The 72,089-nt window shown below is 48.2% G+C and overlaps 1 protein-coding gene across 1 annotated transcript; it reads right to left on the bottom strand.

Annotated features, from left to right (window-relative positions):
• Nucleotides 1–11,887: 11,887 nt before the first annotated feature.
• Nucleotides 11,888–45,317, bottom strand: LOC144506787 (estrogen receptor beta-like). Its single transcript, XM_078233147.1, has 4 exons — nucleotides 45,107–45,317; nucleotides 28,762–29,244; nucleotides 13,907–14,073; nucleotides 11,888–12,000 (listed from the first exon to the last, which is right to left on the bottom strand). Exons 2-4 carry the CDS (start codon nucleotides 29,169–29,171, stop codon nucleotides 11,888–11,890), a joined length of 690 nt encoding a protein of 229 aa, XP_078089273.1. The 5' UTR covers nucleotides 29,172–29,244; nucleotides 45,107–45,317.
• Nucleotides 45,318–72,089: the final 26,772 nt, after the last annotated feature.

The raw sequence follows: 72,089 nt of genomic DNA, 5'->3' as shown, positions 1-72,089 counted from the left end.
CATAAACCCGGTGTCTGTAACACAAGGTGGACAAACTGTGTAGTTAGAACTAGAACAGTCTCGGGAATTTGGGTAAAATCTACGGGAGGGAATTTAGTGAAAACCGGACCCCTACCCCGATCCCTTACTTATACTCAAGTGACGAATCCTAAAAGGAAATAATTATGGCCAGTCAGGCCGAAGTTCTCCGTTTATATTTGAACCATAAGTGGCCCAAATGGGTGCAGTGGGGTGATGCCCCGAAACCAGACCTGGGATCCGAGGGAGGGAATTGTTGGAGTTGTGCCCATCAGGAAATGGGGAAAAGGGCTCCCAAGCTCAGGAAGGCGATTGCAATCGCCAGTTGTCTAGAACAACTCCTTGGTAGAGAAGTGGAGATTATCCGGGTTAAACGGGACACAGAGGCCCAGGTAACCCAACTAAAGCAGCAGTTAATGAGAGCTACCGTGCGCATACAACAACTGGAAGCGGAGGTAAACACACGAGAGGAAAGGAACCAGATTAATCTGATACACATGAGCCAATTCCAGGCTCAATGTGATAAAGCCTGCCAAAAGGCACGGCGTGCTGTCCGTGAGAGAGAGGCTGCGCTGCAACAGGTAGAGGGAGTTAAACGTAAATGCAGCGACCTACAGGCTGCAGTAAAAGTTTTGCACAAAGCAGGAAAAGCAAATACAGCCCGCGCAACAGACCACTCCAAATGCCTGCGTGAGATTGCAGATTTAAAATCACAACTAGCCATAAAAAGGGGTGTAATGTGTGTATACGCGACCGAAACAGGGGATAGTGACCCAGGGGTAGAGTGGGGGGATTTAGAAGAGGATGACTGCCATTATGCAACAGCTAGCGTCACTGCCGACTGGGGAACCCCACCTCCCTTCCCAGTAGTGGAACCAACGGCACCACCTAATCCGGCCCCCACCTGGGGAAACTCAGTCTCAGCTCCTAGTCCTATTATCATCCCAATAACCCAGTCACTAATCCGGTTCCCGTACCGATGAATCCGGTCACCACCCATCGACAGGACGGACAGAACCACAATGTGACTTATGTAACTCCATACACCATGACACAGCTCACTGACATAGCTAAAGTGATTGGAGTATTTGAACCCTCCGGGGATCCACATGCTCTCTTTGACCAGGTCATCCAATATCGTGTTTTAAACGGCCTAGACGAGGCAGAAGAGGTTAAACTTATTCTGTTATGTTTAAGTCCTGCCATCCGATCCACCCGACCCGAACCCCAGAACGTGGCCGGGGAACCCTACCAGAAATGAAGGCGGCCGTTCTGGCCGCCATAGGCTACAACAGGGATGACCCGGTACAAGGCTTAAACAACTGCCAACAAAAGAGAGGGGAGCACCCGGCAGCCTATGCTGGCCGACTATGGAACCAATTTGTTGCGGTTTTCGGCCAATTAAATCGAGTCCAATTAAACGAACACCACCGGTCCACATGGATCCGGACCCTGATAGCACACGCCATTGAGGGGAGTCGGAAAGCCTGTGAGAATTTTGATCCCGATGATAATACATACACAGAAGCCTGGGCCATCCGCAAAATGACTCGTGTGTGGGAACGGGAAGTCAGACAAACAGACACCCCCAAGCCCACAAAACACGGACTGATGAACCCGATCCACACAGACCTGGCCCCGGTTTGGCGTAACGAAGGGGGAGGTGGAAACAGGGGACAGGGGAACTCACCCCCATATACCCCTGACAATCATCGATACAGAAAACCGCAGCCCCGCCCAGAACCCCGATATATTCCCAACCCCAGGTACAGGGAACAAGACAAAACCACTTCCCGATATCTACCCCCACAAGCGCAGTGGTACAACTGTGGCCAGATCGGCCATTTTGCCAGGGAATGTAGAGCCCCGCCCAGCCAGACCCCACGACCGCCCCAACCATTTCACCGAGGAGAACCCTGACGTATGTCATTCGAAGGACCTGCCAGACAATGCATCACAACCCCGGTGGATGCCTCCGACACCCCTTTCAGCCTCTACCCCCAATTAGACTCCGGACTGGAAGTATGACTGTGTCAGACCTCCCCAACTTGGGTTTGCAACACTGAATGGGATAGTGTCGGGAGACCCCTTGTAAAAGGCAAAGTAGGGACACAGGGGGATCCCGTACCACTCTTAACACATCCCGTGACCTCAGCTGCACTTGGCCTACCAGGAAAACAATCATGTTAAGTGGCTTTACGGGACATTCACAGGAAGGCTTGGAAACAGACCCATTAGAATTTTGACTGGGTAATATAATATGTCAGCACCCAGCTATCTTGGTTAAACTCCACCCAGAGGCAGAGCACATTCTCGGGTCCAATCTGATGAGGGAATGCAACCTGTCGTTTGACCCCGTTAATTGTTGCATTTGGCTAATGCCAACCACCTGTCAATCCCCAGTCGAGGTGGCCGCCGGCAGATACGTAGACCGAATCTCTACTTTTGGAGAATTGGGGATCAGGTCCACAGAAATGACGGAGGACCCTGGTATATTAGCAGGGTATATTAGCCAGGGTATAATATACAGGGTATATTACCAAACACACACAGGCATTCGCCAGTCACAAGCATGACTGCGGCCGAATAATAGGGGAGGTAATCATCGAAGGTCCTGACCCTAAACCCCTGATGCGCGATATAACTCACGAGGCTAGAGGTACTCGGGGAAATAAAGGCTTTTATTGACTACAACAATAGAGCTACCATATATAATACACGATCCCAGACTAAAGGGTCCCAGACAGAGCAGTGACCTTTATACCTCTCCCAGGAGGCGGAGCCCGACTGGGATGTACCATAAGAACTATATTACAGGTAGAACAGCCCAACCCTAACCCCAACAGTAACATGTAGAACAGCCCAACCCTAACCCCAACAGTAACATATATACAGACTCATAGTACTGGCCAGACCCTGGCTCAGCACTACCTGGTGGGAACCAACAATGGTTCACCACAACCCCAAAGACAGTACAGCTTCCCTAAGCAAGCCGAAGGGGAAATGGCCAAGGTGATTAGCAGTTTATTAAAACAAGGAGTCCTGCGCCCTGTTGCTTCCACTAACAACTCCCCCATATGGCCGGTAAGGAAACCGGACGGTTCCTGGAGGCTCACAATTGTTTATCGAGCCCTAAATCAGACCACCCCCGTCACAGCCCCCACAGTGGCGACTAGCCCAGTAGCCATGATGAAACAAGCCCCACACGCAAAACTTTTCACAGTGTTGGACATCAGTAACGGCTTCTGGTCAATTCCCTTAGATCACCACTGTCAATACAAATTTGCCTTCACGTTCTAGGGACAACAATACACCTGGACGTGTTTACCACAAGGGTTTCATAACTCCCCCTCCATATTTCACCGGCGCTTAGCAAAAGGCTTGGAGGGATTCTCCAAACCAGAATGTTTGGTACAATACGTAGATGATCTCCTCTTACAGACTGAAACAAGAGGGGAACATCTAAAGTTATTGGATGAACTGCTGAACCTCCTCTCACTGCATTAGGGTTAAAGGTAAATCCCAAGAAAGCCCAGATCATGAGACGACAGGTCTCTTACTTGGGTACAGTAGTGACTGAGGGAAAGCATGAGATAGAAAGAAGCGAATTGAATCTGTAACACGCCTCCCCTTACCAAAGGACGTGAGCTCCCTGCGCTCCTTTCTGGGCTCAGTGGGGCTTAGTGGGGCTCAGTGGGGCTTAGTGGGGCTCAGTGGGGTACTGCCGCAACCACATAGACGGCTTCGCCACTAAAGCCGCTCCCCTGTCCGAACTTTTACGAAAAAACACCCCATGGGTCTGGACTGCGCGACACACACAAGCAGTCTCAGACCTCAAACAATCCCTTGCACAAGTCCCTGCCTTACAGGTACCCAACCCTGAACTCCCCTTTTCCCTTGAAGTAGCGGCCACTGACAGCACACTAGCTGCCGCGCTCCTCCAAGAACGGCACGGACGACTCGGCCCAATTGCTTACGCTTCCCGCACACTAACTCCGGTTGGACGAAGTTTTTCGGTGTGCGAAACCCACTTATTATCAGTGTTCTGGGCAGTGCACCGCTTTAACTACATAGTCGGCTTGAACCCCCTCACTATACTTACAGAACACACCCCCATACAACTACTGCTGAACGGCCAAATTAAAGATGGGACGGCTGTGGAGGGGTCTTTCTCTGCATGGAGGTCAGTGACCAGTGGAGTGCCCCAGGGATCTGTTCTGGGACCCTTGCTGTTTGTCATTTTCATAAATGACCTGGATGAGGAAGTGGAGGGATGGGTTGGTAAGTTTGCTGACGACACCAAGGTAGGTGGTGTTGTGGATAGTTTGGAGGGATGTCAGAAGTTGCAGCGAGACATAGATAGAATGCAGGACTGGGCGGAGAAGTGGCAGATGGACTTCAACCCGGATAAGTGTGTGGTGATCCATTTTGGCAGATCCAATGGGATGGAGCAGCAGTATAAAATGAAGGGTACCATTCTTAGCAGTGTAGAGGATCAGAGGGACCTTGGGGTCCGGGTCCATAGGACTCTTAAATCGGCCTCGCAGGTGGAGGATGCGGTCAAGAAGGTGTATGGCGTACTAGCCTTCATTAATCGAGGGATTGAGTTTAGGAGTCGGGAGATAATGCTGCAGCTTTATAGGACCCTGGTTAGACCCCACTTGGAGTACTGCGCGCAGTTCTGGTCACCTCATTACAGGAAAGATGTTGAAGCCATTGAAAGGGTGCAGAGGAGATTTACAAGGATGTTGCCTGGATTGGGGGGCATGCCTTATGAGGATAGGTTGAGGGAGCTTGGTCTCTTCTCCCTGGAGAGACGAAGGATGAGAGGTGACCTGATAGAGGTTTACAAGATGTTGAGGGGTCTGGATAGGGTGGACTCTCAGAGGCTATTTCCAAGGGCTGAAATGGTTGCTACGAGAGGACACAGGTTTAAGGTGCTGGGGGGTAGGTACAGGGGGGATGTCAGGGGTAAGTTTTTCACTCAGAGGGTGGTGGGTGAGTGGAATCGGCTGACGTCGGTGGTGGTGGAGGCAAACTCGTTGGGGTCTTTTAAGAGACTTCTGGATGAGTACATGGGATTTAATGGGATTGAGGGCTATAGATAGGCCTAGAGGTGGGGATGTGATCGGCGCAACTTGTGGGCCGAAGGGCCTGTTTGTGCTGTGGCTTTCTATGTTCTATGTTCTATGTTAGTCAAAACCGTATTGCACGGTGGACACTCATGTTACAGGGTCGAGACATTGCGGTCAAACACACCCGGGTCCCTACATTCCTCGCAGACAACCTAACCTACGGCGGGGAGCCCCATGAATGCCAGGTTCCGGCAATAAAAGACCCCAAGAGGCCATTTTTGCCAAAACAAAAAGGGGGGAGGAGCCAGGGGAATCAGCCAAACCCAGGCTCAGGACAGTTTAAACATTTTTGTAGATGGGTCATCCATGGTGGAAGAGGGAAACAGGAGGACAGGATGTGGGATATATGTGGAAGACCAAGAAGGCGAGCCCCTGAGGGAGAGAGCCTTAAAACTTCCAGAACACATGAGTGCACAAGCTGCAGAACTGGCAGTGATAGCGTACGTAGTCAGCCATCCTGACCTGTTCCCCACACCCGCGGACATACACTCCGATAGTATGTATGTCTGCAACAGTTTAACAGACTTCATGCCCCGATGGGAAGCAAGGGGATTCATATCTGCAGATGGGAAACCTCTACCATCACCCCCACTGTTAAGATTTATTTTCCAGGCTGCCCAAGACCGGGAGTCTGGCATAATTAAAGTAAAGGCCCATCGCCGCACCTCCCCACTTGGGAACAGAAGGGCGGATGAATTAGCCAAACAGGGTGCTAGAGAGGGGAAATTTTGGCAACCAATAGTTACAGAGCCAATTGAAGCTGTGACTGTTGCCAGACCAAGGTTGAAGACCTAAAACAAGCCCAGAGCAGTGACCAGGACCTGAAACAAATTCAGGAAGGGGCAAACCCCGCCTCCTTTGAAAAATGGCGGGACGCAATATCGGTCCAGGATGGGCTTGTCCTTAAGGACGGCCTATATGTCGTCCCAACCAGGGACCGTAACCAAATCATTTTCCAAAACCACCATGTCCAGGGCCATCAAGGGGCAGGAACCACAAGTGAGCGAATCAAAGGATTGTGTTGGTGGCCAAACCTAGAACAGGATGTGCGGCGTTACGTTGATAATTGTATCATCTGTGCACAGAACAATCCTGATAAATATGCCCACAAAGGGGAACTGAGGCATTCTCGCCCTGTGGAAGGTCCCTGGACAAATCTCCAGACTGACTATATTGGTCCCCTACCGCCCGGAGTGGGAGGTTACAAATACATCCTGGTCATCGTAGACACTTTTAGTAAATGGGTGGAAGCTTTTCCAACCCGCACTAACACAGCCAAGGTCACGGCTGACATCCCAGTGCAGCAGATATTCACTAGGTGGGGCCTTCCCCCAGCATCGACTCGGACCAGGGCACTCACTTCACTGCCCGGGTAATGCAACGTGTAATGGAATTGTTCGGGATAAAGCAACAATTCCACATTGCTTACCACCCCCAATCTCGCGGTGTAGTAGAGAGGATGAACCGTACCCTCAAAGATATGATCCGTAAGATTGTTCAGCAGAACAATCACTCCTGGAACAAAGTCCTTCCCTTTATATTAATGATCGTGCGCAATTCCGTATCTCGTTCCACCGGATTCACCCCCCATGTCCTCATGACCGGGCGACCTATGCGAGGAATTGAACCTTTACTCGGGCTGGATCTGTCCGGGCCCGAAGTCACGGCCCTCACCCACGGAAATGCCGTGAGAAAACGCACAACAGGCTGCAGCCGTTAGATAGGCAAACGGAAGCAGCAAAGCAAGGCCTATTTTGGTGGGAAGGTAAAACCCATCGAATATGAGGATGGGCAACAGATAATGCTCAGAGTCTTCCAGCCAGGAACGTTCTTGTCCCCCAATATGCCGGCCCCTATCCAGTGGTAGATAAGGCCAGCCCCTTGGTATACAAGGTCATGGTAGAGCACAGGAAAGCCGGGTGGTATCATGTGAACCAAATGGAGGCATTCGGCTCCCAGCAAAATTTTCACCAATACCATGTCACCCTGGAAGGAGTCTTTGAGTCACAAGGAAGCCCCAACCCTCACCCCACAACACCGGACCTAAACCACGGTCCACAACCTGTACCCCAGGTTATCAACCCCCACCCAGTATCCCCAGGACCAGCACACGCAGCCTTGGTTCCCGCCCCAATTTACAGGGGTTCAGGAATAAAACCCCGGCCCAGGGGACCCCGACGGAAAGGATGGGGAACCCGCAAACCTTACCCCTGGTACCGGGACTCCCAGAACTGTTTGACCCGGTGCTCACTACCAGAGGTGGTAATGCAGTGGGTACCTGGCAGCCAAAGTCCGCCCACATAGGTTCCCTCCACTAAGAAAGAATCAGGACATCACAGTCCAGATTGTAAATAGCTTTATCCGTCCACACCACGCATCACCCAATTGAAAAGGGTTTCCTATCTGCCCACATTATACTGCGTCATAATCTTCCGACACACCAGAGTTTGGTTGTGGGATGAAGAATCAGTCATACGACATTCTAGTAAAGAAAAGGAAAAGAGAATCAGGTATTAATAAGAATTAACAGGTGCTACCTTGATCTCCCCCGGAATGAACTACATACTTCTCTGCTATCTGGGACTCCTCGTCTCAGACCGAACCACAGACACCACATCAACCAAAGACCAGAAGATCAGCCTACGATACCCCGGATATATGTGGTTCACCCCACCAGATGCAGGCAAATGTGAGGATGGCATCCTCTGGGTACACCCCAATAAGAGTATCACCTATGGGTGTAACAACCAAAGAATGGTGTACAGGAAAGATAACGCCCCAGTTGTGAAGCTCAGCAGCCATTGCCATCACCGGCCGACACGAAGCCTGGGGAGTGGCCAGGCAGACCCTGGGCGAGAATACATAGTGACCTTGCAAGACCATTTGTGGGCCACATGTTTCTCATCCCGTTGACGCACATTCAGAATGGCTGGGTGTCCAGTTGATGAATTCCACAAAGCCACAACACCAGTGACAAACAGAGGCAGATTCTTGCTTCCCTGGCATCCCAGAGGTTTTAGTGTCAGACAATGAGATGTCATTTACAGTAAAGGAGATTCGAAACCCGGACCTGCCTTTCTGGTTGTGCGCACCCCAACAACAACAACTTGCATTCATATAGCACCATTACACACCCCCCCAACCACATTTTCTTTCCCCCCCCCAACTCCTCACCCCCCCCACTGCCAGGGGGTGGGGTGTTCCACCCCCAGCCTCGTAAGGAGATATTGGGGTTGTTGGAGAGGCCAGAATTCGGGGAGTGTGGAGATCTGGTGGATCTCACTTGCTCACTTTACTCTTTCTACCGTTTGAATCATTTCCCTCAGTGAGGCAAATTTTATATTTTTATTTCTCGGGGAGTACAAACCAAGTCAGCAATGCCAACCTGCATTTGTATAGCACCTGGGATGTAAACTTGGTGAATCAGTAATGGGGTTGGGTGATGGCCTCAGTCGGAGGGATCGGATTAAGGAGAATCTTAAAGGCGGGGGAGAGGTTTAGGAAGGAATTCCAGAGTTTAGGCTCTTGGCAAATGAAGAAACGGCCATCAATGTTGGAGCGATTGAATCCACAGACAGGAAGCCAGGAGTTAACAGCAGCAGACTAAACACAATTAAGATATTTTGAAAAGAGAGTCCTTCTGCACTCCAGTAACACCAAGATTACCCGCAGCATTTAGACTGTTAAGCAAAAGGTTTTAGTTGCTATGGAGACTGAGGATTTAATCTTCCAGTTTACTCAGTGCACGAATTACTCTTCGTTCAATTTTTGCACCTATTTCTGTTTCAACTTCTCTTTAGTGACAGGAGACAGAAAAGAGCAGAGACAGTCGGCAGAGTGCAGAGGGGGCAGAGCGGGGCACGGGGCGGAGCGCGGGGGGGAATGCGGGGGGGGGAGAGCGGAGTGCGGGGGGGGCGGAGTGTGTGGGGGGTGGAGCGCGTGGGGGGGAGCACGGGGGGGGAGCGCGGGGGGGGAGCGCGGGGGGGGAGCACGTGGGGGGGAGCACGGAGTGCGGGGGGGTGGAGCGCGTGGGTGGCGGAGCGTGTGGGGGGGGAGCGCATGGGGGAGAGCGGAGAGCGGGGGGGGCAGAGCGGGGCACGGGGGGAGTGCGGGGGGGATGGAGCGCGTGGGGGAGAGCGGAGTGCGGGGGGGGCAGAGCGGGGCACGGGGCGGAGCACGGGGGGGAGCGCGGGGGGGAGCACGTGGGGGGGGCTGAGCGCGTGGGGGGGAGAGCGGAGTGCGGGGGGGGGCGGAGCGCGTGGGGGGGAGAGCGGAGTGCGGGGGGGGCGGAGCGCGCGGGGGGCGGAGCGCGTGGGGGGAGCACAGGGGGAGAGCGGAGTGCGGGGGGGGGCAGAGCGGGGCACAGGGAGGAGTGCGGGGGGGAGTGGAGCACGTGGGGGAGAGCGGAGTGCGGGGGGGGCGGAGCGCGTGGGGGAGAGCGGAGTGCGGTGGGGGCGGAGTGCGGGGGGGCGGAGTGCAGGGGGGGCGGAGTGCAGGGGGGTGGAGCGCGGGGGGGGGCGGAGCGCGTGGGGGGAGCGCGGAGTGCGGGGGGGGCGGAGTGCGGGGGGGGAGGAGTGCAGGGGGGGCGGAGTGCGGGGGGGGCGGAGCGCATGGGGGGCGGAGTGCGTGGGGGGAGCGCGGGGGGAGCGGAGTGCGGGGGGGCGGAGCACGTGGGGGGGGTGCGGGGGGGGTAGCGCGGGGGGGAGGGAGTGGAGCGTGGGTGGAGGGGGGAGCGCGGGGGGGTGTGGGGGAGCAGAGCGGGAGGGGTAGAGCGCGGGGGGGAGCGGAGCGCGGGGGGGGAGCGCAGGGGGGAGCGGAGCGGAGGGGGAGGGAGTGGAGCGTGGGTGGAGGGGGGAGCGCGGGGGGGTGTGGGGGGTGAGCGGGAGGGGAGGGAGCAGAATGTGGTGGGTGATCACAGACTGTAGACAGCAGACTGTGGATAGAAGTGAATGACAGACAACAGACAGACAGACAGAAGGCTACAGGCAGCAGAGAAAAGGCTGAGTGCAGCCAGCAGACAGACAGTGGACTTCAGAAGTCTTTGAGACAGACAGAAGATTGCAGACTGCAGACGGAGGCGCGCCGACTGCAGACCTTCCAACCCAAGATAACATTGCAGAGACAAAGTGAAAAGCCAGTGGGATCCTGCTCCCAGGCTGAACAGAACGAACACACACTTCTGCTGGTAAACAATAATCATTTCAGAACCAGAGAATCCATACAGTGCAGAAGGCGGCCATTCGACCCATCGAGTCTGTACTGACCACAATCCCACCCAGGCCCTATCCCCGTAACCCCACACATTTACCCCGCTAATCCCCCTGACACTCGGGTCAATATAGCATGGCCAATCCACCCAGGTCTGCCCCCAGCCTATCCACATAACCCCACGCTTTTACTGTGGCCAATCAGCCTAACCCGCACATCTTCGGACTGTGGGAGGAAACTGGAGCACCCGGAGGAAACCCACGCAGACACGGGGAGAACGTGCAAACTCCACACAGACAGCGACCCGAGGCCGGAATTGAACCGGGGTCCCTGGCGCTGTGAGGGAGCAGTGCTGACCACTGTGCCACCGTGCCGTCCTGGATCAGACAAACAAACTATTAAAAAACAATAAACTAATTGATTCTAATTAACCGTTAAAGTAAATAGAAGTAAATGCATTTGGTGAATTGAATTCCCTCCGCTGAGAGTGTAAAACTATCTCAGCTCTTTAGTAAATGTCATTTGGACGAGTGGTGTTTGGTTTCATTTTCTGCACTAACAGGGATTAAGATATCAAGCGCTCACCTATTTGTGGATGACACAAAACTGAAGCTAATGCCTATTAAAGAAAAATAAATCTATTTTGAGGTTATTTTCACAATTGTATATTTTCTCCAAGGTCGTTGGCAGATTCTATCGTTTTGGTCCCTGGGGTTGAGTGGTTGCCACTTATTCTTAACAGACTCTCACTCCTGATTCTCTTATTGAGCTGTCTGCTGCTACAACTCCACTCTCAAAATATTACTCTCGAAAGAACAACAGCAGTAGATACCTGGGAACACCAGCAGGACAGCACGGTGGCACAGTGGTTAGCACTGCTGCCTCACAGCGCCAGGGACACGGATTTGATTTCTGGTTTGGGTCACTGTCTGTGCGGAGTCTGCACATTCTCCCCATGTCTGCGTGGGTTTCCTCCGGGTGCTCCGATTTCCTCCCACAGTCCAAAAGACGTGCTGGTTAGGGTGTATTGGCCATGCTAAATTTTCCCTCAGTGTACCCAAACAGGCACCGGAGTGTGGCGACCAGGGGAATTTCACAGCAACTTCATTGCAGTGTTAATGTTAGCCTTACGTGTGACTAATAAACAAACCAAAAGCTGGAGACTCCTCTCCGAGTCACTCTTCATCCCGTTCCTTCACTATCGCTGGGTCAAAATCCTGGAACTCCCTCCCTCCCTCCCTAACACCTACACCACACAGACTGCAGCGATTCAGAGATGGATCAGCACCATCTGCTCAGGGGCAGTTAGGGATGGGCAATGAATTCTGACCTAGCCAGTGACACCCACATTTTGAGAATATTTTTAAATCTGTGTGTGTCTCTCTCTTTCTAACACACACTTGCCACCCCTGTTCTCAATGGATTCACTCACTAAATGACACTACGGTAGCAAAGTTCAAAGATCATTACCGAACTGATGATATAACCTGCTATTCCTAATCTTTGCAGAAACGTCGACCAGACTCTCAGACTGGAACAGTTTCGCTTTTGCTTTCAGAGGCTTGGGAATTCATATTTGAAGGGTTGATGAGGGTGACGCTCTTGATGTGATGTACATTGATTTTCAATCGATACAGTACTACACAACAGACCGGTGAGAAAAGTTATAGCTCATGGAATGGAAGGGGCACACGTGACACGGATCCAAAACTGGCTGAGTGACAGATGTGGAGATGCCGGCGTTGGACTGGGGTAAACACAGTAAGGAGTCTAACAACACCAGGTTAAAGTCCAACAGGTTTATTTGGTAGCTAGTGGCGTTTGCTACCAAATAAACCTGTTGGACTTTAACCTGGTGTTGTTAGACTCCTTACTGAGTGACAGATAGCAGAGAGTAACTGCTGCCAATGGATATTTTCCAGGCTGGGGAGGGTTTGTAGTGGAGTTCCCCAGGGGTCGGTATTGGGAGCCTTGCTTGTCCTGATATATATGAATGATCTCAATCTTGGTGTGCAGGGGACAATTTCAGAGTCTGGAAGTGTTGTAAATCGTGAGGAGAATACGGTGTAAATTCAAAAGGACAGAGACATGTTGGGGGAGTGGGCAGATAGGTGGCAAATAAAGTTCAATGCGGAGGAGTGTGAGGTGATGTGTTTTGATTGGAAGAGCATGGAACAATGGTCACCAATAAATCAAATTGGGAATTCCGCAGAAATGTCTTTGCCCAGACAGTGGTGAGAATGTGGAATGAAAGGAACGAGTACAGTGACAATTTATGGGGAAGTTAGACAAGTGTCTGAGGGAGATGGGGAACAGAGGTCACGATGGTACATTCCGAGGAGGAAAGATGGGAGGAAGGTCAAGTGGAACATTAACACCGGCACAGAGCGGTTGGGCCGAATGGCCTGTTTCTGTAATGTATAACCAAGATAATCCTGTGTGCTTGTCTCGGGTCTTCACACAGGCCAATCCTTGCTCAGGTGCCAAGGAACTATCTTGTGAGAATAAACCGTGATTACAGGAACCCACTCGGTCCAAGGATAAAAGAGCAAAATTACTCCAAATGGATCCAAACAAGTGATCAAGAAGGGATTGGGGTGGGTGCGGTTTACCGAGAGTCAGGGTGAACAGCCGAGAATCAGGGAACTATTGTATTTATCAAGATGTTTCTTTAAACATTTCTGAATTTTAGTTACAAAAATATCAGACGTGGGAAAAAACACAGTTTGACCGACAGGTCAAGGATTATCCCCGGATGAAAAAGAGTCAGTTTGCTTTCCAATTGGCTGAGCAGGTTAGGCACGATTAGGATGGACACATTGAGCCAATGGTGGGAGAGTGGAAGCTGGGGCTGGGACCAATTGGAGGAGGTCATTGACAAACCTCCAGAAACATGTCCAAGCAGCCATGACAATCCCTCATTCTACCCTGTGCTCCCATCGACACTCTGAACAGAATGTGTTCGAGCTTTGCACCTCTTTGGATGACCCAAGGTCTTGGAGAGCCTATCGTTCTCCACTGCTTTCTCCATGGCAACGCCTCATCCAGAGTCAACATAGCAACAAATCAGCATCGTTTTCTGTGTAGTATAAATTGTTGTGAGAATTTGAAATTTGGTATTCTTGTGTTTGTCCTGATGAATGCAAGAGGAAAAGCTTCAACAGGCTGTTTCTCTTCAGCAGAGTTTAATTCCTCCAGCAGTTACGACTCATTAATCTTCCACACTTGAGGCAAGACGAGCTTATTCTCTATAAACGTGTAATTATATTCAACCATTTGAGCTCCACTGAATTTACACTGCACCACACCCCCCAATCCCGACCCCCACTGCCTCCCACCCCCATACCCCCACCCCCAGGCTAATCTCTCCTTCCCGACGTGCAGTGCTCGGAATGGGAATGGGAATGGTGTATGTACCAAGGATCTGTATCACCAGAAGGTGCTCCTTTAGATTTGGGATTGCTGGGACGAAGGTGGACGTTCTGCAGGTGTTTGTGGTAACATGAACAAAGGGATCGCAAAAGCAGCAGCACCGCAGCCCGTACCTTGAATGCTTCTTTTGAAGAAGGCTTTGCATCCCTCACAGGACCACACCCCGTAGTGATAGCCCGAGGCAAAGTCATTGCAGACGGCACAGAAGTGAGCGTCCCGCCTGGAACAGACACTGCTGATCGAGGAACCCGGAGCCGCACCTTTCTTCCTCAAGCTCTCCCTGGAGAAATAAAGAATTTTCATTAATATAGAGTATTTCAGCACTCCCTCTGACAGTGCGGCACTCCCTCAGTACTGACCCTCTGACAGTGCAGCACTCCCTCAGTACTGACCCTCTGACAGTGCGGCATTCCCTCAGCACTGACCCTCTGACAGTGCGGCACTCCCTCAGCACTGACCCTCTGACAGTGCGGCATTCCCTCAGCACTGACCCTCTGACAGTGCGGCACTCCCTCAGCACTGACCCTCTGACAGTGCGGCACTCCCTCAGTACTGACCCTCTGACAGTGCGGCATTCCCTCAGTACTGACCCTCTGACAGTGCGGCACTCCCTCAGTACTGACCCTCTGACAGTGCGGCATTCCCTCAGTACTGACCCTCTGACAGTGCGGCACTCCCTCAGTACTGACCCTCTGACAGTGCGGCACTCTCTCAGTACTGACCCTCTGACAGTGCGGCACTCCCTCAGCACTGACCCTCTGACAGTGCGGCACTCTCTCAGTACTGACCCTCTGACAGTGCGGCACTCCCTCAGCACTGACCCTCTGACAGTGCGGAACTCCCTCAGTACTGACCCTCTGACAGTGCGGCACTCCCTCAGAGCTGACCCTCTGACAGTGCGGCACTCCCTCAGTACTGACCCTCTGACAGTACGGCACTCCCTCAGCACTGACCCTCTGACAGTGCGGCACTCCCTCAGCACTGACCCTCTGACAGTGTGACACTCCCTCAGTACTGACCCTCTGACAGTACGGCACTCCCTCAGCACTGATCCTCTGACAGTGCGGCACTCCCTCAGCACTGACCCTCTGACAGTGCAAGTACATAAATTATTGTAGCTGACAGGGTCGTTTGAGAAAAGGGTTAATAAGGGATACCGGTTCCTGGGTTACATAAAGGGAGGCATCGAGTACAAAGCAAGGGACATATGATACATCTTTATAAAACCCTGGTTCAGCCTCAGTTGGAGTATTGCGTACAGTTCTGGGAGCCAGAGTCAGGCAGGTGTGGGGGAATCAGCGTGTTGGGACGGAGCAGCTTCAGCCCCTGACTTTATACAACAGGTAGCAGCTGTTTGCTCTGTGTGGGAATGGGGAGAAGGACTGCAAGCTGGATGTGTGGATTGACCATGGCATTGTGGGTGAAGGATGACATTCAAGTGGAAGGAGTGAAGAGGAATGTGTTAGTGATAGGAGACAGTATAGTCAGGGGGATAGATCCTGTTCTCTGTAGTCGAGAGAGAGAATCCAGATGTTGTGTTGCCTGCCCAGTGCCAGGGTTCAGCATATTTGCTCAGGTCTGTAGAGGAACCTGTAGTGGGAGGGGGAGGATCCAGGGGTTGTAAACCAACGCCACAAGTAAGACTAGGAACAAGGTTCTGCAGAGGGAGTATGAGGCATTAAATTAAAAAGCGGAATCTCAAAGGTAATCTCTGAGAAAGCTCTGTCTCTGAATTCACGCAGCATTGGAAATAAAACAGACTAACTGATAAATGGAAATAAGTAAGTGTGATTTGATAGTCATTATTGAGACCTAACCGCAGGGCGACCGGTTGGAATATTGGAGGTTGCATGACTTGATAGATTTGACAGAGAAAAGACCATAAGATGTAGGAGAAGAATTAGGCCACTCGGCCCATCGAGTCTGCTCCACCATTCAAACATTGGCTGATATTTTTCTCATCCCCATTCTCCTGCCTTTTCCCCATCACCCCTGATGTGGAGATGCCGGCATTGGACTGGGGTAAGCACAGTAAGAAGTCTCACAACACCAGGTTAAAGTCCAACAGGTTTATTTGGCAGCACAAGCTTTCGGAGTCTTGCTCCTTCATCAGGTGAGTGAGGACTTGTCACTCAAGTCCTCAAGGACAAGTCCTCACTCACCTGAAGAAGGAGCGAGACTCCGAAAGCTTGCGCTGCCAAATAAACCTGTTTGGGCTTTAACCTGATGTTGTGAGACTTCTTACTGTCCATAACCCCTGATCCCCTTATTAGTCAAGATATTCAAAGTCATGAGGAGGCTGGACAGAGTAGATGGGGAGAAACTGTCCCTGCTGGTAAAAAGATCGGAAACGAGAGGGCACAGATATCAAGTGATTTGCAAAAGAAGCAAATGTGATATAAGTAAAAAGTTTCACCCAGTGAGTCATTGGTGTCTGGAATGCTCTGATTGGGAGTATGGGGGAGGCAGGTTCAATCGAGGCATTCGAGATGGCGTTCGATTATTGTTTGAATAGAAACAATGTGCAGGGGTCCGGGGAAAAGGCAGGGGGATGGCACTAAGTCACGTTGCTCGTTTGGAGAGCCAGGGCAGACACGATGGGCCAAATGGCCTCCTTCTGCACCGTAAACAATTCTGGGTTTGTGTGATGTGACATTTTGAAAGGACAGACAGCTAGGAAAACATAGACATAGAAACATAGAAAATAGAATCAGGAGGAGGCCATTCAGCCCTGTTCCACATTCATTGTGATCATAGCTGTCACCCAACTCAATAGCCTGATCCCCCTCCCTCCCCCATATCCTTTGATCATCTTTACTCCAAGTCGATACCTAACTACTTCTTGAAAATATTTCGGCATCAACTGCTTCCTGTGGTAGTGAATTCCACAGGCTCACCACCCTCTGGGTGAAGAAATGTCTCCTCATCTCCATCCTAAACAGTTTATCCCGTATCCTCACCATCAGGAATATTCTTCTTGCATCTCCCCTGTCTCGTCCCATTAGAATTTTATAAGTTTCTGTGAGATCCCCCCTCATTCTTGTGGAGTTTGCACATTCTCCTCGTGTCTGCGTGGGTTTCCTCCGGGTGCTCCGGTTTCCTCCCACAGTCCAAAGATGTGCAGGTTAGGTTGATTGGCCAGGTTAAAAATTGCCCCTTAGAGTCCTGAGATGCGTAGGTTAGAGGGATTAGCGGGTAAATATGTGGGGGTAGGGCCTGGGTGGGATTGTGGTCGGTGCAGACTCGATGGGCCGAATGGCCTCCTTCTGCACTGTAAGGTTTCTATGTTTCTATTCTTCTGACCACCAATGAATATAATCCTAACCGACTCAATCTCCCCTTATATAATAGTCCTGCCACGCCAGGAATCAGCCTGGTAAACCTTCGTTTCACTCCCTCTATAGCAAGAACATCCTTCTTCAGATAAGGACACCAAAACTGCAACACAGTACTCCAGGTGTGGCCTAAGCAAGGCCCTGTATAACTGCAGCAAGACATCCCTGCTCCTGGACTCAAATTCTCTCGCTATGAAGGCCAACAAACCACGTGCCTTTTGGGGAGCCAGCAGACCAGCCAGTGGTTTATTTGGACTTTCAGAAAGCTTTTGACAAAGTCCCACATATGTGATTAATGTGTAAAACTAAAGTGCATGGGACTGGGAGCAGTGTACTGAGATGGATAAAAAACTGGTTAGCAGACAGGAAACAAAGAGTAGGAATAAACGAGTCTTTTTCCAAATGGCAGGCAGTGACTCGTGGCTGCCATGGGGATCAGTGCTGGGACCTCAACTCTTTACCATTTATAAAAATGACTTGGATGAAAGGACTGAAGGTGTGGTCGCTATATCTGCTGATGACACAAAGATAGGAAAGTACATAAGGAGGCTATAAGAGGATGTAGAGAGGCTAAGTGAGTGGGAAAAGATCTGGCAAATGGAGAATAATGTGGGAAAATGTGAAGTTGTCCATTTTGGCAGGAATAATTGAAACATACAAGATGCTGAGGGATATTGACAGGGTGAATGTGGAGAGGATGTTTCCCCTTGTGGGACAATCTAGAACGAAAGGTCACTGTTCAAAAATGAGGGGTCATCCATTAAGACGGAGGCGGGAATTTTTTTTCTCTCAGGGCTGTGAGTTTCTGGAACTCTCTTCCTCAGGAGGCAGTGGAAGTCTTTGAATATTTTTAAGGCCAAGTCCGGTAGATTCCTGATTAACGAGGGGGTGAAAGATTATTGGGGGTTGGCAGGAATGTGGAGTTGAGATTAAAATCAGGTCAGCCATGATCTTATTGAATGGTGCAGCAGGCTCGAAGGGCGAATGGCCTCCTCCTGCTCCTAGTTTCTATGTTTCTATGATTTCCTTACCGCTCTATTTTGGTCCCCAGGGGAAAATGCAAAGATACAAAAACAACAACTGTTTTGAGTACAAAACATTTGAATCGATGTTGAAGCCCAGCAGGGGACGCAGCAAGAACAGGAATGGAGACTGGACACCCCATTCACAGGAGAGAGTGAGCGACAAAATGGGTCTGGGTGGGGAGGGGGGCCATTTAAGAGCTCACTGGGTACTGGGATAGGAGAGTGCAGGGATGGAGGGGCTGAATGGACCACTGAATCTGAATTTGTAATTGTGATTAGCTGCTTGGGAGCAGGAATGAAATGAGAATCACTGGGTTTGAAACGGAACCATGGTCAGGAGTAAGTGTGAGGGGATTAAACATGTGGAGTATAATGTGGGAGGTGTGAGGTCACTCACTCCAGACATAATAATAGAAAAGCAGAATGTTTGTTAAAGGTGTGAAACTCGTTAATGTTCAGAGAGACTTGGGTGTGTTTGTAAAGGGACCACATCTTGTTAACTTGCAGGGACAGCAAGCGACGAGGGAAGCAATTGGAACGTTGGCCTTTATTGCAGGAGATTGGAGAACAGGAGTGAAGAAACCTTGCTGCAGTTGCGCAGGGTTTTGGTGAGACCACATCTGGAATTGTGTCTGCTGTTTTGGTCTCCACATCTAAGGAAGGAGGTGGTACCTATGGTACCTACCATGGAGGTGGCACTGGATTGGTTCCTGAGACAAGGGGTTTGTCCCATATGATAAATTGGGTCAGTTTTCTCTGGAGTTTCGAAGAATGAGAGGCGATCGCATTGAAACCGACACGATTCTGAAGGGGTTTGACAGGGTGGATGCAGAGATTGTTTCCCCTGGCTGGGGAATCTAAAACACAGGGGCACAGTCACAGGATAAGGAACGGATCGTTCAGGATTGAGATGAGGAGAAATTTTTTCAAAGGGTTGTGAATCTCTGGATTTCTGATCCGAGTGTTGTGGATATTAAACAGATTGAAGGCTGCGATAGACAGATATTTGTTCTCGGAGCAGGAGAGTGGCGATGAGGTGAAAGGTCAGCCATCATCGCATTGAATGTTGGAACAGGTTCAAGGGGACGAATGGTCTACTCCTGCTCCTACTTCTCACGTTCTCATCTTAACAATTGGAGTTCTCTCTTGAGCACAGATAAAATAATAGATAATGGCAGCACGTAACCATGCAATGACAAGGCTTGTTCAGATACTAACACAGTAACAGAACCCTCTATTATAAACCATTCAATCAAACTACCCACTTTCACTATCCATTATGTGACAACCTTTGACCCGGAAGCACGAAAGAAAATGTGTAGTTTCTTTAAGATGTCTATGGAATCTGTAATTAATGTTAAGAATGTTTGAAAAGGGCTTTACAGTTTGCATCAATTTTATCTTTCTCAAAGAAGAGGGCCCACAGAAATTAAATTTTAATTTTAATTAATTCACGAACAGAGGGTAATATCTGCAACACCAGTCCTGTGCCCCACCTGTGACACATGGATAATCCAGGACAGTCCAACTGCCCCAGAGGACTACATTTGCAGGAAGTGTGAATAAAGGAGCATGCATACGGTGGCGAGCGACATAGACAGAGATTTCAGGGAGGTGCCCATGCCCAAGGTTGAGGAAGATCAAAGAGAACAAAACAAAGAACAATACAGCACAGGAACAGGCCATTCGACCCTCCAGGCCCACGCCGCTCCCTGGTCCAAACTAGACCATTCTTTTGTATCCCTCCATTCTCACTCTGTTCATGTGGCTATCTAGATAAGTCTTAAACATTCCCAGTGTGTCCGCCTCCACCACCTTGCCCAGCAGCGCATTCCAGGCCCCCACCACCCTCTGTGTAAAATACGTCCTTCTGATATCCGTGTTAAACCTCCCCCCCCTCACCTTGAACCTATGACCCCTCGTGAACGTCACCACCGACCTGGGAAAAAGCTTCCCACCGTTCACCCTATCTATGCCTTTCATAATTTTATACACTCTATTAGGTCACCCCTCATCCTCCGTCTTTCCAGTGAGAACAACCCCAGTTTACCCACTCTCTCCTCATAACTAAGCCCTTCCATACCAGACAACATCCTGGTAAACCTCCTCTGCACTCTCTCTAAAGCCTCCACGTCCTTCTGGTAGTGTGGCGACCAGAACTGGGCGCAGTATTCCAAATGCAGCCGAACCAACGTTCTATACAACTGCAACATCAGACCCCAACTTTTATACTCGATGCCCCATCCTATAAAGGCAAGCATGCCATATGCCTTATTCACTACCTTCTCCACCTGTGACGTCACCTTCAAGGATCTGTGGACTTGCACACCCAGGTCCCTCTGCGTATCTACACCCTTTATGGTTCTGCCATTTATCATATAGCTCCCCTCTACGTTAGTTCTACCAAAATGCATCACTTCGCATTTATCTGGATTGAACTCCATCTGCCATTTCTTTGCCCAAATTTCCAGCCTATCTATATCCTTCTGTAGCCTCTGACAATGTTCCTCACTATCTGCAAGTCCAGCCATTTTCGTGTCGTCCGCAAACTTACTGATCACCCCAGTTACACCTTCTTCCAGATCGTTTATATAAATCACAAACAGCAGAGGTCCCAATACAGAGCCCTGCGGAACACCACTAGTCACAGGCATCCAGCCGGAAAAAGATCCTTCCACTACCACCCTCTGTCTTCTGTGACCAAGCCAGTTCTCCAGCCATCTATCCACCTCCCCCTTTATCCCATGAAATCCAACCTTTTTCACCAGCCTACCATGAGGGACTTTGTCAAACGCTTTACTAAAGTCCATATAGACGACATCCACGGCCCTTCCCTCGTCAACCATTCTAGTCACTTCTTCAAAAAACTCCACCAGGTTAGTGAGGCATGACCTCCCTCTCACAAAACCATGCTGACTATCGTTAATGAGTTTATTCCTTTCTAAATGTGCATACATCCTATCTCTAAGAATCCTCTCCAACAACTTCCCCACCACGGACGTCAAGCTCAGATCGATGGGTGACAGTCAGTGTAGGAGCCCCCTGAGGCTGCCCCCTCCCTCTCTCAAACAGAAGCATCATGTTGGGTGCTGTTGGGGAGGACAGCGTATCAGAGGATGTTGACAGCAGCGGCCTGGACAGTGACACCACTGCCTGCTCTGCTGTACAGCAGGGAAGGTCAAAGTACAGGCCTGCAGTGGCAGTCAGGGGTGCAATAGTAAGGGGCACGATCAAGTGCTTTTGTGACCGCATTTGAGACTCCAGGATGGTCTGTTGCCTCCCGGGTGCCAGGGTCAAGGACGTCTCTCAGCAGGCACTGTGCATTCTGAAATGGGAGAGCGGACAGCCAGTAGTCGTGGTCCATGTTGGAATGAATGACACGGGTAGGAAGGAAAATGCGGTCCGGCAAAATGAGCTCAGGGAGTTGGGAAGGCAGCTGAAATGCAGGATCCTCCAGGGTGGTATTCCCATGAACACTCCCTGTGCCACGTGGTTGTGAGGCAAGAAATAGGAAGACAGTGCAGCTTAATAAGTGGCTGGAGAGTTGGTGCAGGAGGGAGGGGTTCCGATTTTTAAACCACCGGGACCTCTTCCACGGCAGATGGGACCTGTGATGGCGATTAAATCACTCGGGAGGCTAGATGGTACCCGGGAAATAAAGGCTTTTGTTACTAACAAGAATGGAGCAGACTATATACAATACAATCCCAGACTAAAGGGTCACCAGGCAGTGCAGTGACCTTTATACTTCTCCAGGTAGGCGGGGCCAACTGGAGTGTACCACAGAACAATATCAACAGGTAGAACAGCCCAACCCTAACCCCAACAGTGACAACAGTAACATATCTACAAATACCCATAGTGCTGACCATCTATGGTTCAGTACTCATAGTGGTAACCAACTATGGTTCACCACAACCTGTACAAAAAGGATGGGTTGCATCTTAACTGGAAGGGCACGAACATCCTAGTGGGAGGATTTGATCGTGCAGTTCGGATGGATTTAAACTAATAAGGCAGGTGGGGTGGGACCCACAGCAGTAGATCAGGGAGTGCAGAGACTGTGGAGAACTCAGTGAATGGGTCCAGTAAGGCTCAGAGAAATAAAACACAGGGAGAGTATACAAAACATGACACTTTAACGCACAGAGTATGACAGGTAAGGCAGATGAACTTAAACCTTGGAATTATGATGTTGTGGCAATTACAGAGACTTGGATGAAAGAATCATAGAATCCCGCCTGTGCAGAAGGAGGCCACTCGCTCCATTAAGCCTGCACCAGCAACAATCCCACCCAGCCCCTATCCACGTAATCCTATGTATTTACCCTGCTAATCCCCCTGACCAAGGGATAATTTTACATGGCCAATCAACCTTACCCATACATCTTTGGACTGTGGGAGGAAACCGGAGCACCCGGAGGAAAACCCACACAGACACGGGGAGAACGTACAAACTCCGCACAGACAGTGACCCAAACTGGGAATCGAACCTGGGTCCCTGGAGCTGTGAGGCAGCAGTGCTAACCACTTTGCCACCGTGCTGCTCCTTTTTGGTCAGAGAGAAAGGTAGGATTGGCAGCTTAACATTCCAGGATTTAGATGCTTCAGGCGAGATAGAGAGGGTAACTAAAGAGGTGGGGGTGTTGCTTTACTGATCAGGTAGAATGTCACAGCTATACAGAGGGAGGACACCTTGGTGGGATCATGCAGTGATGCCATGTGGGTAGAACTCAGGAACAGGAGCGGTGCAGTCACACTGTTGGGGTTGTACAACAGACCTCCCAACAGCCAGTGTGAAGTGGAGGAACTGATATGTCAGCAGATTATGGAAAGATGTAAAAACAACAGGTTTGTTGTGATGGGCGATTTTAACTTCTCCCAACATAGACTGGGATTCCTTTAGTGTCAGGGGCTTGGACGGGGCAGAGTTTGTTCACTGTGTCCAAGAGTGCTTCTTGAGGCAATATATAGATAGTCCAAACTTGGGAAGGGGCTACCTTCGACCTGGTTCTGGGAAACGAGCTGGACAGGTGATTGGTGTCTCAGTGGGCGACCATTTTGGGAACAGTGATCACAATTCTAGAAGTTTCAGGATACTTATAGAAAAGGATAGAAGTCCCAGAGTGAAAGTACTAAACTGGGGGAAGACTAACTACGACAATATTAGGCAGGACCTAGGGAATGTAGACTGGGGACGGCTGTTTGAGGGTAAATCCACATTCGATATGTGGGAGTCTTTTAAAAGTTAGTTGTTAACAGCGGCATCTCGGCCTTTTGACTGAGATGCAAATGAGATCGGCCTTGAAAGAGATGCAATGCCTACTCCTATCAGCTTGGATTATGTAGATCAAGCCCAAGACAGGAAGTAGTGAGCCTGTCTTGTCAGCTTGGATCGGGAATGTCTCACTTGCTGAGACTTTGAATTGGACTTTGATTGGATTGAATTGGATAGAAACAAAAAAAAAGTCAGTTGTGAACAATTCAGGGCAAGTATGTCCGTGTAAAAATGAAGGATAAAGATGGCAAGATTCAGGAACCCTGGATGACGAGCGAGATTGTGAGCTTATGGCAGGCTGATACAGATACTTTCCTCATGGCAGGCTGATACAGAAGGTGAAGGCAAATGGGATCCAAGGTGAGCTGGTAAGATGGAAACAAACTGGCTTGGGCATAGAAAGCAGAGAGTAGCAGTGGAAGGGCACTTTTCTAACTGGAGGTCTGTGACAAGCGGTGTTCCACAAGGATCAGTGCTGGGGCCTCTGTTGTTTGTAATATATATAAATTATTTGGAGGAAAATGTAGGTGGTCTGATTAGTAAATTTGCAGATGATACAAAAATTGGGGGAGTAGCGGATAGTGAGGAGGATTGTCAGAGGAAACAGCAGGATATAAATCGACTGGAGACCTGGGCCAAAAGATGGCAGATGGAATTTAACCTGGACATGTGTGAGGTGATGTGATTTGGAAGGTCTGCTTCAGAAGGAAATTATACAGTAAATGGTAGAGCCATTAGAAATATTAACATACAGAGGGATCTAGGATTGCAGATCCACGGTTCCCTGAAGGTGGCAACTCAGGTGGACAAGGTGGTCAGGAAGGCGTATGGCATGCTGGCCTTCATCGGTCGGGGCGGTGAGTACAGGAATTGGAAAATCATGTTGCAGCTGTATAAGACTTTGGTAAAATTGATGATTTGGGTTCATGGTGCCCCCCATGGGGATTGTAGCAATGACAACAGAAACCATCTCCCACTCACTACACAACAACAAATCATCAAAAACAGCTTTTCCCAGTAAAACCTGTCAGAGTATAACACAGCTCAACATGGAATTTATCAATGTCACCCACCTTAAAACAAGAAACGCAATATAACCCCATCTCCAATTTCACAGCTCCCAGTGCCGCCAGAATTCACCAGCAAACAATCAGCAAAGTCTTTAGGAGTTAAATCGGAATCTCAGTTTACGTACTAAATAGTTCTGATTTTTTTTAGTTTTCGCGTGGCACATTAATGAGTTATTCAACTCGCTGCCAAACTTTTATATAACAGCACCTTTGAGAACGCTATCCCTTTGGAAGCAATCGATCACAAACTGCAATGGTGCAAAACTCCAGCTCTCACACAGGCATCTTTGTGATTTGCCCAAGCAGAGAGGCATCAACTCAATCCCTGAATGATTAACTTTCAACCGACAGCTCTGGGATGGAGGCCAGCAAAGGAACGGCAGCCGGAGGGAACGGAGAATTCTAGAAAGCTGTCCTTTCAGCTTTGTGAGGTGGTGTCCTTCCACAGGAGGATGGTTCCTCACGTTGCTGAATGCAAGAACTTCCCCACAAAGTGAGCCAGCACTGAATTCAATTCACTTCCCACAGTGCCTTCAACTCAAATCATAACCAGAGCCAGCAATCTCAATCATCTTCACCCAGGCCAAGGGATAGGTTAGTGTGGGAAATGGGAATCGAGGAAGAGAGTGTAGGAATATGAATAGGGAGAGACCATCACTCCATCGAAGATCAGACAGGAAACAGGAAGAGAGCATTCGCTCCATCGAAGATCAGACAGGAACAGGAAAAGACCATCACTCCATCGAAGATCAAGCAGGAACAGGAAGAGACCATCACTCCATCGAAGATCAAGCAGGAACAGGAAGAGACCACTCACTCCATCGAAGATCAAGCAGGAACAGGAAGAGACCACTCACTCCATCGAAGATCAGACAGGAAACAGGAAGAGAGCATTCGCTCCATCGAAGATCAGACAGGAACAGGAAAAGACCATCACTCCATCGAAGATCAAGCAGGAACAGGAAGAGACCATCACTCCATCGAAGATCAAGCAGGAACAGGAAGAGACCACTCACTCCATCGAAGATCAGACAGGAAACAGGAAGAGAGCATTCGCTCCATCGAAGATCAGACAGGAACAGGAAAAGACCATCACTCCATCGAAGATCAAGCAGGAACAGGAAGAGACCATCACTCCATCGAAGATCAAGCAGGAACAGGAAGAGACCACTCACTCCACTGAAGCTACTTGGACATTGAATGTGACCATGGCCGATCTGCCTCAATTCCATTGTCCTGCCTGCTCCCCATATCCCTAATTCCCTGGAGACCAATAGTCTGTCTGTTCCATAAATAAAGTCAGCAGTGAAGCATCTACAATCCTCTGGGATTCCAAAGATTCACAACTCTTAAATATAGAAATTGCTCATCACTTCAGTCCTGAATAATCGATTGGTCATCCCGAGACTGTTCCCTCCCCGTCTCGATTCCCCAGCCAGGGGGAAATAGTTTCCGTATCTAGAAATAAAATGCTGGGAAATCTCAGCAGGTCTGGCAGCATCTGTAAGGAGAGAAAAGAGCTGACGTTTCGAGTCCAGATGACCCTTTGTCAAAGCGTTTTTTCTTTTGGTTTCAGATTCCAGCATCCGCAGTAATATGCTTTTACCCAGTTATTTTAGTCTCTGCATCTATCCCTTTCAGCCCCCTTTTGAATCTTATACATTTCAATGAGATAAACTCATAATTACTCCGCCTCTCATCACAGGAACCAAGCGAGTGAACCTTTGCTGTGCCAATTGCAATGTGAGTATATCCTTCCTCAGAGATACGGAGACCAAAACTATACGCAATATTCCAGATGTGGCCTCACCAAAACCCTGCACAATTCCAGCAGATTTCTTTATTCCTGTACTCCAATCGAATTTCTGTGTTCATTGTTAGGATTTTTTTAATTCAGTAGATTCCAGCACTTTCCTGATGACTGATGCTGGGCTAGCTGGCCTCTCATTCTGTTTTTTCCCTCCCTCCTTTCTTAAAGAGCGATGTTCCATTGACTTCCAATCCATTGGGATCATTCTAGAAGCTGGGGAATTTTGGAAAATCACAGCCAGTGCATCCCTTATCTCTGTAGCTGCCTCTTTCAGAACTCTGGGATCTGGGCCATCAGGTCCTGAGCATTTATCAGTTTTTAGTTTCTCAATTTCCTCCAATACTTCTTCTCTGCTGATATTGATTACCGTAAGTTCCCACTCTTATCGCCCTCAGGTTATTGCCTATTTCTGGTATGTAGTTTCTATCTTCTACCATGACAACAGATACAGAATATGAATGTCTCTGACTTTTACTCATTCCATCAGACCAAAAGATGAAGCAGCAGAAGCAGGCCATTCGGCCCATCGAGTCTGCTCTGCCATGCAATCAGATCATGACTGATCTGATGTGAGAATCCTCAACTCCACTTTCCCGCCTTATCCCCATAACCCTCAATTCCATTACTGATTAAAAATCTGTCTGTCTCAGCCTTGAAGATACTTAATGAGCCAGCCTCTACAGCCCTCTGTGAAAAATAATTCCACAGATTCACTCCCCTCAGAGAAGAAATTCCTCCTCATTTCTGTCTTCAATGGGTGCCCCCCTTACTCTGATCATTTCTCCTGTCTCCACTTTAGCTACTCTCTTCCTTTTTACACATTTATAAAAGTTCTTACAATTGGTTTTGATATTTCTCGCTGGTTTATTCTCACACCTGTTTTCCTCGCTTGACCAACATTTTTCTGGTTTCTAAAACTCTCCAAATCTACAGGCTTACTACTTTGCTTTGTAATGTTAGAAATATTTTTCTATTAATCTTGACACAATGCTTGATGCCCTTTGTACATCACAGACTGGTCTTTATAGAGTCATATTTATTTATTCTCATCTTTATTTTTGGATGAGTGGGTACCACAGGGATCTAACTGTTGGGCCCTAGCTATTCACAATATATATCACTGATTCAGATGAGGGAATCAAATGGAATATTTCCAAGTTTGCTGACAACACAACACTGGTTGGGAATTTGAGTGGTGAGGAGGATGTTAAGAAGGTTGATTGAACATGCTAAATTGTCCTAGTGTCCCGGGATGTGATAGGTTAGAGGGATCAGCATGGTAACTGAGCAGGAATAAGGCCTGTGTGGGATTGGTGTCGGTGCAGGCTCGATGGGCCAAATGGCCTCCTTCTGCACTGCAGGGATTCTATGATTCTATGAAGGTTCAAGGAGTTTTAGACAAGTTGAATGAGTGAGCAAAAACATGGCAGATGCAGTATAACATGGATAAATGTGAAGTTATCCATTTTGGACAGAGAAAAGAATGGCAGAGTATTATTTAAATAGTGATAGATTGGGAAATGTTGATGTACAAAGGGAACTGGGTGTCCTTGTACACTAGTTACTGAAAGCAAAGTATTCCTTCTACACTATTCGCCACTGAGACACATGGAGAGATATTAGGACATCTGGCAAATCTTAATTGGAGTAAGAAGTCTCACAACACCAGGTTAAAGTCCAACAGGTTTATTTGGTAGCAAAAGCCACTAGGTTTCAGAGCGCTGCTCCTCCGTCAGGTGAGTGGGAGTTCTGTTCACAAACAGGGCATATAAAGACACGAACTCAATTTACAAACTAATGGTTGGAATGCGAGTCTTTACAGGTAATCAAGTCTTAAAGGGACAGACAATGTGAATGGAGAGAGGGTTAAGCTTAACCTGTAGGGACTCGCATTCCAACCATTAGTTTGTAAATTGAGTTTGTGTCTCTATTTGCCCTGTTTGTGAACAGAGCTCCCACTTACCTGATGAAGGAGCAGCGCTCCGAAAGCTAGTGGCTTTTGCTACCAAATAAACCTGTTGGACTTTAACCTGGTGTTGTGAGACTTCTTACTGTGCTTACCCCAGTCCAACGCCGGCATCTCCACAATGAATCTTAATTGAACAGGTACGTTTTAAGCATTGTCTTGTAGGAGAAGAGAGAGATAGAGAGGTGGACAGGTTAAAGAGAAAATTCTGGAGTATACAGTCCAAGAAACAGAAAGCAGATCCACCGATGGCAGGGTATTTAAAATTGGGGCGTGCAAAGGCCAGGCTGGAGGAGTTTAGACAGTTGGTTGGGTGATAGGGATGGAGGAAGTTACAGATTTAGGGAGGGGTGAGACCATGGAGGAGAGATACACACAGGATGGGAATTGCTGGACTGGAAGTCAGTGTACGCGAGTGAGCACAGAGGGGGTCGGGAGGGTAAATGGTGAGTTCGGAGAGTCTGGGCTCAGTTTTCATTCTTACCTGGTCAACAGGTGTTGATCTCCTGATCTGAGGTCATCCCAAGGACTCTTGGATGGTTCGGCATACATGATAGGCTGCTGGCAGCGTAGCGTGATGGGAGAAACATGGCCAGGAGAGGACCAGTACATTGAAGGACTCAAACTCTGCTGCACAATGGTGCTGTCAGATCCCCCAGCATCGTTGGACATGCTGTACCCCAGTATGGAGGGACTGTAGAAGGCAAGTGTGGGGTATTCATTTGGTGAAGGAATGCAAATAGGAGCATGTTCAGACAGACTTGGCACTGAACTACCGTACTGGGACTGATTGGCTCCAGATGGAGGGGAGTTTTTAATCTGGTTTTCTATTGGTCCAGCTCTCAGTTCCTGTAGCTCAGTCATTGAAGATTCTTTCATCGGCGAGTTGGCCATGCTTGAAGCGCAGCTCCCACGCAGAAAGAACTTGTTTGGAGATCTTCGCTCATAAAACCATTGCGTCTTCTCACTGAGAAAAAACAGAGCAGGAGGAAAACAATCAATTATTTTCCAAAATATAAACTCCAAAACGTGAGGAGAGGTTTAGGAGACAGTCTGGCCATCTGGCAGTCAGGCAGTCTGTCTGTCTGTCTGTCAGGCAGTCTGACAGTCTCTCAATCTGGCAGGATGGCATTGTTATTGATTTGGAGCAGGGCAGTGCCCAGAGCGTAGTAATCACATTGTATCCCACTTTCCCCTGGTTAGCACACCCTCAGCGCCATGTACAGTCTGGACATCACATCGAAACAATGGTGGATTATCCTTGGCAGGATTCTACACCAATTAGATTAGGTTAGATTATGATCAGAGATGAATAGGGACAGTGTAGAGGGAGTTTTACTCTGCATCTAACCCCGTGCTGTACCTGTCCTGGGAGTGTTTGATGGGGACAGTGTAGAGGGAGTTTTACTCTGTATCTAACCCCGTGCTGTACCTGTCCTGGGAGTGTTTGATGGGGACAGTGTAGAGGGAGCTTTACTCTGTATCTAACCCCGTGCTGTACCTGTCCTGGGAGTTTTTGATCGGGGACAGTGTAGAGGGAGCTCTACTCTGTATCTAACCCTGTGCTGTACCTGTCCTGGGAGTGTTTGATGGGACAGTGTAGAGGGAGCTTTACTCTGTATCTAACTCCATGCTGTTCCTGTCCTGGGAGGTTTTGATGGGGGACAGTGTAGAGGGAGCTTTACTCTGTATCTAACTCCATGCTGTTCCTGTCCTGGGAGTGTTTGATGGGGACAGTGTAGAGGGAGCTTTACTCTGTATCTAACCCCGTGCTGTACCTGTCCTGAGAGTGTTTGATGGGGACAGTGTCGAGGGAGCTTTACTCTGTATCTAACCCCGTGTTGTACCTGTCCTGGGAGTGTTTGATGGGGGACAGTGTAGAGGAAGCTTTACTCTGTATCTAACCCCGTGCTCTACCTGTCCTGGGAGTGTTTGATGCGGACAGTGTTGTGTAAAGTGTTTTAGTTCTGGATATGATGAAAATCCTGGGTAGGGAGTTTGTGTAAAAGCTGGGGTGGAATGTGATATTTCACACTCCTCTCTGGAGAAGGGATTGAGCTGTCCAGACTGACAGGAGTGAAATGGTCCACAAATTAAAAGTGAATCTCATGGACATTGTGGCGATTAAAACCTGGAAGAAAGATCACAGGAGCATTGAAGAAATTGTGGTTTTGAAAGCTTTTCTTTGCACATTTTTATTAATTATGGAAATGGGGAATAGAGAAACAAAAGCTGTTTGACTGACAGCCAAAACCCATCCAATCACTGTCCAGCTTTAACAAGATGGGGGAATGGTGCAATGATTGGCTCGCTGGGCGAGGAATGACAGGGTGCGAGTGCCAGCTGGTGGAAGGTGATGAGCTGAATCCTTGGGAAGATGTCCAATAAGAGTAGAGGCGGCTGAGGGACTTCACTGGTGCATTCTGGGAGAAGTCGGACCAGCAACATTTACCAAGTAGTGGGAAGCAAAAGATCTGGTGTCAAGGAGCGGTATACCCGAAACACGACATTAGTGTTTCCCTCCCTCCCTCCTCCTCTAACCAAAAGGCCACTGTGAGAAGGTAAAAGTGAAGGTAAGGGTTTCATAAATTTTTTCAAATAATTTAATTGGTGCTCGAAATGTCAGTCAGTGGGGTTAAGTGTTGCATTTGTGAGATGTGGGAGATCCGTGACGCTTCCAGCGTCTCAGACGACTATGTCTGCAGGAAGTGCACCCAATTGCAACTCCTTACAGACCGCATGGATTGGTTGGAGCAGCAGCTGGATGCACTTAGGAGCATGAAGGAGGTGGAAAGCATCATAGATAGGAGCTTTAGAGACATGGTCACACCCAAGGTACAGGCAGATAGATGGGTGACCGCCAGAAGGGGCAGGCAGTCAGTGCACGAACCCCCTGTGGTCATCCCCCTCTCTAATAAGTATACCGTCCTGGATACTGTTGGGGGATGGGCTATCAGGAGATAACAGCAGCAGCAGCCAGAGCAGTGGTACCACGGCTGGCTCTGTTGTTAAGCAGGGAGGGACAAAGAGAACTAGAGCAATAGTTATAGGGGTCTCTATAGTTAGGGGTACAGATAGGCGTTTCTGTGGATGTGAAAGAGACTCCAGGATGGGATGTTGCCTCCCTGGTGCCAGGGTCCAGGATATCTCTGAACGGACAGAAAGCATTCTGAAGGGAGCGGGTGAACAGCTAGAGGTCGTGGTACATATTGGTACTAACAACATAGGCAGGAAGAGTGATGAGGTCCTGCAGCAGCAGTTTAGGGAGTTGGGTAGAAAGTTAAAAAGCAGGAACTCTCGGGTTGTAATCTCAGGATTACTCCCTGTGCCATGTGCTAGTGAGGCTAGGAATAGGAAGATAGTGCAGCTCAACACGTGGCTAAACAGCTGGTGTAGGAGGGAGGGTTTCAGATATCTGGACCATTGGGGTCTCTTCCGGGGGCAGGTGGGACCTGTACAAGAAGGACGGGTTGCATCTAAACTGGAAAGGCATAAATATTCTGGCCGGGAGGTTTGCTAATGTCACATGGAAGGATTTAAACTAGTTTGGCAGGGGGGTGGGAACCAAAGCAAAGGTGAATTAGCTGGAACCAGAGAGTAGGGCCAATAAGCAGGCAGGGTGGGATTGCTAATCAGAGAGGGTCTGGTGGACTGAAGTGCATTTGTTTCAATGTGAGAAGTGTAACAGGTAAGGCAGATGAACTTAGAGCTTGGATTAGAACTAGGAACTATGATGTTGTTGCTATTACAGAGACTTGGTTAAGGGAAGGACAGGATTGGCAGCTTAAAGTTCCAGGATACAGATGTTTCAGGCGGGATAGAGGGGGATGTAAAAGGGGTGGGGTAGTTGCACTGCTGGTTAAGGAGAATATCACAGCTGTACTGTGGGAGGACACCTCAGAGCGCTCATACAGCGAGGCAATATGGGTAGAGCTCAGGAATAGGAAGGGTGTAGTCACAATGTTGGGGGTTTACTATAGGCCACCCAACTGCCAGCGGGAGATAGAGGAACAGATATGTAGGCAGATTTTGGCAAGGTGTAAAAGTAACAGGGCTGTTGTGGTGGGAGATTTTAATTTCCCCGATATTGACTGGGACTCACTTATTGCTAGGGGCATGGATGGGGCAGAGGTTGTAAGGAGCATCCAGGAGGGCTTCTTGAAACAGTATGTAGATAGTCCAACTAGGGAAGGGGCCATACTGGACCTGGTATAGGGGAATGAGCCCAGCCAGGTGGTCGATGTTTCAGTAGGGGAGCAGTTCGGGAACAGTGACCACAATTCAGTAAGCTTTAAGGTACTGATGGATAAAGATAAGTGTAGTCCTCAAGTTAAGGTGCTAAATTGGGGGAAGGCTAATTACAACAATATTAGGCAGGAACTGAAGAATGTAGATTGGGGGCAGATGTTTGAGGGCAAATCAACATCTGGCATGTGGGAGGCTTTCAAGTGTAAGTTGATAGGGATTCAGGACCGGCACATTCCTGTAAGGATGAAGGATAAGTATGGCAAGTTTTGGGAACCTTGGATAATGAGAGATATTGTGAGCCGAGTCAAAGAGAAAAAGGAAGCATTTGTCAAAGCTAGGAGGCTGGGAACACACGAAGCAAGTGTGGAATACAAGGAAAATAGAAAGAAACTTAAGCACGGAGTAAGAAGAGCTAAAAGGGGTCATGAAAAATCATTGGCCAGCAGGATTAAGGAAGATCCCAAGACTTTTTACACATATATAAAGAGCAAGAGGGTAGCCAGGGAGAGGGTTCGCCCACTCAAGGACAAGGGAGAGAATCTATGCATGGAGCCAGAGGAAATAGGCGAGGTATTAAATGAGTACTTTGCGTCAGAATTCACCAAAGAGAAGGACTTGGTGGATGATGAGTCTGGAAAAGGATGTATAGATAGTTTGAGTCATGTTGAGATCAAAAAAGAGGAGGTATTGGGGTTCTTGAGAAACATCAAGGTAGACAAGTCCCCAGGGCCTGATGGGATATACCCCAGAATACTGAGAGAGGCAAGGGAGGAAATTGCTGGGGCCTTGAGAGAAATCTTTGTATCCTCACTGGCTACAGGGGAGGTCCCAGAGGATTGGACAATAGCCAATGTTGTTCCTTTGTTTAAAAAGGGTAGCAAGGATAATCCAGGTAATGACAGGCCGGTAAGCCTTACATCAGTGGTAGGGAAATTATTGGAGAGGATTCTTCGAGACAGGATTTATTCCCACTTGGAAATAAGTGGACGTATTAGTGAGAGGCAACATGGTTTTGTGAAGGGGAGATCGTGTCTCACGAACTTGATCGGGTTTTTTGAGGAAGTGACGAAGATGATTGATGAGGGTAGGGCAGTGGATGTTGTCTACATGGACTTCAGTAAGGCCTTTGACAAGGTCCCTCATGGCAGGCTGGTGCAGAAGGTGAAGTCGCATGGGATCAGAGGTGAGCTGGCAAGGTGGATACAAAACTGGCTCGGTCAAAGAAGGTGCAACGGCCTCAGTGCTCAGCGCCAACAACTGCCAGTTTCCAGATGCAATTTTACAACTTATCCGCTTCATCCTGGACCACAATATCTTCACCTTCAACAACCAGTTCTTCATCCAGACACACGGAACAGCCATGGGGACCAAATTCGCACCTCAATATGCCAACATCTTCATGCACAGGTTCGAACAAGACTTCTTCACCGCACGGGACCTTCAACCGATGCTATACACTAGATACATCGATGACATTTTCTTCCTTTGGACTCATGGTGAACAATCACTGAAACAACTCTATGATGACATCAACAAGTTCCATCCCACCATCAGACTCACCATAGACTACTGTCCGGAAACGGTTGCATTCTTGGACACTCGCATCTCCATTAAGGACGGTCACCTCAGCACCTCACTGTACCGCAAGCCCACGGATAACCTCACGATGCTCCACTTCTCCAGCTTCCACCCTAAACACGTTAAAGAAGCCATCCCCTACGGACAAGCCCTCCGTATACACAGGATCTGCTCGGATGAGGAGGATCGCAACAGACACCTCCAGACGCTGAAAGATGCCCTCATAAGAACAGGATATGGCGCTCGACTCATTGATCAACAGTTCCAACGCGCCACAGCGAAAAACCGCACCGACCTCCTCAGAAGACAAACACGGGACACAGTGGACAGAGTATCCTTCGTCGTCCAGTACTTCCCCGGAGCGGAGAAGCTACGGCATCTCCTCCGCAGCCTTCAACATGTCATTGATGAAGATGAACATCTTGCCAAGGCCATCCCCACACCCCCACTTCTTGCCTTCAAACAACCGCACAACCTCAAACAGACCATTGTCCGCAGCAAACTACCCAGCCTTCAGGAGAACAGTGACCACGACACCACACAACCCTGCCACAGCAACCTCTGCAAGACGTGCCGGATCATCGACACAGATGCCATCATCTCACGTGAGAACACCATCCACCAGGTACACGGTACATACTCTTGCAACTCGGTCAACGTTGTCTACCTGATACGCTGCAAGAAAGGATGTCCCGAGGCATGGTACATTGGGGAAACTATGCAGACGCTGCGACAACGGATGAATGAACACCGCTCGACAATCACCAGGCAAGACTGTTCTCTTCCTGTTGGGGAGCACTTCAGCGGTCACGGGCATTCGGCCTCTGATATTCGGGTAAGCGTTCTCCAAGGCGGCCTTCGCGACACACGACGGCGCAGAGTCGCTGAGCAGAAACTGATAACCAAGTTCCGCACACACGAGGACGGCCTCAACCGGGATATTGGGTTCATGTCACACTATTTGTAACCCCCACAGAGTTTCACTGGCTGTCTTGTCTGGAGACAATACACATCTTTTTAGCCTGTCTTGATGCTCTCTCCACTCACGTTGTTTTGTTTCTTAAAGACTTGATTAGTTGTAAGTATTCGCATTCCAACCATTATTCATGTAAATTGAGTTTGTGTCTTTATATGCTCTGTTTGTGAACAGAATTCCCACTCACCTGAAGAAGGGGCTTGCAGCTCCGAAAGCTTGTGTGGCTTTTGCTACCAAATAAACCTGTTGGACTTTAACCTGGTGTTGTTAAACTTCTTACTCGGTCAAAGAAGACAGAGGGTAGCAGTGGAAGGATGCGTTTCTGAATGGAGGGCTGTGACAAGTGGTGTTCCTCAGGGATCAGTGCTGGGACCTTTGTTGTTTGTAATATATATAAATGATTTGGAGGAAAATGTAACTGGATTGATTAGTAAGTTTGCGGACGACACAAAGGTTGGTGGATTTGCAAGAGGGTAGCCAGGGAGAGGGTTGGCCCACTCAAGGACAAGGGAGGGAATCTATGTGTGGAGCCAGAGGAAATGGGTGAGGTATTAAATGAGTACTTTGCGTCAGAATTCACCAAAGAGATGAGGACCATCAGAGGATACAGCAGGATATAGATCAGTTGGAGACTTGGGCGGAGAGATGGCAGATGGAGTTTAATCCGGACAAATGTGAGGTAATGCATTTTGGAAGGTCTAATACAGATAGGAAATATACAGTAAATGGCAGAACCCTTAGGAGTATTGATAGGCAAAGGATCTGGGTGTACAGGTACACAGGTCACAGAAAGTAGCAATGCAGGTGGAGAAGGTAGTCAAGAAGGCATACAGCATGCTTGCCTTCATCGGCCGGGGTATTGAGTTTAAAAATTGGCAAGTCATGTTGCTGCTTTATAGAACCTTAGTTAGGCCGCACTTGGAATATAGTGTTCAATTCTGGTCGCCACACTACCAGAAGGATGTGGAGGCTTTGGAGAGGGTACAGAAAAGATTTACCAGGATGTTGCCTGGTATGGAGGGCATTAGCAATGAGGAGAGGTTGGAGAAACTTGGTTTGTTCTCACTGGAGCGACGGAGGTTGAGGGGAGACCTGATAGAAGTCTACAAGATTATGAGACGCATGGACAGAGTGGATAGTCAGAAGCTTTTTCCCAGGGTGGAAGAGTCAATTACTAGGGGGCATAGGTTTAAGGTGCGAGGGGCAAGTTTTAAAAGAGATGTACGAGGCAGATTTTTTACACAGAGAGTGGTGGGTGCCGGGAGCTCGTTGCTGGGGGAGGTAGTGGAAGTGGATACGGTAGTGACTTTTAAAGGGCATCTTGACAAGTACATGAATAGGGTGGGAATAGAGGGATATGGTCCCCGGAAGGGTAGGGGTTTTAGTTCAGTTGGGCAGCATGGTTGGTGCAGGCTTGGAGGGTCGAAGGGCCTGTTCCTGCGCTGTAATTTTCTTTGTTCTTTGTTCTTTAGTTGGCAGCTGTTCATCACATCTGGGAGCTGAAACCCTGGCGAAAGTGGAGAGTTTGCCCAACATTGCAAACTTTTACTCAGGCTTGTGAGCAACGTGTGTTCACGGAGAGGGGGGGTGGAGGGGCGGGGGGGCGGGGGGGGGGGGACGGTGCGTTTGGGGTGAAACTATTTTTGAAAATTATTTCAACCAAAAACCAGGGTGGCACAGTGGTTAGCACTGCTGCCTCACAGCGCCAGGGACTCGGGTTTGATTCCCGGCTTGGGTCACTGTCTGTGCGGAGTTTGCACGTTCTCCCCGTGTCTGCGTGGGTTTCCTCCGGGTGCTCCGGTTTCCTCCCACAGTCCGAAAGACGTGCTGGTTAGGGTGCAGTGACCCGAACAGGCACCGGAATGTGGCGACTGGGGAATTTTCACAGTAACCAATTGTGGATATGTGTGGGGGTCACAGGGTAGTTGTCATGGGGGACTTTAACTTTCCAAATATTGATTGGAACCTTTGTAGGTCAAATTTGGAGGGTAGGTCTTATGAGGAAAGGTTGAGGGAGCTAGGGCTGTTCTCTCTGGAGCGGAGGAGGCTGAGGGGAGACTTGATAGAGGTTTATAAAATGATGAAGGGGATAGATAGAGTGAACATTCAAAGACTATTTCCTCGGGTGGATGGAGCTATTACAAGGGGGCATAACTATAGGGTTCGTGGTGGGAGATACAGGAAGGATATCAGAGGTAGGTTCTTTACGCAGAGAGTGGTTGGGGTGTGGAATGGACTGCCTGCAGTGAGAGTGGAGTCAGACACTTTAGGAACATTTAAGCGGTTATTGGATTGGCACATGGAGCACACCAGGATGATAGGGAGTGGGATAGCTTGATCTTGGTTTCAAATAAAGCTCGGCACAACATCGTGGGCCGAAGGGCCTGTTCTGTGCTGTACTGTTCTATGTCTATGTTCTATGTTCTATGTAACTTCATTGCAGTGTTAATTTAAGCCTATCTGTAACACTAATAAATAAACTTGAATTTTTTTTTGTCGTTACAGTATTACCTATAAGTAAACAACTGGTTCATTCCAGGGTACCGAGAAAAGGGGTCCAATCTCACTGCCCAATATCCCAGGCCAATGGAAATTTTTCCAAAATGACAAATGCAAATACCTGCCCAGAAATCTGTGAAAAAATTCTCACCCCATCAATTACAAACACAGTCATGGCTTAATCCAAAAGTCAGGTCTGAGCTGCCAGGAGAAACATTAGCCTGGGATGCATTTCAGATTGTTTTCTTTTACAGTAACACCCGTTGAGTTTTGGAATCTGATTAATCAAATTACAGTTCGACGTGAAACAGATCCAGCAATCCAGTGGGGAATTTGCTGATGGGATTTGTCTGGCAGGGTTTGCATGAGTGGCACAGTGGCTAAAACCAGGATTCCAGCAAACAGGAGTTCAAATCTCACTGCTGGCACTCACGGTCGCTTGGGAAATAAGAACAATCGCTGCCATTGCTGTACCAAGCCAATCGATTCAATAATCCTCCTTCAGAGACATGAACTAGCATCCTCCCTCCAGTCTGGGCCTATCTGTGACTCCATTATTTTAATAAAACCCAATAAATTAAATCAAATAAACTGGGGAGAGATTAAAAAGGGGCAACCCCTTAAAGGGGTACTGCCTTCACCAAAAAACAAATTAAACTTAAAACATCAAACTAAATGTGATGAAGGGGCTCAATAAGGCACCCCAGTCCCCACAGTGTCCACCATGGTGGGCCCAAATGTGATTCCAGCCCTACAACAACTACTAAAAGGTGAAGTCACCATCGTCCCAGATGACCATAGGCTGTTCTGCCCTTTGAGAGGGAGAGCTGACTGGTGGCGATTTAACCTGAGGGTCAGCACACTTCAGGCGAGGGGCAAGGTTGAGAAGGCGGGGCCTTCGTGAATAACCTCAGCCTGTACAGGAATTGAACCCGCCGCTGTCAGCATCGCTCACCAGATGTCCAGCCAACTGAGCTAAACTGACCCCCAACTATTAAATGCCTCTGAAACAGGTGAGGAATACACTCTGTTTCCAATCTGGAGCCACTGCTGAGGGTGCAACGAGACCCACCAGCACCTCCTCAGGGCAGCCAGGGATGGGCAATGGGTGCCAGCCTTGTTGGGATAGTCACACCCAAAAGCAATGAGAACTTCCCAAAGAACACAGAGTTCTTTCTTTGGTTAAATCCTTTATTCCAACATAGGATGGTTACAGCACAGGAGGCCATTCAGCCCGTTGCTTTGCTGTCACCCCCGCTACCATTGTGTCTTAGTTCAGACTCCCTCACTGGGACATCTGCCATTTCGGGACGGGGAGGGATGTGTTCAGTGGGCTGCCTCATGATTGGCTGGACACAGTTTAGCAATGTCCAATCCCAGTTGTGCCCAGTCTCAAATTATATCAAACAATAAATTCCATTGACGCACAGCCTCAACAGAAAAATATACAGTTATCCATTTTGGTTCAAAAACAGAACTACAGAATATTTCTGAAATGGGGAGAGATTGGGAAATGTTGATTTGCAGAAGGACCTGGGTGTCTTTGTTCATGAATCACTTAAACTAACATACAGGCGCAGCAAGCAATTAGGAAGGCAAATGATGCGTTGGCTTTTATTGCAAGAGGATTTGAGTCCAGGAGTAAATGTGTCTTGCTGAAATTGTACACAGCCTTGGTGAGACTGCACCTCGAGATTCATGTACCATTTTGGTCTCTTTCCCAAGGAAGGATATATTTGGCATAGTCAGAGAGTGCCACAAAGGTTCACCAGACTGATGCCTGGGGTAGCTAGATTGTCCTATCAGGAGAGATTGAGGAGGTTGGGCCTGTTTTCACGGGAGTTTAGGAGATCGAATGGTGATCTCATTGAATTGTAGAAAATTCTGACAGATCGCGACAGGGGATGGAAGAGAGTGTCGACAACCAGGGGACAGCCTCAGAGTAAAGGGCAGGCCATTTTGGACAGCGATGAGGAGGAATCTCTTCACTCAGAGGGTGGTGAATCCTTGGAGTTCTCTGTCCCAGAGGACCATCGCGGTTCAGTCATTGAGTATGTTAAAAAGAGAGATTGATAGTTTTCTAAAGGTTAAAAATATCAAGGCATGCAGGGATAGTGCAGGAAAATGGCATCAAGGCAAAGGATTAGCCATGATCTCATGGAATGGTGGAGCAGGCTTGAGGGGCTGAATGGCCTACATCTGTCCTATTTCCTTTGTTCCTTTAAAGTATTAAACTTTTCCCAGGTGTGTTATCAAACAAAGTCTGACAGCCAGTCACAAAAGGAGAGATTAGATCAGATGACCAGGAAGAAAGGGAGGTAGAGAGGCAGAGAGCGATAGGGTGGGAATTCTGTGGCTGTACCGACACCACAGGGACCGCGAGAAGGCAGCTCACCACCACCTTCTCAAAGGCAATTAGGGACAGTCAATAAATGCTGGCCGAGCCAGCGATGCCCATGTCTCATAAATGAATTTTTAATCAGGGTTAAGTTAGGTTCCTCCGACACAGAAAAGAAATCCAACACTGTATGTACTTAAAAACTTTATCCTTATTATAATTTTGTTATTTCTAAACTGGACTCTCTCTCCAAAACAAAATAATTGGTGTAGTCTCACCAAGGATCTATACAAGAATGATCCCTGGAATGAGGAGCTTGTCGTATGAGGAACGGTTGAGGACTCTGGGTCTGTACTCGGAGTTTAGAAGGATGAGGGGGGATCTTATTGAAACTTACAGGATACTGCGAGGCCTGGATAGAGTGGACGTGGAGAGGGTGTTTCTACTAGTAGGAAAAACTAGAACCAGAGGACACAACCTCAGACTAAAGGGACGATCCTTTAAAACAGAGATGAGGAGGAATTTCTTCAGCCAGAGAGTGGTGAATCTGTGGAATGCTTTGCCGCAAAAGGCTGCGGAGACCAGGTCACTGAGTGTCTTTAAGACAGAGATAGATAGGTTCTTGATTAATAAGGGGTCCGTGGTTATGGGGAAAAGGGAGGAGAATGGGGATGAGTTAAATATCAGCCATGATTGAATGGTGGAGTAGACTCAATGGGCCGAGTGGCCTAATTCTGCTCCTATGTCTTATGGTCTAATTCTCTCCTCAGTTTCAGGAATGTCACAACACCTAGGATCTACTAACAGGCAACCGGGCACTGACTGTTCAGACCAAGTTCAGAGGGAGGTACAGGAATGGCATTTGATAAGCCAACCTTGCTACCAGAGTCAATCGGTCTATTGAGGTAGCGGGTTCCCAAACTCCAGACCTCCTACACAAATGGCAGCCATTTCAACCCATAATGGCTGAGAAGTTATCAGTGCTGAAAACAGGGCCAATTCCAGACACAGGATAAATCTTCATTTTGAAGTCATTGTGGAGGAGGAAGGTCACATGACCCAAGACTCCAGCCCCTTGAAACATTTCACTATCACATTTCTGAGCTGCAGACCTAACTTGCTATTTTACCCTCTGGTTGGTAAATCACAATGAAGACAGCTCTGCCCCGTGGAGATAATCGGCCCATCGGACTTCCCTCTGTAGAAAGACTCTGTACCATTGCCTACCCAACTGACACAATCCCGGTCTGCCTATTTCATCCTGTGACATCAACACAACCTGAAAAGTGAACGTTACAACTGTGATGTTGGCGTCCCTTTCAGAAAGGGTTTTTTTAAAAACATGATTTCTTATTTCACACAGTTTCAGTGATGTCATTGTTGCTGGGCTGCCTACAATGAGTCCTTTTATTGCTACTTCAATTGCTTAAATGGAGTTGTTTATGTTAACTCTGGGATGAGTTTTACCGTCCTGCATTATTAGGAGAAAAGGTCATGAGTTTTTGGACAGTTTTTTTTCTTTCCAGTGAGTTTAAGGTTTCAGTTTTGAGAATTCTGAGGCAGCAGTATGGTTTTAGTTTTAGCAGGGGCATCAAGCAAGAAAGAAGCTGAAATCTCTCTCTCTCTCTCTGTCTCTGTCTCCCTGTTCTATTTGGAAATTCTGCTGGTTATCCCAAGGCAATGTTTTCATTCCAGGAAGAAAGTGCAGGCTTCGAAAAGACTCAATTCCAGTCAAGTGAGATTTTAATCTACGCTGTGTTCAGCCTGGGGGAAAGGGTTTTGTGATTTATTGGAACAGCTTTAATATTAAATTAAGGGTTAATACATTATTTTGTTTTCTTTCTGTTTTTTTGTTTGTAATTGTTAAAAGTTCTTGCTAATTTTCTTTCTATACATGTTACCTATATTCTTAAATAATATTTGTTTGTGTAAAAGCTCCCTAGTGGGTCATTTGAATCATACCTGAAGTGAAACCTATCATGCTTATCCTAGCCAAATTCAAGATGCAAAACTTATAGTACGGGTAGTCTCCACAAAGCAATTTGGAGTTTCTAACCTGACCCATGACACAACTACGGCCTCCGACCAGCTGACCATCAAATGCCAACATGTTAAAATTCTGATTGGACACTGACTTTGCAACTCTGGAACTCACATGAACCAATATTTGCTTTTTCTGTGCTGCTTATCCTAGTCAAAACCTCCTATTGAGTGGCACGGCGGCACAGTGGTTAGCACTGCTGCCTCACAGCGCCAGGGACCTGGGTTCGATTCCAGGCTTGGGTCATTGTCTGTGTAGAGTCTGCACATTCTCCCCATGTCTGCGTGGGTTTCCTCCGGGTGCTCTGGTTTCCTCCCACAGTCTGAAAGGCGGGCTGGTTAGGATGCATTGTCCCGAACAGGCGCCGGAGTGTGGTGACTAGGGGAATTTCACAGTAACTTCATTGCAGTGTTAATGTAAGCCTTACTTGTGACTAATAAATAAACTTTAACTTTCTTTATCCTCCTGTTACTGTGCGAATGAAGACCGGGGAGTTGCTAACACAGCTTTTCACAGGTTTTGAATTTATGAAATAAAAGAAATCTAACTCGAGTGTGCTGAGATTATTAACAAAATTGGATCGGAAAGCCCAGGGGGTTGGGAAAAAATACATCACCACTTATTTTTCAAAATAAAATATTTCAAAACCCTTCTGTTTAATGGCAGACAGTAAGAGAAATATCAGTCCCCTTAGAACTGATCGCCCTCCTGTCCATAACAATTAACTCAGTGAGGCTTCATGTGATAGTCCCGATGGGGCCTGTTTACAATTCTCTTCTACTCCTCTTGAACCCCGTGTTACGCTCTACTCCTCCTGAACCCTGCGTTACGCTCTATCCCACATTACCCCATCTTTGTGCTCACCACCCTGTCTGTAACTGAGATTCATTGGATTTTTAAAAGGCATTTGATAAGGTGCCACATGAAAGGTTACTATACAGAGGAGCTCCTAGTGTTGGAGGTAATATTCTGGCATAGATAAAGGATTGGCTAGCTAACAGGAAGCAGTGAGTAGTGATAAGGGTCTTCCTCAGGTTGGAGGGCAGTAACCAGTGGAGTGCCACAGGGATCAGTGCTGGGACTGCAGCTCCTCACAATATCGATCAATGATTTGTGGGGAGGGACAGATAACGTGGCCAAATTTGCAGATGATACAAAGGTGGGAGGGAAGACAGGTTATAGGAAAGATATAAATAGTTTACAGACACTGACAGGGCAGAAAATTGGCAAATGGAATTCAATGTGAGAAAATGTGAGATTGGTCATTTTGGGAGAGAGGATGAGAAGGCGGATTATTATTTAAATGGAGAGAGACTGCAGAAAGCTGGAGCACAAAGGGAGTTGGGGTGGAGGGTGATGGGGGGGGGGGGATCTTGTTCATGAACCCAGAAACTGAGCACAGGGGCCAGAAGGGAAGGTAGATGGAATGTTGGCTTTTATTTCAAGGGGGCTGCAGTGTAAAAGTAAAGAGGTGTTGCTGCAACTGCACAAGGTACGAGTGAGGCCACATTTAGAACGCTGTGTACCGTTTTGGTGCCCTATTTAAGGGATGATATATGATCACTGGAGGCAGCACAGAGGAGGTTTACTAGAATGATCCCGGGAATGGAGGGACTGCCGTATGAGGAAAGATTAAACAGATGGGGTCTGTACTCCTTGGAGTTCAGAGGAATGGGAGGTGATATGATTGAAACACAGAAGATTCTTAGGGGTTAAGACAGGGTTAATGTTGGGAGGATGTTTCCACTCGTGGGAGTGTGTAGGACCAGAGGCAGAGTCACAGAATAAGGGGGGCTCATTGAAGACAGATTTGAGGAAGAATTTCTTCTCTCGGAGAGTGGTGAATCTTTGGAATTCTTTACCCCAGGAAGCTGTGGAGACCGAGTCCTTTCCAAGGCTGAGATGGATAGGTTTTTCATCAGTCGGGGAATTCGGGTTATGGAGAAGAGACAGGAAAGTGAACTTAGCGAATGTTAGATCAGCCATGATCTTATTAAATGGCGGAGCAGGCTCGAAGGGCTGAATGGCCTACGGTCGTATTATCTCAAACTCACTCTTCCCGAGATGTGAAAATTCCTTTCCTCCCTCTGAATGCAACATTCCACAAGGAACAAAACAAATTGCATTTCGGAAGCACCATTCACACATTCAGGACATCCCAAAGTACCTCAGTACAAGGATGTATTATTGAAGTGTAGTCACTGTTGTAGCGTCGGAATCACAGGGGCCAAATAGCACAGAAAAGACCCAATTCATAGTTTTAGTGATGTTAACCGGGGGATGAATCTTTCTCTGCCTCCGGGGAACACGTACAAATCGTGGCTGCATGCACCCAATGGTACAGACAGAGGCCTCAGTTTAATATCTCATTTAAAGGATGTTTCCAACAGTGCAGCATTCCCTCAGTATCGCAGAGTGCGCCAATCTGGATTTTTGTGCTCTGGTCTCTGGGGAAGGGGCTTGAACTCATTCAGAGGCAAGAGTGTTATCCATGGAACCACAGGTAATCCAGTTAAATCACAGGCCTGGCATCACTATTGCAATTCCTTCACTTGCTTCACTTTCTCTCCCTATGTTTACAAGTCCTCAGCTGCCCTTCACTTTGAACTTTGGACCACGCTGAACAGGATAGCGGCCGATGAAGTTTCGATTCTTAACCAGCTTTCTCAACACAGATTAACCAGAAACAAATCACAAACATCAAACCCAATCTGCCCACAGTCACCCAAAAAGCAGCCTGCTACACTCTGCTCCTTCATGTTATCCACACTCACCCTAAGACTCTCCAAAAACTCCACCCTGCAACCAACGACAGCTCGGAGAAACAATTCTCAGAGAGGTCAGAAGCCAAAGTTTAACGTCCTGACAATAGGGTGTGTGTTATCATTGAGAGGCTTGTACTGAGGGTGAAGAGGAGAAGGAAGAGAGTTCAAACTGAGCCTCACTCTGAGGGTGAGTATGTAACAGAGTGAGTGTTACAGAGAGGGCGGAGGGTCTAACAGCGAGATTGGTATATATCACAGTATGATGCTGGGAAATCAGCTTTCTCACAGAGAGTGGGACAGAAATAACTGAGTGTTATGGAGATTGCTTTATCCCAGTGTATAAAACATTGGAGAAAGCCCTCCAATAAAAGCTTTCATACCAACCTTGCAGGATTGCTCCGATATCTCCCAATCCATAGCAGCCACTATCTGCCCCACAGGAAACAGTGAGAGGAAGAGGTCAGGAAGATGTGGGCCCAGTGTTTGCAGGTCAGCCTGGGCCCAGCTTGGAGCTGGCAGGCCTGGCAGCTTCCTCAGCCCCCCTCTCTGGGTGCTGGGATCCCCACGCAGAAGTGTGACAAGTTGCAGGAGAGGAATTCCCCAGCAGTGAGCGGAGACTGACTGACAGACAGCAACACAGTGAACAAGGTTCAAAGGTGGCACATTGGCAGCACACAGCCAGTCAAACTCAGTTATCAGTTTGAACTGAGTGGCACAGCTGCTTGCACACAACACTGGGTAAATGATTCACTACTGGCTTGGAGATGAACAGCCAGCCTGAACTCCAGACAAACCAGCTCATCATCCAACACAGATTTCAAAGCATAAACTTGCAACCGCTTTCTGTCTCTAACCGTCACCCATGAATCGAGGTGCAGAGAGGAAGGAACTCATCGCCAAGACAACAGGTCAAAGGTTAGCACCCATGACCAGAGTCTTAAGCACTGAATCCAGGCTGACATACCCAGCGCAGCGCTGAGGGAGTGCCACACTGTCAGAAGCACAGTCTTTCAAATCAGACATTAAACCGAGACTCCCTCTGCTCTCTTGGGGGGGGGGGGGGGGGGGACATGAGGATTCTATTGCCAGAATTGTACCGCCTTTGCCCGCCCTGTTTTCAAGGTGGGCGCAGCTTGCAGAGCGGAATTCTGCATTGGCCTCGGGTGGGATTTTATGAGCTTCACTCGAGCGAGGTCATAAAATCCACGCCCACGGCTCTCCTGTTACATGGAGAGTAGAGTTCATCCCAGGGTCCTGATCCACCACCCCTGCTTCCCACCTCCTCCTCCCGGAGGGGGGGGCTCTTCTTCTCCCCCACCTCCGCCCCCCCCCCCCCCCCCCCCCCCCCCACCCGCACATAGCAAATACTGCAGACAATCTGCACTGAATACAGGAAGTGCTGGAAATGCTCAGGAACATCTGAGGATAACTTGGTTAATGTCACATCGCTGCTTCTTATCTGAGAATTAGTCAACAACCTTCCCAAAAATTACAAAGTGACTATATTCCGGAAGTACCTCAATGTCTGCGAAATGTTTTGGGGAGAAGGTGGCCGAGGGATATGGGAGGATCACTGGAACAGGAGGAGGCCATTCGCTAAGTCCTGCTGCTATTCAGCGGGAGCGTGGCTGATCTATGATCTAACTCCATAAATCAGCAGTGGGCAGCCTGAAGCCCATTTGAGTTCCGAGTGCGGCTCACAGGACATTTTGTTGACCGTTGCCCACACACAGGGTTGCCACATTCCACTGATTCCTGTCCGTGTAGTTTTCTTCCTTCCAGTGTGACTGAAGTGATTCGCACGTAATGCCAGGGCGAGTGAAGTGTGTGCTGATTGCTCACAACATTGAGTGTGAGAGCCAAGCTCTGTGTCCAAAGTGTCAATATTTCTTTTGCTTTTATCGTTTGAAGTTGTTGACAGTTTTAGATTCAGCAATTTCTACCACTCGTTATGAAATATTCAGCGTCCATTAAGTATGTTTAATCTTACTCATGGTACAATGATGCACTTAGACTTCATTACAAACACAAAAGCTATTTATTAATAAGAATGTCTGCACCGTAATACAGCAGCCCCCTGGTTGCCCTTAGTCCCTACATGTCTCTTTTGCCTAAGAAGAAATCATAGAAAGAAATCATAGAAACCCGACAGTGCAGAAGGAGGCCATTCGGCCCATCGAGTCTGCACCGACCACAATCTCACCCAGGCCCTACCCCCACATATTTACCCGCTAATCCCTCTAACCTATGCATCCCAGGACTCTAAGGGGCAATTTTTTTTTTTAACCTGGCCAATCAACCTAACCCGCACATCTTTGGACTGTAGGAGGAAACCGGAGCACCCGGAGGAAACCCACGCAGACACGAGGAGAATGTGCAAACTCCACACAGACAGTGACCCGAGCCGGGAATCGAACCCGGGACCCTGGAGCTGTGAAGCAGCAGTGCTAACCACTGTGCTACCGTGCCGCCCCACAAGAGAGGACACCACCACCCGAAGGTGATTACTCTGTGTCCCAATTGGTCCCCCAAGCCTGGTGACACTTACTCTGCTGTGTTGCCCTGAAAGGGACATTCACCACATCCCTCCCCCTTTAACTCCTTTATAGAATCTTCAATAACAAGTTACTTAAGCCCAAATTCCAACTAAACAAAGAGAACAGAGAACAAAGAAAAGTACAGCACAGGAACAGGCCCTTCGGCCCTCCAAGTCTGTGCCGATCATGATGCCCTAACTAAACAAAAATAAACCTTCTGCCCATACTCAGTCAGTATCCAGATGCCTCTTAAATGTTGTTAATGTGCCTGCTTCCACCACCTCTGGCAACACGTCCCAAGCACCCACCACTCACTGCATGAAAAACCTCCCCCGCAAATCTCCCTTAAACTTTCCCCCTCTCACCTTGAACCTGTGCCTCCTTGTAACTGACACTTCTAACCTGGGAAAAAGCCTCTGACTATCCACCCGGTCTGTGCCTCTCATAATTTTGTAGACCTCTATCAGGTTTCCCCTCAGCCCCTGTCTTTCCAGTGAAAACAATCCTAGTTTATTCAACCTCTCCTCATAGTCAACACCTTCGAGACCAGGCAACATCCTGGTGAACCTTTTTTTGCACTCTTTCCAAAACCTCCACATACATCTGGTAGTGTGGTGACCAGAACAGCATGCAATACTCAAATGCGACCTAATCAAAGTTTTATATCGCTGCAACATGATTTCCCAACTCTTGTACTCAATACCTAGGCTGATGAAGGCAAGTATGCCATATAGCTTCTTAATCACCTTGGCCACCTTTGTTGCCACTTTCAGGGAACTGTAGACCTGCACGCCCAGATCCCTCTGTATGTCAATGTTCCTGAGGGTTCTGCCATTTACAGTATAATTCACACCAAATTTGATCCTCCAAAATGCATCAGCTCACATTTGTCCAGATTAAACTCCATCTGCTAAACTCCATCTGCCACTTCTGCGCCCAAGTCTCCAATCTATCTATATTCTGTTGTATCCTCTGACAATCCTCCACACTATCAGGAACTCCACCAACCTTTGTGTAGCTGAGGAACATCACTAGTTATAGATCTCCAAGCTGGACAATTATAAATCAATTCTATGAGGAGTTTTTCTGTTTTTTGTACAGCGGTGTAATTCTGTACTCTGAGATGCTTCCACAGGATCGACAGAACCGGAGCTGCAATAATGGATACACCTTCTGACACAGGCAGTTCATTGCTACTTGCTTCCAGGAGACATCAGTTATGTCTATAACAGATCGATCAGGCACTTCAGTGCTTACGGGATCAAAAACATTTCTTGATGGCAACACTGACTGCTGGAGCATCTCTCTACTCCTCAAGTGGTCCACACGTTTACAAACAATCCGTCCCTCCATGTCTACTTGGTACAAGAGAGGTCCCGTCTCAGAGGCAATAATTCTGGGGACCTAACTTGATCCACTGGCGAAGTTTCATATTAGGGCACCATGTCATATTGTGTACTTAATCTGGGCTTTTTATTGTTTTCTGTTTCTGGTGCTGAGGCCGTGGGATAAAGTTTCTTCTCTTCCCAGCATTTCAATTCGGCATCTTTTTCATCGAACATTTTATCATCTTGCTCCTTGTGCTTTTCCATTCACGTGACTATTTCAGCAATCTTGTCCTGCCACATAGAACGGGATTTTACAGTCTTGCCCAGAGATTTCCGTTCTGTGAACCTTGTCCGCCCTGACTCCGGAGCGGAAAAATTCCGGCCATAATCTCAGTTTCTTTCTCTGTCTGAATTGCTGATTCCGCTGTCAATTTCGCTGTTTTACCTCTTCAGTTAATTTCTCATTTCCAAGCTTCCTTCTTCAAACTCTTATTCTCCCGAGTCAATTCCTCACTGGATTTGTTCTTATTTTCTAGTTGCTTTTCATGGAATTCAGCTTATTCTGCATTGTCTCCTTAATTTCTCCTTTTTCTTAACTTCATTTTGTAAATCTTTGTAACTTGTTTTAAGTTTGCTGTCAGTCATTTCATCTTGTTGTTTTAATGTTCAATAGTGCCTTGTTCCTTTTCAAGTCTTTAATTTCTATGTTTCTTCCGAGGGGAATCCATCATGTTCTTACTGGACAGATACATTTCACCAATGGAACCTTTATTTCTACTTGTTTAAACTTTAGCCAAACCCTATTGGCATCGTTGTTGGTTGGGGCTGTCTCCGACAAAGTGTTGACTTGTTTCCATCCTGCAATTCTCTCATTATCTTTCATTTGGTTATTTAGTGTCTCTCTTTGTTCAACTCCTGGGGTCTTTCAGTGCTTCCAATGGCCTCCTTCCAGGGTCTTCTTGTGCCCTCTCTTTGAGATCTAGCTTGCCTCCTCTTTTAGCACGGCCAATGCACCCTAACCAGCACATCTTTCAGACTGTGGGAGGAAACTGGAGCACCCGGAGGAAACCCACACAGACATGGGGAGAATGTGCAAACTCTGCACAGTGACCCAAGCTGGGAATCGAACCCAGGTCCTTGGTGCTGTGAGGCAGCAGCGCCAACCACTGTGCCACCGTGCTGCCCACGGTATAGCGGGCAACTCTTTGTTACCTCCTTTGACGTCTCCCATTGCCTCTTCCTTATGCTCATCATTGCTTATATACCATTTTTAAGAGTTGCCCGCTATACCGTGGGCAGCACGGTGGCAAACCTCCCTCCCCCCCACACACACCTCCCTCCCCCCCACACACACCTCCCTCCCCCCCACGCACACCTCCCTCCCCCCCACGCACACCTCCCTCCCCCCCACGCACACCTCCCTCCCCCCCACGCACACCTCCCTCCCCCCCACGCACACCTCCCTCCCCCCCACGCACACCTCCCTCCCCCCCCACGCACACCTCCCTCCCCCCCACGCACACCTCCCTCCCCCCCACGCACACCTCCCTCCCCCCCACGCACACCTCCCTCCCCCCCACGCACACCTCCCTCCCCCCCACGCACACCTCCCTCCCCCCCACGCACACCTCCCTCCCCCCCACGCACACCTCCCTCCCCCCCACGCACACCTCCCTCCCCCCCACGCACACCTCCCTCTCCCCCCCACGCACACCTCCCTCCCCCCCACGCACACCTCCCTCCCCCCCACGCACACCTCCCTCCCCCCCACGCACACCTCCCTCCCCCCCACGCACACCTCCCTCCCCCCCACGCACACCTCCCTCCCCCCCCACGCACACCTCCCTCTCCCCCCCACGCACACCTCCCTCCCCCCCACGCACACCTCCCTCCCCCCCACGCACACCTCCCCACCCCCCACGCACACCTCACTCCCCCCCACACACACCTCCCTCCCCCCACACACACCTCCCTCCCCCCCACACACACCTCCCTCCCCCCCACACACACCTCCCTCCCCCCCACACACACCTCCCTCCCCCCCACACACACCTCCCTCCCCCCCACACACACCTCCCTCCCCCCCACACACACCTCCCTCCCCCCACACACACCTCCCTCCCCCCCACACACACCTCCCTCCCCCCACACACACCTCCCTCCCCCCCACACACACCTCCCTCCCCCCCACACACACCTCCCTCCCCCCCCACACACACCTCCCTCCCCCCACACACACCTCCCTCCCCCCCACACACCACACCTCACTCCCCCACACACACACCTCACTCCCCCCCACACACACCTCACTCCCCCCCACGCACACCTCCCTCCCCACACACACCCCCCTCCCTCCCTCCCCCCCACACACACCTCCCTCCCCCCCACACACACCTCCATCGCCCCCCCACACACCTCCCACCCTCCCCGCCACGCACACCTCCCTCCCTCCCCACACACACCCCCCTCCCTCCCTCCCCCCCACACACACCTCCCTCCCCCCTACACACACCTCCATCGCCCCCCCACACACCTCCCACCCTCCCCGCCACACACACCTCCCACCCTCCCCGCCACACACACCTCCCTCCCCCCCACACACACCTCCCTGCCCCCCACACACACCTCCCTCCCCCCCACACACACCTCACTCCCCCCCACCACACCTCACTTCCCCCCACACACACCTCCCTCCCCCCCACACACACCTCCCTCCCCCCCACACACACACCTCACTCCCCCCCACACACACCTCACTCCCCCCCACACACACCTCCCTCCCTCCCTCCCCACACACACCCCCCCCCCTCCCTCCCCCCCACACACACCTCCCTCCCCCCCCACACACACCTCCCTCCCCCCCACACACACCCCATCCCCCCCACACACACCTCCCTCCCCCCCCACACACCTCCCACCCTCCCCGCCACACACACCTCCCACCCTCCCTGCCACACACCTCCCCCCCCCCCCCCCACACACCTCCCACCCTCCCCGCCACACACCTCCCTCCCCCCACACACACCTCCCTCCCCCCCACACACACACCTCACTCCCCCCCACACACACCTCACTCCCCCCCACACACACCTCACTCCCCCCCACACACACCTCCCTCCCCCCCACACACACCTCCCTCCCCCCACCACACACCTCCCTCCCCCCCACACACACCTCCCTCCCCCCCACACACACCTCACTCCCCCCCACACACACCTCACTCCCCCCCCACACACCTCCCACCCCCCCCACACACCTCCCACCCTCCCCGCCACACACCTCCCACCCTCCCCGCCACACACCTCCCTCCCTCCCCTCACACACCTCACTCCCCCCCCACACACACCTCACTCCTCCCCACACACCTCACTCCTCCCCACTCACACCTCACTCCCCCCACACACACCTCCCTCCCTCCCTCCCCACGCACACCTCCCTCCCTCCCTCCCCACACACACCTCCCTCCCTCCCCCCCACACACCTCCCTCCCTCCCCACACACACCCCCCTCCCCTCCCTCCCCCACACACACCTCCCTCCTCCCCCCCACACACACCTCCCTCCCTCCCTCCCCACGCACACCTCCCTCCCTCCCCACACACACCTCCCTCCCTCCCCCCCACACACACCTCCCTCCCTCCCCCCCACACACACCTCCCTCCCTCCCCCACACACACCTCACTCCTCCCCACACACACCTCACTCCTCCCCACTCACACCTCACTCCTCCCCACTCACACCTCACTCCCCCCACACACACCTCCCTCACTCCCCCCCACACACACCTCCCTCCCTCCCTCCCCACACACACCTCCCTCCCTCCCCACACACACCTCCCTCCCTCCCCCCCACACACACCTCCCTCCCTCCCCACACACACCTCACTCCTCCCCACACACACCTCACTCCTCCCCACTCACACCTCACTCCTCCCCACTCACACCTCACTCCCCCCACACACACCTCCCTCACTCCCCCCCACACACACCTCCCTCCCTCCCTCCCCACACACACCTCCCTCCCTCCCCACACACACCTCCCTCCCTCCCCACGCACACCCCCCTCCCTCCCTCCCTCCCCACACACACCTCCCTCCCTCCCCACGCACACCCCCCTCCCTCCCTCCCTCCCCACGCACACCTCCCTCCCTCCCCACACACACCTCCCTCCCTCCCCCCCACACACACCTCCCTCCCTCCCCACGCACACCTCCCTCCCTCCCCACACACACCTCCCTCCCCACACACACCTCCCTCCCTCCCCACACACACCTCCCTCCCTCCCCACACACACCTCCCTCACCCCCACGCACACCCCCCTCCCTCCCTCCCTCCCCACACACACCTCACTCCCCCCCACACACACCTCCCTCCCCACACACACCTCCCTCCCTCCCCACACACACCTCCCTCCCTCCCCCCCCACACACACCTCCCTCCCTCCCCACACACGCACACACACCACTATACATACACACACACACAAACATATATATACACAGATATAGACACACACACGTACACACACACACACAGAGAAACACACATAGTGGCACGGTAGCACAGTGGTTAGCGCTGCTGCCTCACAGCGCCAGGGACCTGGGTTCGATTCCCGGCTTGGGTCACTGTCTGTGTGGAGTTTGCACATTCTCCCCGTGTCTGGGTGGGTTTCCTCCAAGTGCTCTGGTTTCTTCCCACAGTCCGAAAGACGTGCGGGTTAGGTTCATTGACCGTACTAAATTCTCCCTCAGTGTAACCTGAAAAGGCGCCAGAGTGTGGCGACTGGGGGATTTTCACAGTAACTTCATTGCAGTGTTAATGTAAGCCTTACTTGTGACTAATAAATAAACACAATCTACATAATCAACCTGATATCAATTGGATTGAATAGTGAGACTGTCTGCGATAGTGAGCAGTGGGAGCTGGGTTGTGGAGATTCAGTGGGAGAGTTGTGTGAATGATCTGGAAGATACAGCTCACCATTCTGAGAGAACGCAATAGTCCGGCAGATTAAGAGGAATCGTTTCCCCTGGCAGAATCCCGGGTAGCGGCAAAGCCAGGGAGATGGTTCAGAGGAATTCCTGGTTACAGGGCGGGTTAGGGCGATGTGGAACCCGCAGTCTGAAAGGGCAGTGGAAACAAATTCAAAAATACCTTCCAAATGGGAACTGGAGAAAAAGAACAGTTGAAGAGTGATGGAGAAAGAGTGGGGTTATCGTGGAAATAGTCAGCATTGAGATGGGCTGATTGGCCTCCTAACTTGAAGAAATCCTGACTGAGAAATGGCTGGATACTGGGAATGTCAGGGGAAGTTTAATTCGGAGTAGAAACTTCCTTTACAATTTTCCAGCCGATTCAATGTGAGCTTCAGGATGATGTAGACAATGTACAGGGACTGCTTACCCAAATAAAGCACTCAGAAAGCAGTCAGTCATTGGTCCGGGAAGCAGCCAGAGACTTGTCTACACTTCAAAATCAAACCACAGAGAAACAGCGCAAAATGTTGAAAGCACTTCCACTGAATGTGAGAGAAATAAGTGGCCGGACCTTGAAGCAGCTGTATAGCTCTGTGTATCAAATGAGTTGGACTCCTCTGATCCAGAGAACTGCATCCCCTGTGTATATTAGACAGCGGCACTGCCCCATGTAGGGATCTGCACCCTCGAGTATCGAAAACACCGCAACATCGGTATAGTGGTACTGGGAACAAAACCTTCCATGTGTATCACGATACAGGGAACAGCAACCCCTGTGTACGGTGTAGGGAATCGCAGCCAATGTTGTGAATTCATTTCTGCGATGTGGCGAGGTCAGTATTTATTGCCCATTCCGAATGGCTGGAGAAGGAGGTGGTCAGCTGCCTTCTTAACCCCCACTGCACTGCATGTGGTGGAGGTACACCCACAGTGCTGTTAGGGAGGAACATTCCAGTATTTTAATACGGCGGAAGTGAAGGAACGACGATATACACAGTGTTGCACGCAGTGACGCACAGTGCGTTAATATACACAGCGTTATACCCAGTGACGCACAGTGCGTTAATATACAGTGTTATACCCAGTGACGCACAGTGCGTTAATATACACAGCGTTATACCCAGTGACACACTGTGTGTTATTATATAATATACACAGCGTTATACCCAGTGACACACTGTGTGTTATTATATAATATACACAGCGTTATACCCAGTGACACACAGTGTGTTATTATATAATATACACAGCGTTATACATAGTGACACACGGTGTGTTATTATATAATATACACAGCGTTATACCCAGTGACACACGGTGTGTTATTATATAATATACACAGCGTTATACCCAGTGACACACAGTGTGTTATTATATAATATACACAGCGTTATACCCAGTGACACACGGTGTGTTATTATATAATATACACAGCGTTATACCCAGTGACACACGGTGTGTTATTATATAATATACACAGCGTTATACCCAGTGACACACAGTGTGTTTTTATATAATATACACAGCGTTATACCCAGTGACACACAGTGTGTTATTATATAATATACACAGCGTTATACCCAGTGACACACGGTGTGTTATTATATAATATACACAGCGTTATACCCAGTGATTAACAGTGTGTTATTATATAATATACACAGCGTTATCCCCAGTGACGCACGGTGCGTTATTGTATAATATACACAGCGTTATACCCAGTGACACACGGTGTGTTATTATATAATATACACAGTTATACCCAGTGACGCACAGTGTTATTGTATAATATACACAGCATTATACCCAGTGATGGACAGTGTTATTATATAATATACACAGCGTTATACCCAGTGACACACAGTGTGTTATTATATAATATACACAGCGTTATACCCAGTGACACACTGTGTGTTATTATATAATATACACAGCGTTATACCCAGTGACACACGGTGTGTTATTATATAATATACACAGCGTTATACCCAGTGACGCACGGTGTGTTATTATATAATATACACAGCGTTATACCCAGTGACACACGGTGTGTTATTATATAATATACACGGCGTTATACCCAGTGACACACGGTGTTATTATATAATATACACAGCGTTATACCCAGTGACTCACGGTGTGTTATTATATAATATACACAGCGTTATACCCAGTGACGCACGGTGTGTCATTATATAATATACACAGCGTTATACCCAGTGACACACGGTGTGTTATTATATAATATACACAGTGTTATACCCAGTGACACACAGTGTGTTATTATATAATATACACAGCGTTATACCCAGTGACACACGGTGTGTTATTATATAATATACACAGCGTTATACCCAGTGACACACGGTGTTATTATATAATATACACAGCGTTATACCCAGTGACACACGGTGTGTTATTATATAATATACACAGCGTTATACCCAGTGACACACGGTGTTATTATATAATATACACAGCGTTATACCCAGTGACGCACGGTGTGTTATTATATAATATACACAGCGTTATACCCAGTGACTCACGGTGTTATTATATAATATACACAGTGTTATACCCAGTGGCGCACGGTGTGTTATTATATAATATACACAGCGTTATACCCAGTGACTCACGGTGTTATTATATAATATACACAGCGTTATACCCAGTGACACACGGTGTTATTATATAATATACACAGCGTTATACCCAGTGATACTTGTGTGTTATTATATAATATACACAGCGTTATACCCAGTGACACACAGTGTGTTATTATATAATATACACAGCGTCATACCCAGTGACACACGGTGTGTTATTATATAATATACACAGCGTTATACCCAGTGACGCACGGTGTTATTATATAATATACACAGCGTTATACCCAGTGACACACGGTGTGTTATTATATAATATACACAGCGTTATACCCAGTGACTCACAGTGTGTTATTATATAATATACACAGCGTTATACCCAGTGACGCACTGTGTGTTATTATATAATATACACAGCGTTATACCCAGTGACTCACGGTGTTATTATATAATATACACAGTGTTATACCCAGTGACGCACGGTGTGTTATTATATAATATACACAGCGTTATACCCAGTGATGCACAGTGTGTTATTATATAATATACACAGCGTTATACCCAGTGACGCACGGTGTGTTATTATACAATATACACAGCGTTATACCCAGCGATGCACAGTGTGTTATTATATAATATACACAGCGTTATACCCAGTGACGCACGGTGTGTTATTATATAATATACACAGCGTTATACCCAGTGATGCACAGTGTGTTATTATATAATATACACAGTGTTATACCCAGTGACACACGGTGTTATTATTTAATTTACACAGCGTTATACCGTGACGCACAGTGCGTTAATATACACAGCGTTATACCCAGTGACGCAGTGTTATTATATAACATACACAGCGTTATACCCAGTGACACACGGTGTGTTATTATATAATATACACAGCGTTATACCCAGTGACACACGGTGTGTTATTATATAATATACACGGCGTTATACCCAGCGATGCACGGTGTGTTATTATATAATATACACGGCGTTATACCCAGCGATGCACGGTGTTATTATATAATATACACAGCGTTATACCCAGTGACACACGGTGTGTTATTATATAATATACACAGCGTTATACCCAGTGACACACGGTGCGTTACTATATAATATACACAGTGTTATACCCAGTGACACACAGTGTGTTATTATATAATATACACAGCGTTATACCCAGTGACTCACGGTGTGTTATTATATAATATACACAGCGTTATACCCAGTGACACACGGTGTGTTATTATATAATATACACGGCGTTATACCCAGCGATGCACGGTGTGTTATTATATAATATACACGGCGTTATACCCAGTGACACACGGTGTGTTATTGCATAATATACACAGTGTTATACCCAGTGACACACAGTGTGTTATTATATAATATACACAGCGTTATACCCAGTGACACACGGTGTGTTATTGCATAATATACACGGCGTTATACCCAGTGACACACGGTGTGTTATTGCATAATATACACAGCATTATACCCAGTGACGCACGGTGTGTTATTATATAATATACACGGCGTTATACCCAGTGACACACAGTGTGTTATTATATAATATACACAGCGTTATACCCAGTGACACACAGTGTGTTATTATATAATATACACAGCGTTATACCCAGTGACACACAGTGTGTTATTATATAATATACACGGCGTTATACCCAGTGACGCACGATGTGTTATTATATAATATACACGGCGTTATACCCAGTGACACACGGTGTGTTATTGCATAATATACACGGCGTTATACCCAGTGACACACGGTGTGTTATTATATAATATACACAGCGTTATACCCAGTGACACACGGTGTGTTATTGCATAATATACACGGCGTTATACCCAGTGACGCACGGTGTGTTATTGCATAATATACACGGCGTTATACCCAGTGACACACGGTGTGTTATTGCATAATATACACGGCGTTATACCCAGTGACGCACGGTGTGTTATTGCATAATATACACGGCGTTATACCCAGTGACACACGGTGCGTTATTGTACAATATACACAGCATTATACCCAGTGACGCACGGTGTTATTCTATAATATACACGGCGTTATACTCAGAGACACACAGTGCATTATTATACGATATACACAGCGTTATACCCAGTGACGCACGGTGTGTTATTATATAATATACACAGCGTTATACCCAGTGACACACGGTGTGTTATTATATAATATACACAGCGTTATACCCAGTGACACACGGTGTGTTATTGTACAATATACACAGCATTATACCCAGTGACGCACGGTGTTATTATATAATATACACAGCGTCATACTCAGAGACACACAGTGCATTATTATACGATATACACAGCGTTATACCCAGTGACGCACGGTGTGTTATTATATAATATACACAGCATTATGCCCAATGACGCACAGTTGTATTATATAATATACACAGCGTTATACCCAATGACGCACAGTTTGTTATTGTATAATATACACGACGTTATACCCAGTGATGCATGGTGTATTACTACTCTCTGAGTAAAGAACCTACCTCTGACATCTATCCTATATCTATCACCCCTCAATTTAAAGCTATGTCCCCTCGTGTTAGCCATCACCATCCGAGGAAAAAGATTCTCACTATCGACCCTATCTAATCCTTTGATCATCTTGTGTGTACAGATTGCTCTTCCCTGCAGGTGCGAGAGAGCGGGAGAGATGGCTGTGGCTGGTAGTGTACCAGTGATGGTGCCAGGAGGGATCAGCCGCAGATAGGCAGCGGAACCCCCCCCTCCCCCCCGACCAGAGGATGAGACGTCACACCCCCTCTCCTTTACCCCCACCCCCCTCCCAGGGGATGATACGTCACATCCCCTCCCCTCCCACCCACTCCCCAGAGGATGAGACGTCACACTCCTAATTGACGTCAATTAATCAATTACCTGTCTTGTTTACCTTGCTGATGTGTTTTTGGAGACAGGATACAATCTGTCCTTTTGGACACTGTGCAGTCAAGGTCAGTACAGGGTCTTTGCATAAACCCAACACTGTGGCTCTGAGGAAAAATAATGGGAATATTGACAACTAATTAAAGAGAATGAACCAAACTGGGCTTCTGGGATGGCCTGAGAGAGCAGGTGTGAGCGTGGAGTGGGCTGAGGGGTCAGGGTGAGAGGTCAGGGTGAGGGGAAGGTTCATCGCAGTTGGTCCCAGCAAGCCAGGGCTCAGAGCAGGGACAGCAAGAAAGATGTGGAAATCAACGCTGCAATTGGCCATCTTCCAGCAACTACTGCCAGGGACACCTGATCCGCACTCAACCGTGAGCCCACTAACTCCATCCCAGCTCGAAACACCATTTACAACAACAACATCTTTTTAATAGCGCCTTTAATCCAGTAAAACACCCTTTCACAGGAATAATTATCAGACAGGATTTGACAGCGTGTCACATCCTGGAGCAGGTTGTTCAGAGAGGTACGTTTCTGAGGGGCTTGGGGTGGAGAGGTTTAGGGAGGGAATTCCGGAGCTTCAGGCCCAGTCACCAATGGTGGAGTGAGGAACGTCGGCCCTCCTCCTGAAACTCCAATTCTTTGAGCATAAAGGGTACAAGGCTCTGGGAGGTTGCAGAGTTGGGAAGCGAGATGTACCACAAGGAAACTGGCCACGAGAAAAAGAACATGAGATTAGTGTTTGTGGGGCTGGGGGTAATATCCCAGCATGGATTGAGGATTGGTTAACAGGCAGGAAGCAGAGAGTGGGAATTAACAGGTCAATTTGGCTGTATCTAGTGGAGCGTCATTGCAAGGACCAGTGCTGGAATCTCAGCTGTAATTGAAGGAAGGAGGGAATGGAATGTAATGGATCCCAATTTGCTGATGATACAAAGTTAGGTGGGAAAGTGAGCTGTGAGAAGACAAAGAGGATTCAGAGGGAGAGAGGAAGATTGTGCAAACGGGCAAGAACAGAGCAGATAGAATATAATGTCGAGCAGTCAGCTATTTTGGAAGAGGAAGATGAGAGAAAAGCAAGAATCTTTCTTCATTAGTGAGACTGGGAAATGTCAGCACTTTGGATGTTCTTGTGCATGAATCAAAGAACAAAGAACAAAGAAAATTACAGCACAGGAACAGGCCCTTCGGCCCTCCCAGCCTGCACCGACCATGCTGCCCGTATTAACTAAAACCCCTTATGCTTCCGGGGACCATATCCCTCTATTCCCATCTCATTCATGCACTTGTCAAGACGCCCCTTAAAAGTCACTACCGTATCCGCTTCTACTACCTCCCCCGGCAATGAGTTCCAGGCACCCACTACTCTGTGTAAAAAATCTGCCTCGTACATCTCTTTTAAAACTTGCCCCTCGCACCTTAAACCTATGCCCCCTAGTAATTGACTCTTCCACCCTGGGAAAAAGCTTCTGACTATCCACTCTGTCCATGCCTCTCATAATCTTGTAGACTTCTATCAGGTCTCCCCCCAACCTCCGTCGCTCCAGTGAGAACAAACCAAGTTTACATAGAACATAGAACAGCACAGCACAGAACAGGCCCTTCGGCCCACGATGTTGTGCTGAGCTTTCTCCAAACAAGTTTCTCCAACCAAGTTTCTCCAACCTCTCCTCATAGCTAATGCCCTCCACACCAGGCAATATCTTGGTAAATCTTTTCTGTGCCCTCTCCAAAGCCTCCACATCCTTCTGGTAGTGTGGCGACCAGAATTGAACACTATATTCCAAGTGCGGCCTAACTAAGGTTCTATAAAGCGGCAACATGACTTGCCAATTTTTAAACTCAATACCCCGGCCGATGAAGGCAAGCCTGCCGTATGCCTTCTTGACTACCTTCTCCACCTGCATTGCCACTTTCAGTGACCTGTGTACCTGTACACCCAGATCCCTTTGCCTATCAATACTCCTAAGGGTTCTGCCATTTACTGTATACTTCCTATCTGTATTAGACCTTCCAAAATGCATTACTTGATGGTATTTCCCTTTCTCCTTGTCAGAAGCTGCAAGTGTGAACAGACCCATTTGAAGTCCTCTGACAGAGAGATGTCAATTACACCGGGGGCCATTCTGCACAGCTATGCGTTTAGCCCCAATATATTCATACATCTTAGATTTGAAGTTTCTTAAACATCATAGCAAACTGAAACCGTTGAAACCTGCTCTATTCTGTTGGAAACCTTTGATCTCAGTTTCAACATGCAGTGCTTTGAAAGAGACCTCCATTGACAGCTTAATGGATTTCTACTCATGCTCCAGTCAGCTGTGTTTCTTTATTTTCTTTCATACTTAAATGCATCTCAAGATTGTTCCGAACCGCAATGTTTACAAAAATTCTAAGCTGATTGACAGCTGTGGTTTCTTCAAAAGGAATAAATGGTTTAACTTCTTCTTTTGCAGACCATTGAGGGCAAACTGATGGGGAGGTAATTGGCTGGGTTGGACTTGTCCTAATTGTTGTGGACAGGACATACCTGGGAAATTTTCAACATTGCCAGGTAGGTACCAGTGTTTAGATGTAATTGAACAGCTTGGCACTCTCTGGAGTACAAGTCTTCAGAACTAATGCCAGAATCAGGGCCCATAGACTTTCTTAATCTCATGTGGGGTGTATCAAATTGGCTGAAGACTGGCATATGTGACGCTGGGGACCTCAAGTGGAGGCTAAAATGGACCATCCATCAGCATTTCTAGCTTAATATGGTTGCAAATGCTTCAGCTTGTCTTCCGTAATAATGTGCTAAGCTTTCCCATCATTGGGAATATTTGTGAAGCTTCATCTGCCAGTTAGTTGTTCAATTATGTGCCACCGTTAATAACTGGATGTGGCAGGACTAGAGTTTAGGTTTGATCCGTTAGTTATGGGATTATTTATCTCTTTCTACTGCATGCTGCTTCTGTTGTTTGGCATGTCAGTAGTCCTGTGTTGTAGGTTAGCACCTCATTTTTAGGTATGCATGGCGCGGCTCCTGGCAAGCACTTCTGCCTTCTTCAGTGAACCAGGGTTGATCCATTGGCTTAAAAGCAAAATGCTGCAGTGGCTGGAATCTGAAACAAAAACAGAAAATGCTGGAAAATCTCAGCAGGTCTCACAGCATCTGTGGAGAGAGGATAGAGCCAACATTTCAAATCTGGATGACCCTTCGTCAGAGCCATTGGCTTGATGGTAATGGGAGAGTTGGGAATATACTGGACCATGAGATTACAAATTGTGGTTGAGTACCGTTCTGCTGCTGCTGATGGCCAACAGAAGCTCACGGATGCCCAATGTTCAGCTGCTGGATCAGTTTTAAATCTACTTCATATAGTATGGTGGTAGTGTCACAGAGTTCAATGTGAAGAGGGGACTTCATCTTCACTAGAACTATGTGGCAGTCTCTCCTACCTATCCTGTCATGGACAGATGCATCTGCGACGAAAGGTAGGCTGGTGAGGATGATGTCAAGTAGGATTTTCCCTCTTGTCGGATCCCTCAACTTACTGAGAATTCTGAAATAAAAGATTTCACCGCACAGATGTTTTTGATTTGATTTGATTAATTGTCACATGTATTAGTATACAGTGAAAAGTATTGTTTCTTGCGTGCTATACAAAACAAAACATACCGTTTGTAAAGAAGGAAAGGAGAGGGTGAAGAGTGCAGTATTCCAGTCACAGATAGGGTGAAGAGAAAGATCAACTTAATATGAGATGGGTCTATTCAAAAGTCTGATGGCAACAGGGAAGAAATTGTTCTCGAGTCAGTTGGTACGTGACCTCAGATTTTTGGAAGAGAGTATGTCTGGGGTACGTGGAGTCCTTGATTATGTTGGCTGCTTTTCTGAAGCAGCAAGAAGTGTAGACGGAGTCAATGGATGGGACGCTATTAATATAATAATAATATATGCACGTTCTTATATAGTTATATATAGTTATATAGTTCTTATATAGTTCTTATATAGTTATTATATAGTTATCTTATATAGTTCTTCTTAATAATATAACGATAATAATAATAATAATACTAATCACACAAAGTTATCAGGTACAACAAGCAAATCGGAAAGCAGATGGAATGGTAGGTTCTGTTATAAAGGGGTCAGAGTATCAGAATGGAGAAATTTAACTACAATGCTACAGAATACTGGTGAGCAGTCTGGTGTACAGTTTTGTTTTACAGAATAAGAAATATACAACATTGAATACACTGAAATATTATTAAAACAGAACCCAGTTTATTCCCACTCCCTGTCCGTTAACCAACCCTCAATCCATGCTAGTATATTACCCCCAATTAACCCTATCTACTCTCCTAATTAAAATGGGGGGTGAGTGGTAAGAATGTGGAACTCACTATTAGTGTGAGTAGCTGAGGCAAATGACATGCTTGCATTTAAAGGAAGGATGGATAAAGATATAACGGAGAAAGGAATGTGACAAACAGCAGGAGTAGAACATCCAGCCCCTCGAGCCTGCTCTGCCATTCAATAGGGTCACCGCTGATCCAATATCTCCGCTCCAAATGGACAATTCCACAATTTGACCACATTGTATTTCAGTTGCCAGGGTTTTGCCCACTCATTTAACCCTCTGCAGCCTCTCTATGTCTTCTTGACAACTTACTTTCCCCACCTATCTTTGCATCGTCAGCACATTCTGGGTTGGCAGAGTGGGGAGGATGGGCGGAGATGGATTCTCACCATGTGGGATAAGGTGAGCTCTCCTGCTTTCATTGCTTTTTGAATGAATGAGATTGCTGCGTTGAGTAGTTTTGTGAGGGAATCGAGCAGTTGGTCATGGGGGAGCTCCATGAAGCATCTGTGGACCTGCATGGTTTGTCCTTTGCATCCTGGCTGAAGCAGAAATATCTCCTGCAAGTCCCATTAGATGAATCTACAAGAGATCTACAAGTGGACGGGAACTGTGGGCGGAGGTGATGGCCTTGAATTTACAATCTGACTCCCAAACAAGAACAACATCACAAATCCTGAGCCTCCTGGAAGGAAGAATCATTTGCTGATCTATAGAAACTGTCATCCAAGTACACTGGCTATAATCAGCCAGAGCTTCAGGTCAGTGTGACCCAGACTACATTCAGTGAGGGATTGGCAATGGTCCCTCCTGTTGATTCTTGTGATCATCTTCACGGAATGAAGCTTTTGCAAAAATTAAAACCAGAAGAACGTGCAAAACATGGTGCCCCATGTGACCCGAGTACCTGTGACCCGACCTCCACCAATCCCCTTCCCCAGGTTAGAGTTTGGTCTCAGTGCTGGTAACAGTCATTGCTGATTGGTGCATTTCCTGCATCACCTCATCTGCCCAATCACAAAGCTTAGTTGTATCTACCAACGCTACGTCAAAATAGGAGGCAGATTTTCACACAAGACCTTTCGGTTCTCACACCCACACCCTGTCTCGTGCTCTCCATTTTACCCTCCGACTGGATTCAAAGGTTCTTTGATCTTTGCCTCTCCTTCTCCCTGAGCTCCAAATATTCCAACCCACACAATCCTCCCTCCAGCTTCCTGACACTGAAACGAGATTCCTTCTCATTCAAACCCAAAGATGCTCATTCCCTAAGATCTCCCAAAGTCCTCCTTCCGGTTTCTCTTTCTTTTTCCACCTGCAGACATTGGAGGGTGGAGCTTGTTGACGGTGACCTTCCCCTCTTGCCTGTTGATGGTTCTCTGTTCATTGGCTTCTCGGGTTGGTTTCTCAGGACAGGAGGAAGGTTGTGTTGTTGCGCAGTGTGTGTTGCAGCTGCACTGCTCCTTGCACGGCTGAGTAATTTGCTGTCTTTGACCTCGAGAATTCCAATCTGGAATGTGGAGAGGTTCCGTCCTTCCTGCCATATTCCTGCTGTGCCCTTGAGCAGACATGGACCTCTCCATTCCTCAAAGTGTGAGCGGATTCTCCAATTTTGCTCACTCAATGGACGTGACCCATTATCTAAAATTCCCGATTTTCCTTACCTCTGTCCTGTTTATCTGGATCTGGCTGAAATAAAAAACAAAATATATCGAGAAGTGGGAAGCCAGCCCCGCCATCCATCCACAATCTGACCTGTCGTTGATCCGAGCCACACACCTCAACTCCTTCCACAGCCCAGGAACACCCAATGGCCCTCTCTCCATCATCAGGTCTCAATGGAGAGTGCAGACTGTTGGCTACGTTTCACAACTGAAACAGCTTACATCGAAATGCAGCAACACCTGGACACATTCTAAAGTAACATTCATGTTTCACAAGTTCTGGGCAGTAATCCTTCCCAACAAAGAGAATTTAACCAGTAAGATTACACGGTTGAATTCCCCAGCTTGGTATGGCTCCTGCTCTGCCCAAGACCGCAAGATACTACAAATGTAGCCCAGTCCACTAGGCAAACCAACCTCCCATCCATTGACTCTGTCTACATTTCCCGCTGCCTCGGCAAAGCAGCCAGCATAATTAAGGACCCCACGCACCCTGAACATTCTCTCTTCCACCTTCTTCCTTCGGGAAAAAGATACAAAAGTCTGAGGTCACGTACCAACCGACTCAAGAACAGCTTCTTCCCTGCTGCTGTCAGACTTTTGAATGGACTTACGTTGCATTAAGTTGATCTTTCTCTACACCCTAGCTATGGCTGTAACACTACATTCTGCACTCTCTCCTTTCCTTCTCTATGAACGGTATGCTTTGACTGTAAAGCGCACAAGAAACAATACTTTTCACTGTATGTTAATACAAGTGACAATAATAAAACAAATCACCATCCCAGGGATCACCATGGCTAGTAAAGCACATTGTGATTTTGACAATAGAGACAGCAGCATGCTGACATTTACAGCAATCCCAGTATCCTTGCACACAAATCACAAAATGTACAGACACAGAAAGTGATTAGGAAGTCAAATGGAAGGTTGGCCTTTATTGCAAAGGGAAATGGAATATAAAAGTAGGAAAGTTCTGCAAAAACTGTATAGGACACTGCTGAGACCTCATCTGGAATAATATACATGTTTGGTCTCCTTACTTAAGAAAGGTTACACTTGCATTGTGGTTCAGAGAAGGTTCACGGTGTGTATTCATTCCGGGGATAAAGGGGTTAATGAGGAAAGGTGGAGCAGGTTGGGCCTCACCACTGAAGTCTGGAAGAATGAGACGTGATCTTACTGAAAGATGGTACGATTCTGAGGAGAGGCGACAGGTGCTGAGAAGATGTTGTCCCTCATGAGAAAATATAAAGCTGGGGCCCACAGTTTGAGAATAAAGGGTCTCCCATTGAAGATGGAGATGAGGAGGAAGTTCCTTCCCTCAAACGGCTGTCAGTCTTTGAAATTCCCTTGCAGGGAGCAGTGGAGATTGGGCCATTGATTAGATCCAAGGCTGAGTTAGACAGGTTTCTGACTGACAAGGGACGAAAGGTAATTGAGTCAGGCAGGAAAGTGGAGTTGAGACCACAGTACAATCAGCCATTATTGTATTGAATGACAGGGCAAGCCCGAGGGGCTGAATGGCCTATTTCTGATGTTATATTCTAGAAACTGAACTGGAGCAGCCATATAAATACGGTGGTTACAAAAACAGGTCAGAGGCTGGGAATTCTGTGGAGAGTAACTCACCTCCTGACTCCTCAGTGCTAAGTCCAGCGTCAGTATGTTGAGGAAAGAATGAGTCTGTACCTTAAGATTGAAGTAATTCCAAGCCAGCAGGATAAACACAACCTCCTCCAATCCCCGACCCATCCTCACCCTGCCAAATGTGAGACTGGGTATAACATTCCATATTCTACAACACCCTGTGTTACTGTATATATAACACTGTATGCTAATGTGTATTACATTATAGATGTAATAATGCATTGTGTTACTGAACATAACACGACTCTATATAATAAAGTGTGTTACTGGCTATAATACTCCAGTGTATGTTATATATAGAACATAGAACATAGAAAGCCACAGCACAAACAGGCCCTTCGGCCCACAAGTTGCGCCGATCATATCCCTACCTCTAGGCCTATCTATAGCCCTCAATCCCATTAAATCCCATGTACTCATCCAGAAGTCTCTTAAAAGACCCCAACGAGTTTGCCTCCACCACCACCGACGTCAGCCGATTCCACTCACCCACCACCCTCAGTGAAAAACTTACCCCTGACATCACCTCTGTACCTACCCCCCAGCACCTTAAACCTGTGTCCTCTCGTAGCAACCATTTCAGCCCTTGGAAATAGCCTCTGAGAGTCTACCCTATCCAGACCTCTCAACATCTTGTAAACCTCTATCAGGTCACCTCTCATCCTTCGTCTCTCCAGGGAGAAGAGACCAAGCTCCCTCAACCTATCCTCATAAGGCATGCCCCCCAATCCAGGCAACATCCTTGTAAATCTCCTCTGCACCCTTTCAATGGCTTCAACATCTTTCCTGTAATGAGGTGACCAGAACTGCGCGCAGTACTCCAAGTGGGGTCTAACCAGGGTCCTATAAAGCTGCAGCATTATCTCCCGACTCCTAAACTCAATCCCTCGATTAATGAAGGCTAGTACGCCGTACGCCTTCTTGACCGCATCCTCCACCTCCATATAACTCCAACTCTCATTACAGCCTGTTGAATCCACCATCACCTGAGGCAGCACATTCCAAATCCATAACCTCTACCATCGAGAAGGACAAAGACAGCAGATACCTGGGAACACCACCACCTGCAAGTTCCCCTCCAAGTCACTCACCATCCTGACTTGGAAATATATCACCGTTCCTTCACTGTCGCTGGGTCAAAATCCAGGAACTCCCTCCCTAACAGCACTGTGGGTGTACCTACACCAAAGGGACTGCAACGTTTCAAGAAGGCAGCTCACCACCACCTGCTCATGGGCAATTAGGCTTGGGCAATAATTGCTGGTCTAGACAGCAATGCCCACTTCCTGGGAAAGAATAAGGAAAATTCTCTGAATCACTGTCAGAACAAAATACCTAAAGTAAAGGAAAATCTGAAATGAAGCATTTACAAGTTGTAGGTTAAGATGTGTTCAAAGATAATGCCAAGGCAAGGGGCACTAATGGGTCTCCAGAAGAAGTTAATGGTGCATTAAACCATTCGGAGAAGAGGTTTGCAGGTAGTCAGGCAGGATTATTATAGAGTCTCAAGTTGCTTGAAAGGTTAAACAACAATAACTGCCTCTTGATAACAACTCCAGTCCATTCCCTGTCGAGAACAAACATAATCACAAAAGTTTGGGAAAGTTAAGCTGGAAAGAACTGCTGTCCCTCTGAAAAGCAAAGTCACTGAGTGAAACCAAACACAGCATCGACCTGGCCCTTCCTTCCTTCCCCGCGGGGAGCCGGGACGGTATCGGGATTCAATCTGCAATTGGAATTGCTGATTCTCATTCAATATTCTTGGAGGTTTCATCACGTGACCCCCAAGCAGTCCAGCCACAAACTTCCGTCATTGGCTCCCATCATCACACTGCCCAAAGCTCCACAGCCAATCAGAAAGCAAGCAGACTAAATTGGATGTATTTTGACTCCGTTCTTTGCCTCCAATATCCGTCTCGCTAAAATAAACAACGTGTCCAAAAGTTCCTTTCACAGAAATTACTCCTTTTCACGGCCCAATTATTTTTTTCCTCTGAAATGTTGCCCTGGACGAAGATCCAACAAAATTAATCTTTATTTCCTGGACACTTCAATACATTCCTGGAGAGTTGGCAATTACCGCGTATCTAATTGTTGATGCTCAGAGTTGGGAGCAGACGTGAAGATTCCAACAGCACCAGTGAAGGTTTCTAAAACTCCATGGGCAGAATACCGGAACAACTGAAGGTGCCAGACTAATGGGCTCCTCCCACTTTCAGAATGCAAAAGCGAGGATGAGACACTTGGTCCTCCAGCCCGTTCGATCGTTCCACACTCTCATGGCTGATCAGATTCTGCAACCTCACTTTCCCACTCGCTCCACATTTCCTTGCTTCCCACCATTCCTGCTTCCTGCGAGGTTGGGGTCCAATCCCCTGTCTCCAAATCACACAAGATCCTCACTCCCTCCAATAGAAAGATACACACAAAACAATATTTCCATCAGATCTGTCACAACCTTAAATTGCACAAATCTAATGAATGAATGAATATTGAGATCAAATGACCAATGATTGTGTCTATTACACATTTATTTTCTAATCACAAAAGCATTTTACACAATCAATATTCCAATTGGGCAAATGTGCTGAAAATACAGGACAATATTGATATAGGAGGAGCTTTACTCTGTATCTAACCCCATGCTGTACCTGTCCTGGGAGTGATTGATGGGAACAGTGTAGAGGGAGCTTTACTCTGTATCTAACCCCGTGCTGTACCTGTCCTGGGAGTATTTGATGGGGACAGTGTAGAGGGAGCTTTACTCTGTATCGAACCCCGTGCTGCACCTGTACTGGGAGTGTTTGATGGGAACAGTGTAGAGGGAGCTTTACTCTGTATCTAACCCCGTGCTGTACCTGTCCTGGGAGTGATTGATGGGAACAGTGTAGAGGGAGCTTTACTCTGTATCTAACCCCGTGCTGTACCTGTCCTGGGAGTGATTGATGGGAACAGTGTAGCGGGAGCTTTACTCTGTATCTAACCCCATGCTGTTTCTGTCCTGGGAGTGATTGATGGGAACAGTGTAGAGGGAGCTTTACTCTGTATCTAACCCCGTGCTGTACCTGTCCTGGGAGTATTTGATGGGGACAGTGTAGAGGGAGCTTTACTCTGTATCGAACCCCGTGCTGCACCTGTACTGGGAGTGTTTGATGGGAACAGTGTAGAGGGAGCTTTACTCTGTATCTAACCCCGTGCTGTACCTGTCCTGGGAGTGTTTGATGGGGGACAGTGTAGAGGGAGCTTTACTCTGTATCTAACCCCGTGCTGTACCTGCCCTGGGAGTGTTTGATGGGGACAGTGTCGAGGGAGCTTTACTCTGTATCTAACCCCGTGCTGTACCTGTCCTGGGAGTGTTTGATGGGGACAGTGTAGAGGGAGCTTTACTCTGTATCTAACCCCGTGCTGTACCTGTCCTGGGAGTGTTTGATGGGGGACAGTGTAGAGGGAGCTTTACTCTGTATCTAACCCCGTGCTGTACCTGCCCTGGGAGTGTTTGATGGGGACAGTGTCGAGGGAGCTTTACTCTGTATCTAACCCCGTGCTGTACCTGTCCTGGGAGTGTTTGATGGGGACAGTGTCGAGGGAGCTTTACTCTGTATCTAACCCCGTGCTGTACCTGTCCTGGGAGTGTTTGATGGGGACAGTGTAGAGGGAGCTTTACTCTGTATCTAACCCCATGCTGTACCTGTCCTGGGAGTGTTTGATGGGGGACAGTGTACAGGGAGCTTTACTCTGAATCTAGCCCTGTTTTATTGATTTATTTTCATTAACTTCTCCACATTTGTATCATCAGCAAATTATGATCTTTGACTCCATATTACAACATGCAGATTATTTATATATAGTGAAAAAAGCAGTGGTTCTATTATTTAACCTTGGGGAACTTCAATGTCTGCCATTCTCCAGTCTGAAAAACAAACATTTATCACAATTCACTGCTTATTGCCTTTAAGTCAAATTTTTTACCCACTTGGACACTGACCCCCCCCCCCTTTCCCATGAGTCTCAGTTTTGTTAACCAGTCTTTTATGTGGCACTTTGTCAAACACTTTCTTAAAGTCCATATCGACAACATCCACCACATTTTCCTCATCGGCCTTCGCTGTTCCTTCATTAAAAAGAAACATGATCTGGTTTTTACAAACCTGCGCTGGTTCTTCTTAAGTTTATTTATTCGTGCCATAAGTAGGATTACATTAACACGTGGAGAGGGTGTTTCCACTAGGAGGGAAAACTAGAACCAGAGGCACAACCTCAGGCTAAAGGGACGATCCTTTAATACAGAGATGAGGAGGAATTTCTTCAGCCAGAGGGTGGTGAATCTGTGGAACTCTTTGCCGCAGGAGGCTGTGGAGGCCGGGTCATTGAGTGTCTTTAAGACAGAGATAGATAGGTTCTTGATTAATAAGGGACCAGGGGTTATGGGGAAAAGGCAGGAGAATGGGGATGAGAAAAATATCAGCCATGATTGAATGGCGGAGCAGACTCGATGGGCCGAGTGGCCTCATTCTGCTCCTATGTCTTATGGTCTTAACCCTGCAATGAAGTTACTATGAAATAATTCAAACCTCTCCGAGTGTCTGTTGATTTTTTCTCTGATTATTGTTTCTATAAGTTTATCCACCGCTGATGTTAAACTCTAGCCCGTTGTCACTAGGGCTGTCTTTACATCCTTTCTTGAAACAAGATGTCACATTCTCCACTCTCTGCGTTCTTCGTACCTGGGGATGTTTGGAAGATTCTGTCCTTCTCCTATCTCCGCTCCTACTTCCTTTAGTAGCCTGGGATGCAAGCCATCGAGACCAGGTGACTTATCTATTCTAAGCATCTGCTCAAAATCCAGGTCCCAACTATTCTGTTCTCCTGCTGCTGTCTCAGCCGTGAACCCCTCACCCCTCTTCGAGAAATAATTTCACTGTGTTTCTCTCATTATCCTGCAGAGGGAGCACTGCCACCTTACTGGCCATAGCCCCAATTTCCCTTTCCAGCTCGGCCTTCCATCCCCCGTCACTCAGGTGTAGTGAATCCATCCTCCCCATCCCGTTCACCCACCCCAGCTCTGCCCTGCCCCAGGGGACTCTGCCAGGTTTGCAGGGGGGGGGGAAGGGGCTGGATAATCGCACCCACACATATTTTGATTGATTCACAGAATGCAGCGTTACAGATCTTTGCCTCCGAACCACAATCCCAGTGTCCGAGCTCCCTTTATATGTGACCCATTCCTTAATCAAACAATGCCTGTGTATCTTTAACAACATAATCAACAAACCAGTAACACATCCCCTTTCCATTAGCAAACAA

This window comes from Mustelus asterias, chromosome 18 (assembly GCF_964213995.1).
Source record: "Mustelus asterias chromosome 18, sMusAst1.hap1.1, whole genome shotgun sequence".
In the NCBI taxonomy this organism is placed as follows: domain Eukaryota; kingdom Metazoa; phylum Chordata; class Chondrichthyes; order Carcharhiniformes; family Triakidae; genus Mustelus; species Mustelus asterias.
This window is presented reverse-complemented; position numbering and strand designations above follow the sequence as displayed.

Bases quoted from the DNA above. Each gene is read 5' to 3' on its own strand.
- LOC144506787 (XM_078233147.1), bottom strand. From the start codon at position 29,171: ATGGCCAACTCGCCGATGAAAGAATCTTCAATGACTGAGCTACAGGAA. The intron at 14,074-28,761 runs GTAAGAATGAAA...TTATTTCTCCAG, and splicing joins GATCAACACCTGTTGACCAG to GGAGAGCTTGAGGAAGAAAG. The intron at 12,001-13,906 runs GTACGGGCTGCG...TCTGTTGTGTAG, and splicing joins CTTCAAAAGAAGCATTCAAG to TACTGTATCGATTGAAAATC.